The sequence below is a fragment of the Mytilus galloprovincialis genome, chromosome 9 (assembly GCF_965363235.1).
Source record: "Mytilus galloprovincialis chromosome 9, xbMytGall1.hap1.1, whole genome shotgun sequence".
NCBI classification, from domain to species: domain Eukaryota; kingdom Metazoa; phylum Mollusca; class Bivalvia; order Mytilida; family Mytilidae; genus Mytilus; species Mytilus galloprovincialis.
In genome coordinates this window covers 31,493,968-31,566,056 of record NC_134846.1, presented here as the reverse complement: position 1 = coordinate 31,566,056, position 72,089 = coordinate 31,493,968, and the positions used below count along the sequence as shown (strand labels likewise).

At 31.6% G+C, this 72,089-nt stretch overlaps 2 protein-coding genes and 1 long non-coding RNA gene across 4 annotated transcripts in view; all 3 read left to right on the top strand.

The window, feature by feature from the left end:
* Positions 1-28,449, top strand: part of LOC143044804 (antiviral innate immune response receptor RIG-I-like) — a 29,051-nt gene extending 602 nt beyond the window's left edge. The window contains exons 2-15 of one of the 2 annotated variants that reach the window (XM_076216970.1): positions 5,355-6,445; positions 7,269-7,307; positions 8,401-8,661; positions 9,496-9,654; positions 11,920-12,008; positions 13,478-13,741; positions 14,592-14,754; positions 15,193-15,288; positions 16,351-16,541; positions 17,195-17,339; positions 17,857-18,081; positions 19,394-19,506; positions 22,454-22,621; positions 24,651-28,449. In XM_076216970.1, the coding sequence (XP_076073085.1) occupies positions 5,761-6,445; positions 7,269-7,307; positions 8,401-8,661; positions 9,496-9,654; positions 11,920-12,008; positions 13,478-13,741; positions 14,592-14,754; positions 15,193-15,257 (1,725 nt within the window). In that variant the 5' untranslated portion in view covers positions 5,355-5,760 and the 3' untranslated portion in view covers positions 15,258-15,288; positions 16,351-16,541; positions 17,195-17,339; ... (2 more) ...; positions 22,454-22,621; positions 24,651-28,449. The remainder of the gene's footprint in view (positions 1-5,354; positions 6,446-7,268; positions 7,308-8,400; positions 8,662-9,495; positions 9,655-11,919; positions 12,009-13,477; positions 13,742-14,591; positions 14,755-15,192; positions 15,289-16,350; positions 16,542-17,194; positions 17,340-17,856; positions 18,082-19,393; positions 19,507-22,453; positions 22,622-24,650) is intronic. The other variant, XM_076216969.1, reaches the window with a different exon arrangement.
* Positions 28,450-34,405: 5,956 nt separating this feature from the next.
* Positions 34,406-36,121, top strand: LOC143046748 (uncharacterized). Its single transcript, XR_012969257.1, has 3 exons — positions 34,406-34,438; positions 35,055-35,120; positions 35,957-36,121. It is a non-coding gene; the product is annotated as an uncharacterized LOC143046748 (long non-coding RNA).
* Positions 36,122-42,228: 6,107 nt separating this feature from the next.
* LOC143046530 (uncharacterized) lies at positions 42,229-65,048 on the top strand. The gene is made up of 9 exons (XM_076219686.1): positions 42,229-42,447; positions 43,939-44,023; positions 44,817-44,927; positions 45,175-45,234; positions 47,608-47,916; positions 55,739-55,786; positions 56,141-56,185; positions 61,598-61,651; positions 64,279-65,048. Exons 1-9 carry the CDS (start codon positions 42,397-42,399, stop codon positions 64,896-64,898), a joined length of 1,383 nt encoding a protein of 460 aa, XP_076075801.1. The 5' UTR covers positions 42,229-42,396; the 3' UTR covers positions 64,899-65,048.
* Positions 65,049-72,089: the final 7,041 nt, after the last annotated feature.

The following is a 72,089-nucleotide window of genomic DNA, read 5'->3' as shown; positions in this document are numbered from 1 at the left end:
TCTAGATTTTCTAGTTTCACTTTCGATTGATCAATTTTTCAGAAATTTGTTTAAAAATACGACTATCAACAGGCTTTTTCAAGTAAATACATATCGGATATAAACTTCATTTCTGGTTATGTAATAACAATGATTGTATACACAAAAACAAAACAACTTAATGCAGCGTTCACACAGCGCCGATTATTGCCCCCGTTTGAGATCAGACAGCGCTAAGTCACGAACAGTAAAAAATTGGGATTACTATCCTAAATGATCTGGAATGTCCTATTATTGCCTGATCGCTGTAGTATACGTTCGTAACAGATTTCTATGGATTGGAGAGGTCGGCTAAGCACCCCGACAGTTAAGTGCGTCCTATAACATTCGGGAAAACTCATTAGATTTTTTGTAATCGGATTACAATCGTGATATGTCGTGACAGATTCTGCTATATCGGATCAAAATCGAAACAACGTTCTGTGTTTTCTGGACGGTGTCTTGTGGAACGATCAAACCAGTGCTATTAAATATATAGGAAAAAAGTTTTGAAAAGTTTTTTCTTCTGTAAACTGTTGTTATTACTATGAACTGTGATTCAAATAGTATTGTTTTTAAAAATGGAAATATCATCAAAGACGTTTGAAGTAGGTATATATTTCCCTTCTACAAACAAAAGAAACACTTTGGCATTAAGACCTGCATTCATTAATTATTTACTCTTTAAATGGAGTCTTTATTATGTTTATAGAGTAAATTAAATGATTAATAAATAGCATGTTATTCATATTTAAATTTCAAAAGTGAAGTCATAAACAAAGTTCTAAATTAAGCCTATAAATAAATAACTTTACAAAGCCCACCGCATGTACTTTTTGTCTGAAATGATCATCTTTTTCATCAAATACAAATACAAAAAAAAAGTCGTCAATCAAGAATTGTGAGGGGAAAATAAAAAAATGGAAAAACGAAAAGTTTCAATAATAAAACAAACGTGTATTCTCTCATAATTATTTCATTCAAATAGTAACAACAAACGCTTCAAAGTCTCGTTTATTATTATATTGAAATTAAATAGCTCTAGTTGATATCAAGCGATAACCGATTCTCACTCGTTATAAAACTCATTTATATACACTTGCATATTATAATCAAAATAACAATAATATGTCATATTACATAACAGATAAGTTATACTGCTACTAATTGTTAGGGTTCATAAAGTATGCTTTCGTTGTTATACGAAGCTAAATTTAGACACAAAAACAAACAACTGATATATTAGATTAATATGATTAGCAAGCATAGGACGATGTACTACACTTAAATCGATAGATATATCGGATGCATTAGAGATATACAATGGTAAGATACACGATTAATAGTATGATCTACTTCATTATTAAAAATGCATTCCTGTACATTGTAAAAAAATCTTTGAACAACTACAAACCAACTGAACTATCTCGTAAACTTTGTCATGCTTCAGTAATTGAGTATACAAATTGATAAAAAAAAATGCAGATTTAAAACACTGATCATTTGCAAAATGGAGCCAATCTCTGTACACATATCTCAAATTATTTGTGTTTGATTTTGTACATTCGCTTTCAATTTCTCTATTTTTCAGACACTTCCTACATGCATGAATCTGAAGAAAAAAACAATGGTTAATATGAGCAGAAGCATTAGTTTCATAAAATTAATTGGATCCGTGTGATACGATTTATTTCCAAACGCTAATTAATCTTAAAATCAATTGACATGAATCCTTATACACTTCAGTGATAACCATTTAATTTATTTCCTTAATGTTTATCTTAATCCTGTTAGGGGAATGTCCCCTGACTTATAATAGGTCTACCATCACCACATTAACAGTATGCTTTAACAATTCAGATTGTTATGTTAGACATTGCACTATTAACATAGTATTGCATCATTTGCGTAGTAGTAACACATTCAAATATTATTATTGTTTTAATTTGAAAATAGGATAATAGGTATGGTTATCCATTTATCGATGAGATTGCTACCTGCAAGAAACGTGATGATGCATATGTTATCAATTACAGGCCAACGAATCTCTGCACCGTGATGATACACGACACAAAACATCGTATTTACATTTGAATTTAATTACCTTTTGATAAAAATTATTACATAACAGAGACGGAACGACAACCTATGTGCTTTGTGAAACAAAAATGCAAGTTACGTGGTACAAATTCAGATTCCGTTTGAGAGTTTTAGATGTCTTTTTTTTTGTATTTAATCAATTGCTTAATAAAAAGTAAAGCAAGTTTACACATAGAATGTTTAACGGATACATCAAATCTCTACTGTATTGTACGACTTTGCCCCCCGCAGAGCTATAGAAAAACAGTACATTAACGGGTGTTACACGGACTCTTTTTAGATGATACACGGACTCTTTTTAGTTGTTATACGGACACTTTTTATGAATAGAATCACTCGTGCATGATCAGTGAGTTCATGGGCACTTTAACTTTCAATTAGATTTGAACTTTTTGGTTCACCGACTTATTTCCTGTCTTTTTATTGAAGAAAATATTGACGTTAGTATCAATATCTTTTTCAAAGATTTCCAGTAAAATACTATTCAAATCAGTACACTAGGGATTAGAAATTAAACTTCAAAAAGGGGGGTTGGGTTGGTTTTCTCCTAAAATAGATATTTTGATCCCAAATTTTATGAGAAAAAATTCATTATGGTCAAGCAGATGACAAATTAATGTTTTGCTTTATTCCTAATTTTCCGAATACCGTAAATAGCGCTAATTTAAACAAAAACATTTGGGTGATTATACTAAAAAAAAGAACATACCGCCCCCTTTATGAAGCAAAATATTCGGTCAATAAATGTTTTCTTCAATATATGGACATGCATAGTATTTTGAACAATGCTGAAAATAAAGAAATGGTGATACTGACGTGTATATTTCAATAAAAATAAGACAGGAAATAAGTAAATAAAAATCAATTGTTTGTCCCCATTTAAATGCATTGATCGTCCAAAAAAAGGGTTGTTCCAACCCCCGGACCCCCCACCACTGAATATTAAATTCATGTATTTGGCAACAAACGCGCGATTTTTACGATTTATTTAAGGCGGAATTGGGGGATGGAATGGCACATCCTGCATTTTTTCATCAAAAATAAAGATCACAGCATGTGTTAAAATGAATTAGCCTCCCTTCCCCCTCCACCACCCCACACCCCCCCTCACACCCGCCCCCACCCCACCGCCCTTCCCCGCTTTCCGTTTCATCCATAAAAATAAAACGTTATCCTACTTACCACTAACATATTTCTTTAATATATTACTTTTTTACGAAGTTGCATTCTAAAAAGTCTTAAATATGTACAACATTCATCTTTTACTTAAAATGGTTCTTTTTTATCAAATTATTAGATTTATGATTTATTTTCTGGAATAAAAATCGTTTGAAGAGAAATGAAAAAAATGTGTTTATACAATAACTTACATTTCTACTACTGCTTTATGGCTATCTAACTAAAGTTTCTCAAATGTTTAGTCTTGCAAAATGTATTATTACTTTCTTGAAACGTCGTAAAAGTCAGATAAAAAACAAAAGTAACAAAAGAAACAGGCCGGTAACAACCAGCCGAATAGTTTGTCTGCACTTGTAGTCAGGTCAAGGTCATCGGCTATCGCCTCGGACCTTGACCTGACTACTCGTGCAGAAAAACTATCCGGTAACGGTTACTACCGGCCTGTTTCTTTGTTACCTTTGTATTTTATCTAATACTTATTACTATCTTGGGAAAATTACATCATTAACGAACAAAAGAACTCACCCGCGAAATCGCGGGAAATTAGAGCATGGTTGAAAATATATACTGTTGTAGAATGAAATTGTGTTAAAAGATTATCATCGGTACTTTATATAAATTCTTTTGTTCTGCAATTTTAAACGTTTTTATGGTGTACAATGTATATAACATTATAACATGTTATATTCTATTGCATCAATAAAAAAATAAAACAAATAAAATATCTGCGTGATGTTCACACCATGAATTACTTATTCGGCAAGTTTAATTTTGTTCCGAACGGTTCTTTATAGACTGAAAAATAAATAACTAACTAAAGTCATTTTTAATCGTTCAGTCAATTTATTGTGTGAATAATTGATCTTGTTTAGTGTACGAATTTATTCATATTTACTTCAATGTAAAGGTAAGTATAATATGCTTCATCTGCCAACGTATAGTTGGAACTATCAATTTTGCATTCATTTTTATGATAGATTGATCACCGAAGGTTTTTGGAACTTTTAAAAACGGTTTAAAATACTACTAATACATATATTATTGTGTGCGCATGTTTTCAATAGGTCTATCCGTGATGTATAACATGTGAAGTAGAAACATTTTTGAAAGTAAATATAGAATATGAATTAATGGTTTAAAAATGTTGAGCATGTAAAAAATATGGGCACTCTTGGATTTACCTAATTAATTCTACAAGCATTGCTTTAAAAATGTATCGCATATATCCTGCCAAAACTGCTGAAACAGTCATTGCTTTTAAAAATAAAATCAAAAACAAAAATATGAACCGTTACCGTTTTCAATAGCCGAAATTCTTGCTCACAGAAATTATAAAAAATATTTGTTCAAAATTTATATTTAGATTCTATAATACATTCAATATTGTCTACTTGCATTATCAAAAAATACATGGTGATATTTAGTAATTTAGGACGAATGGCCATCATGGCCATATCCACATTATAAATATGTCAATTCTTTTTTTGTAACTACATGTTACAAGTCCCCCTGACATAGAGTCAACAGACGCATACTGTATATATGTTTTGTACAAATTTAATGTTGTACAAATTGTAATTTGTACACAAGTTTTGTACAAATTATCAATGTTTTATGAACTGCTAAACACAAATGAATGATGCAAACACACAGTTTTTCTTTCCGTATATATCTGTCATATTTTCTTGACAACATGATACAGTCTAATACTGAGCATTGATACAAAAAACATTAGAAGATCACAAAAAGACCTTTTATGAATATGATTTTGGTATAAATAGAAAGATCAAATTAAATGTGTCCTTATCTCCAATTTGAGGACAAGGAGATTAGAACTAAATGTTGAGCTGAAATGTATACATTTGAATTTAAGATACTAAACTGAATCATTTTAAAAGATAAACTGTTATCACCTGGTGATAAAAACTTATAACATGTATAAATTGTACAAAACCCTGTAAAAACCATTATTTGTACAAACTTACATCCTATACACAACATATATATGTTTTTTTTCGATTACTGTGTGGTATTTTATTAGTCTTACTATATTTTAGACTTCTTCATAGTTCATGCTTTGCGTGTTTGGACAACTTTATTTTAATTAAAGAAAAATGGAACAAAAGGATTGATGATCAACTGAATTGAAACGTCGACGGTGTTATTCTTCCAGTTGTCCGACTTGAGGGTCCATAGTATATTTAACCTTAAACAAGATCCTGTTACATGGACATGTGCATGATATGTATTATTAACATCTTCACATTGTGTTTTTAACACGTGTTTTGTGATCAAATAACAAAAAAATGTGAAAAGTTGTCTCATTGGTAACCATATGTAATCAAGCATAATATAAAAGTTAATTTCTTTTGATATTAACCCTATATTTAGTTGTACAATTCTTGTTCATGATGGTGGCAGTTAGTACATGTCATTGTTGAGCAGAAGACAAACATTACTGCAATGGCGGCATCTAATCTACGTCTTGGAGATTCACATAAAACTAACTTTGCGCGCATCGGGCATGCTTCGCAACATCTGATGTCAAATATTTTACAACAACTTTTGGCAAGTTATGAAAATCCTAGTACTATTTTTAACCGAGTAAATAGTTGTCAAAAATTAAAAAGACGTTTACCAGTAAGCGACTGGAAAAAAATCAATAGTGCATTGAAACAAGGATATATAGATTTTGATATCCCACTTATTTATACTATTTTGCGAAATCTCCATGATCCTAGCATTCGTCCATCACGAGATTGGGATCTTCCAGTCGGCCCACAACCATTTGAAACTTCAATTGGAGATGATCTTGAAAGATGTCGAAGAAGCCGTAATTATATCTTGCATAGAGGAAATACACTGTTTACTGATCAAGACGTTAATGACATTTTCTCTGAATTTGAATCTATAGCGGAACGGTTTGAAAAGGCACTCCATAAACAACCAAACGAATTCGTCTCTGAATTTAAAAATTTGAGAACATGTAGCATGGATGAAGCTACAAAAAAGATGTACCTTGACAATCTACAAGATCTTATGAAGAATGAAAAAGTCACTCTTGAATCCATCCAAGCTTTGGAAATACAGGGAACGCAAACTGAAGAACGCATGTTCAATGTTGAACAAGATTTGCAATCACTTAAAGGTAAAAAGATAACTCAAACTTACTTTCAAAACATGAATAGATAGCAAAAAACAACAGTAATTGAAATTTATCTGACTTTCAATATAACCGACATATCAAAATGTATGTACATGTATCTGAACCATTGAAATGTCAAGCTTTTTGAAATACCGAAAACGATAAAAATATTGAGTTTTTGCTTTATCAGTTATTGATATATAAATATTGGCACCTGTTAGAAATATAATGATTTGTCTTTTACAAGTCAGAAAGACTTTGTTTTCAACCTAATATTTAGCCATTTTAAAGTTCTTGTTTGCATTTATGTGAAATCTATTAGATGGTAGGCTAATTTACATATTACTAAAACGTTCATATATACCATGTTTAGATGCTTATTTGAAACAGTGCCTTATGCACCAGGACTTGCACACCGAACATGTTTTTTTTACCATGAGGTGTTTGTTTTATAATTGGTTTTGGGTATTGATTACAAAATATAATGTAGAAAAAAAGGTAAAAAAGGAAATGTGCTATGTAGGCATGTTTACAATAAAGTCAGATCACAATTTGTATTGAACAATAAGTTTTGTGAAGAGAATATGTGTCGTTCCTGTGGTCACAAGTGTACATTCGATGTAATCAAGCATAATATAAAAGTTAATTGGAACATTCATTAGCTGCACATGATGTTAGAGACATCATTTCGGCTCGTGAATAACATTTAATTGTATAATGATATATCAGTTTACTGTCAAAATAACGTTTTGTTTATTGTTACGTTTCGCTAAATTAGAATTATGAAAAGCTGTTTTTTTTATATTGTAAATACATATTTTTACAGACACAATGCAGTCTTTGAATATACCCAACAAAGAGAGCCGTAAGTTGATACATTATTAGATATATCTTTGACATGATTATTTGATAATGTATTAAAGAATGTATGTGAAGAAGATATGTTGATAATTATCTGTGTAATGTATTAGGTGTAAGCCATAATGGAAACTTTTCCTCAACATACTAAGATATATATATATATATATATATATATATGGGATATTCGATATGAGGATTGTCCAATGGATCCTTAATCATCGTTATTGTTTGCAACAGTAGATAGAAAAATGAATTTACAACATCAGAGTTATTGTTATAAAAAGCAAGATTTAGAAATTGTAATTCAAAGTTCTAATACAATGATGATGTCTTTATTTTAAACCAGTCTAACTTTCAAATTATATACCTCCAATTTTGAAAAAGAATGCTTCAATTACCTTTTTAGAATGACGTGCTTCCTCCCTTCATACATATTGTACTTCAACTCTTTTACACCCCAATGAAGTTACAAAAAGAAGCATTCAATTCTGAAAAAAAAACAATCTTATTTTAATTTGTTATAGATAACTCGTAGCTAGTGGCCCGTTTAATGTGTAGTTAATATAAAAAAGAAGATGTGGTATGATTGCCAATGAGACAACTGTCCACAAGAGACGTCACCGTACGTAAGTTTATCCAGTGAACAAACACTTATTGTACATGGTGTAGCTGTCTAAAACAACAGACGACTATAGCGTTTGACTCAGGATTTTCGCGACTACTTTAATTCAAGATTTTTTAGATATGTTTTCGAAATCCTCTAGTTTAATCAATGTAATAAGAAAACGAATTATGCCTTCTGACCTTTTTTTTCATTTTTTATGGGAAAATAATTTTTTAAATCTTATATAATCTTCTTTTTGTCATAAATTTTAAAGAAAAAAGGTTCAATGTTAAATGTATGAAAAGTCCAGAGAGAATCATTTTCTGCTTAATTTTCAATCGTTTAAATCTTTAAAACAAGGAAACACACTCCCGTCTTATCCACTTTTAAGATCGGTTATTTATAAACTTTTAATATATAACTGTCTGTTTAAAAGGCTGGTAATTTTGAAACATCATTCAGTGTATCACATCATGAATATTTTGCATTACAGTTGTGTTTCGGGAACCTTTAGAAGACAAGACTTGTTTCGAAGGTGACACAATCAGCTTAGAATGTGTAATAGAAGGAGGGAAGAAACCAAGCAAGTGGTACAAGGGGGATTTAGCAGCACGCGTATTATCAGATAATATTCGTGATGAATCTAAAGACCAAACTCATAAACTGACCATTCTCCATGCTACAAGAGAAGATGCAGGGGTTTACACTATATTGATTGGGGATGAAAGCAAAGATGTTCGATTGATTGTAATCGGTAAGAATATAAATAGTTCAGGCCAAGTTTCTTCATTCTCAGCTTCCTTAGTTTCGAATAAATGCAACTTTGAAGCACAACTAGTTAAATTTTAACATATGTATTTATAGTGGATTGGGAAACAAGTTATTACAACTTATACATCCTTGTCCACTTTGCGAGTGCGAGTGCTGCCTTGTAGCAGCATTATTCTGCTCTTTGTCGAAATCTAAAAGTGTGTCTTAAACGTGCAAGAGATATCTTTTATCACGAGTCAACGGACTATCATCGTTTCTCAAGACCATACTCGAAAATAGTGTCAAGAGAGAGCCAAAAATTCAGTCTCTGAAATGTTCTCTCCGCAACGGGGATCGAACCAGGAACCGTTGTGTTAGAAGTCCGATGCGCTAACCACTACACCACAACTAATCAATGAATTACCGATCGTTTTTTTTAAACAAAACAATGAATAAATGTTTAACATTATGTATGTATGTCTATCTGCTAAATTGTTTATCTGAGTATATTATTGGTAGACATCATTGAAAACATGATAAAATTATACCAACCTATAGTTGGTGTACTAGTATTAATGGTTGATTATTTTCTATTCGCATTGGTTTGAAAAGTAAAATACAAAATTCTGAACTCCGAGGAAAATTCAAACAGAAAGTCATGAATAAAATGGCAAAATCAAAAGCACAAAACACGTCGACGAATGGATAACAACTGTCACTTTCCTGACTTCGTACAGGCATTTTCTTATGTAGATTTATTTGAAATAGAGCATATATCGAAAATAGTTATATCATGCTTACATTATAATTTTGTTGTTTCTCTTCTTTTTTTTTAAAGAAAAACCGCCATCGTTAGTAGAACTTCGTCATTATCAAAATGAACTAGCAGAAATCGCACTAAGAGGAGAAAATACAATGATATGTGCAGGTACAAATGCTGGTAAAACGTATGTGGCTTTCCATGTGATAGAGAGTCATTTGTTAAAAAATCCAAGAGGTATGTTTTAAATATGGTGTGAAACACAAGGTGAATGGTTTAACATTAAGAACCATGTCTGGCATAAAAGCTTTGATGTTTATCGTGGTCGAAAAATACTTTATTAAAGTTTTTATTTTGTTTTTGTAGACAGGATGTTAAATAGCATGAATGCATACCAGAGTTGATAGATATAAGGAGATGTGGTATGAGTGCCAATGAGACAACTCTCCATCCAAGCATAATTTGTAAAGAAATTCCACCAAAGAGGAAATCCTGGATAATCATAGGTCTGTTCTTTGTTCCTTTGGTATTTCAACCAAAGATGAAGAACTGGATCTTCCATCACTGTATTGGATACCTAAACTACATAAGTGTCCTTACAGACAACGGTATATTGCTGGGTCTTCCAAGTGCTCCACGAAACCTCTTTCTAAATTATTAACATCTATTTTATCAGCAATCAAAGACGGGCTTCAAAGTTATTGTGAACCTGCCTATTCAAGAGGTGGCGTGAATCAGATGTGGATACTTAAAAATTCCAAAGATCTTTTAGAGTACATACAATCTAACTCTCTTTCATCTTGTAACAGTATTAAAACATTTGACTTTTCTACTCTTTATACAAGTATTCCACATTCCAAACTAAAAGACAAATTGAAAGAGTTGGTATTACTTTGCTTCATAAAAAAGAATGGCCAACGTAGATACAAGTATCTTGTCTTAGGGAGGGATAAATCATACTTTGTAAAGAATCACTCTGATTCAAACAAAAAATTCTCTGAAACCGATATTATCAAGATGCTTGATTTCTTGATTGACAACATATTTGTAACGTTCGGAGGACGTGTTTTTCAACAGACTGTCGGCATCCCAATGGGAACAAACTGTGCCCCTCTACTTGCCGACTTGTTTCTTTATTATTATGAGGCTGACTTCATGCAGGAACTTCTTAGGAAGAAAGATAAGAAGTTAGCAATATCCTTTAACTCTACTTTCCGCTATATAGATGACGTTCTTTCACTAAACAATTCAAAATTTGGTGACTATGTGGAACGCATCTATCCCATCGAATTAGAGATAAAGGATACTACAGATACAGTTAAGTCGGCTTCATATCTTGACTTACATCTAGAAATTGACAATGAGGGTCGGTTGAAAACAAAACTTTACGACAAAAGAGATGATTTCAGATTTCCAATTGTGAACTTTCCATTTCTAAGTAGCAACATTCCAGCAGCACCTGCATACGGGGTATATATCTCCCAATTGATACGATATTCCCGTGCTTGCATTTCCTATCATGATTTTCTTGATAGAGGGTTACTGCTCACAAGGAAGCTATTAAACCAAGAGTTCCAAATGGTGAAGTTGAAATCATCCCTTCGTAAATTTTACGGACGCCATCACGAGTTGGTTGACCGTTATGGAATAACCGTTTCACAAATGATATTGGATATGTTCCTTACGTCGTAACTACAATCCCCTTCCCTTTCATGAATGCGACCTACCGAATTAGACTATTTACCGGATTTGTAATCACATAAGCAACACGACGGGTGCCACATGTGGAGCAGGATCTGCTTACCCTTCCGGAGCACCTGAGATCACCCCTAGTTTTTGGTGGGGTTCGTGTTGTTTATTCTTAAGTTTTCTATGTTGTGTCATGTGTACTATTGTTTTTCTGTTTGTCTTTTTCATTTTTAGCCATGGCGTTGTCAGTTTGTTTTAGATTTATGAGTTTGACTGTCCCTTTGGTATCTTTCGTCCCTCTTTTGTAATATAGCATTATAGGTCAAAATACGGTCTTCATCACGGATCCTTCGCTTTGATTGTTTTTTGTGAAATTTGATATATTGAATGAAGATTTATCAAAAGAACATTTTAATGTCTAAAGAATTTATTTATAAATACAATTTTAAACACAAGTTAGTATATTGATTGACAGGGAAATTTCAAATTTAAAGTCCTCATATGTACAATTACATATGAATAAGATACCCGAAGGTATATACTAAATTGTACTCACTATTAACATTAGTGCCTTAAGTCTAATCTTCTTGTTCAGTTGGAACTGTTAATATCTTAATGCAAAAAGTTCATTAGTTATATTTTGTTTCGTCAAGACAGCGACTGCATCTGAATACAGATTTCACAAGAAAAAAAAATACAAACAAAACCAAAGTAAAAACACACACTGTCAGTATAAAGAATCGATAAAAACAGATCTTCTTATTTGATACAGTTGATAATCTGTAATTTACCAATTGTATAACTTATCTGTAGGAAAAGTAGTGTTCATAAACAAGACGAACGTTTTACTGGGACAGCAGTACAAAAGGGCATGTGATACTTTTACAACTCTTCACTTTCAGGTAAATTGTTGAAGATATGTTTTATTTCATAACTATTTCTATCGTAACGCTATTGATGTTGCTGTATTAACTCCAGAGTGTAAATTTTTTTACCACTACAGTTTCGCGTCGAATGTTAATTTAAGTTGAAAAAAAACCAAGGGCACCGTCTAAAAGTTGTTGTTTGCTGACAGTGTCAATCAATTTGATATCATGAAATAAGGCAATGCAATTACAGTTAGCTTTATTTGAAAACACTTCGTCACATTTACATGTGAAGAAAAGAAAAAAATATAAAGTTAAATGATGCTCAAGTCTCAGAAAACAATTTAGAAGACAAATCAACATGACAAACAAAATGAGAATCCACATTCAGTCAAAATTATATAATAAAAAATAGAACACTAGCGACAAAATAACAGATTAGCGACTGTTGTTGTATTTCAAAAGTGAAGACTGCAAATATATAGTTGTTGTGAGTTGAGACACTAACAAATCATACATTAATAAAAGGCAACAGTAGTATACTGCTGTTTGAAATTCATAAATCGATTTAGAAACAAAAATTGTTTCGGGTTACACACTTAAACTGAGGGAATTGCATCAAATATAAGAGGATAACTACGACACAACAGAAACACAACATTAAAATGTAACACACACATAAACGAACTATAATATAACAACCACTTCGTGATTGTGAGAGGGAAACTAATGAAATAACGATTTCAGTTGTTTTTCTGGTAGCTCTAAAAGATCATTGTAATATAGTATGCTCTGGCTAAAATATCCATATAGTGTGAATATAGACGAAAGATAATAGCGTTAAAATCAGTTGTGTTATTTCAAAGGCAACTGATGAAACAGAGGGCATGTGACTGCTGAGAAATATGAAGTTGAAAGTTAAAATGATCATGCTTGTCATAAATTTCTATTTGAACTAGTCCTTCTATCTTAATATCGAAACAACCAAGCTATAGAAATTACTTACTTGTTGCAATAGTACACTTAATCCCAAGTTCACTGGAATATATGAATGCCAACATTCTCTGACATGTACCACACACTAGTAATTGAAGTTTAGTCTGAACGGTCAATTTCACCTACACATGATTTGAAAAGTTTGATTAATACAATTATGAAATGTTCAGCTTCTCAGACAATGTGCAAAATTATCCAATGCAGTAAATTCAGTGCTGTTCAGAAAAATCGCCTGCAGTCAATTCAGTACTGCTTTGTATTTTACTGTTACTACAGTATAAGGGTAACTGTGTACATGTGAATGATGACTACAGTCTAAACAGAGAATGAACAGATCTTCTATGTCTATAACTGAAGTGTCTGAACAGCACTGACTAGAGAAGACTTCGAATGAAAATCCTATTGTATAAAGACTTAAAATTCTATTTTTTATCATTCGAAATACTTTTTTACACAATTTTTCTTACTTTTACTATATTTTGATATTTGTAATTATTTCTTTTTTTCAGGGTAAAATCAAAATATGGAAAGCTGATGAAGACGACAGTGAAAATTTTGAAACAGAAATGGCCAAAGCCAGATTGATATTTTTGACACCTAAATCCCTATGCAACCACCTGATAGAAACAGCAGCAACTAAAGTGTCAATAGATATTTTCACCTTGATCGTTCTTGATGAATGCCATCATACACATGATAAAAGTGTGTATAATGAATTGATGTCATACTACAGGATAGCAAAGTATAGAGAAAAGGCACATCGACTTCCTCAGGTACACATATATATTGCAGTTCATATAGAATTTTACATAATATGTTGAATTAGTTCTGAGTTTACTGTTTACATTTATTTTTAAATTATTCTCTGTTATAGCACTTAATAATATTGAAATGTGTAAAACTATCATATTAGGGACTAACAAAAAGACAGTTTTGTTCATATGCAATGGTTGACAATAGAAAACCTGTATTATAAAAATCAAAAAATAAACAATTCGTGCAGAAATAATTGAAATGGTCACTTGTGTATTATTATATGAAAAGAATAGAGAAAAAGACTAAGTAGATTCTATATTCCATGAAACCTAAAAACAGAAAACAGTTTGAAATTAATCATTGTATCGTGGAATCACTATAAATAACTTATTGACATGCACAATTTATGAAACTAAAACTTCTTTTAAAGAACCTGTTGTTAGTGGTTGTCGTGTGATGGTGTGTTGCATGATGTTTTCTTATTTCTTGTTTTTATATACTAGTAGATTATACCGAATTTTCCCTGTTGTTATTGATTTATCTAAGTTAATGTTAGACTCGGGATCGTTTATAGTTTGTAGATTTGTGTGAGCCGAGTCTCGGTGTTGACGGCAGGACTTTGACCTATAATTGTTAACCTTTTACACATTGTGGCCTTGATGGAAAGCTGTCTCATTGATACCCATATCACATCTTTTAATTTGTATTTGAATGGCAAATGAAACCAAATGTGAAATAACACAATATTGCATTTTGCATTAAACTATAATTGCATTCAATATAAATTACAACATGCATCATAAACCTGTACATCATAAGGCAAACTATCATTTCATATTTATCAATTAACAAGTTATGTTTTTGAAGATACTCGGACTAACAGCATCACCAGGTACAAACAAAGCTAAAGATTTGTCGGCAGCAAAAGATCATTTGAGGAAAGTAATGGCAAATTTAGATGTGACTAAATTGTCTGTAGTTCAGCTCAACAGGGAGGAACTGCTTCAATATACGTCGATTCCAGAAAAGGGTAGGTTATAATTTAAGCTTCTTTTTCGTACCTCCTTAAATTTGAATTGATTGATCAGTCAACATGGCTTTAAGGCATTGCCCAATTATTATTCATGTTTTTAGCATGGAAACATAAAATTGCTTAAAAAAATTTAAAAAAAACCAAAAAAACAAAAAACTGTGTGTATCTTTTAATATAATTAACAGTATCTGATTGAATGTTTATGCCAATATTTAATCTGCATTGTGTACTAATAACACATTTGATACGAACATGGACCTATGGTAAGAACTACAATCTAACAATAACAAAGTAATCCAATATTATAGATTTTTAAATTTTAAATAATAAAATAATTTAATTGATGCAAGTATCTCTCACCTTTTGATATTCACAGTTCACCTGCTTATTTTGTATGCGTATAGTGGTTAGATATAAAGTTATTTTTTTTTGCAGTTCCTATTGCATCAACTACCAGAAAACTGGATCCTTTGAAGGATATACTACTCGGAGCAATGTAATATGTTGAAAATAAATTGAACTCTCGGATTGGTAAGATAATACACTAGTTTAATATCTGTTTTTGTCAGGGGACAGAGAGAAGAAACATACCAGAGGAACATTCTAACTCATATATCAAAACTTAACTGGTCACGCAACGCATAATGAAGAACAAACACACAAAAGCACACAAAACACAACATAGAAAACGAAAGACCTTGCAACACGAACCCCGCAAAAAACTGGCGGGTGGTCTACGGATAGGTAGCCAGATCACATTCTCACGATTGAGATAGCCCAAAGATTGACAGTGTGGCATTTTTATGTTTTTATTGATTATTTTTTATCTTTCGTTTTTCACATGGACAATGGAGCAGCGGAAATATCTCTACATGAAGTAATTATATTGTTTCTTATATACATGTTACCTAAAGTCGCTTATTCCAGAATTACAAATCAAGTTCATATTAAATCAGACAAAAAGTTATCAATACATCTTCATAATTCGGAAACAATCAAAGTTAAAATTCCGATGAGAGCTACAAATTTAGATATTTAGATACTGTTTTACGTAATATAAATTAAATCAATATGAGAAATATGGATTCCACAACGTCAATAGTCATGGTCGCCTTTTTTCATGACGTCACAATAAGACAATTCAGAAAAAAAGAGTAAATTTAACGTCACAATTAAATTTCAACCAATCATTTGTCGAGAACAGATTGGTCACTAGTTAGGAGAAATATTTTTCTCAAACCGGTCCGGAAATTTGAAAATAGCAAACAAATTAGAGAATATGTCAGAATAATTTCAGTTCATTGGTATCTGTTTTCTGTCTTGTTTAGCTTTGGAAATAATGATCAATAATATACGAACGTGTTGGTTAACTTAGTTCTGTATCTGTTATTCATATTGGTACATTTTATTCATAATAATACTGTATTGCAATATTAATCTGTGCAGGAAGAATTTATACAAAACACATTATTAATAATAAAAATCGGTCTTTGTTTTGCGCTATTTTGATCTATCCATCTATCCGAACCCACAATTTTGATGATTTTTACAAGCGTATAAAATTGATCTTATCGATACAATTCTGTTTTGTAGTTTCAAACTTTTTGACTGAAAATCTACTCAATAATAGGGACTTATATGAGGCATTAGGTAATCCACCGGTACAAAGAACGGGTGTACGGTACATACAGTGGATCGGAGAAACTAAAGAGAAAGTGGAGCATGTATTACATAAAGATACAAAAGTACCACGATTGCTTCATGCATGTCTTAGACATCTAGAGGTATATCTATTGATTGTTGATATAAATTAAATGACGTTGCTACCTTATGAAACATATCACGTTATTATTTTGGAATCACGTAAAACTGATATATTTGATGTGTGAAATTTTAAATAATTATGAATATATTCTATAACCAAAGGAGTATGATCATTAAGGCCTGATTCCAGCCAAACAACATTAAGTGATGTTATGCAGTTTGCCTTGGTTTTTCTTAACATACGAATCAATAAACCAATAGAGGCTTTATTATAACTATTGAGATAATCTCACCAAACATGCAATTGTTTCTTGTTTGTGCATATTCTTTTCGAATCCAGCATAGACTAAACACAAGATAGTCAAGAAATTATACCAAATATATACATTTCGTCGTGGTTTGCAATTGTTGCCGTGGTAACTTTTTTGATGAGAAGTTTTTTTTTTTTTGTAAGCAATTAGTATCTCAAAGCAAATCTCAGAAAATGTCTGGTTACTTTCCAATTTGCACTACCTCATGTGCCAAATACTAGTAATACAATAAGGGTCTTGTTGTTCGTTCTGATAACCTGAGGGTAAAACATACCAAATATTCAAACAATTAATTGTAATGTATACAGGACTACGAACTTACCAAATGCTTATTATTGAAATAATGTGTTTTGAAATTTTAGCTTTATACAGAATGTCTGGAAATTAATTCATTGCTTGAAATTGATCAAGTACGTGAAATTGTCATGCAGAGATATGCAGATGAATCTTTTGCAAGTCAGAATGCTAATACTAATGAAGAAACAGAAATCGTATCAAAACTACGAGGTAAAAAATATGCGCCAATAATCACTGTATTTTAAAACCACATGCCATCAAATCTACTTCTCGCATTACAATGCCTGTATGTTAATTTTTCTAAATGAATCGTGTGATTAATATCTTATTTGACTAGTTTTTCTTTTTATTGTTAGTTCTTAACACCCATTTTTTGCATCATTACGTTATAAATACAGTAATTGAAAGCACAATTGTTGTTGCATCGTTACATAAAAAAAAAATTGTTAGCAATTTTTATTTTTTTGTGTAAAATTTTACCTTCAAACTATAAGTTATTTGACCATTTTCAAAGGTTGTGTCATATGTGTCATATGAGCATTAACTATTTATATAAAAATGAGGAGATATTGTATGATTGCCAATCAGACTACTGTCCACCAAAGTTCAAGGAAGGGGATGAAAGTAATTATAGGCAACCGTACATTTGTATGTATAGAATGACATATCATTGATAACTTGTTAAGTGTTTACAAATATTGTATGATTTTGTTTTGCTACTCAAAAGACGTGTTTGCTGAACTTCGAGAAATTGGAAGAAACATCGAAGGCAATCCTGATGTAAAAAATGTTATTGAAAGGATCGAAAACGAATACCAACTACTAAAGGAAGAGTCAAGGTTTATTATATTTGTAAAAGCCAGAGCAACCGCAAAAGCCTTAGCAGAAAGACTACCAAGTTACCTACGTAGTACTCATCTAACTGGTTCCCATAAATCTGTAGAGGAAGCTGGTAAGTACTTTTCATCGTATACATAAGAATTACATGATTGTTTGATAAAAAGTGCAACATCCTAGCACAGTTTTAATCCTTTTATAATGAAATGGCCATTCTAAACGCATAGTTTTGACTTACATATCATATGAATGAAATTGTAAAATCCATTTTAACTTTTTTATCCTGAACTTCTGTTACTGAACTCTAACTCGTCATGATTCCACAGTATTTCAAAACTTAATACGAATAATTGGTATGTTCTGTTTGCTGTACAGTTGAGTGTAAATATTTGCATGCCACCAAACTTAACATTTTTAATACAATAAGATAAGCACAATTGAATTGTGATTTGAAAAATATGTATGCGCCAGTTAGCACCATTATGATAATGTTATCATTCTCTACAAGCACCGTTTTGAATTTGGTTTGTGTTGTTAAGTCTTTATCGTTCTTTTTTTGGTTTTGTATATTCTTGATGCCCGCGTCACACTGTCCCGATTTTTATATACGATGGACAACCAAATGCGAAAATAGTAAGTTCGTACGAAGTTAGTCCCGATCTCGTTAAAATACCAAAAAGTGACCGAAGCAAGTACGATGAATAACGAAGTCTATACGATAGTGCCGAAATTATATACGATAGCAAAAGATGAACATACGAAGGTTAACCGAAGACGGGTATTTAAACTTCATATCTCAGCCGAAGCCTACACGATGGATCACGAAGGCTACACGATGGATTACGAAGGCTACACGATGGATTACGATGATGGCGCGATGGCCATACGATGTCTAAAAGACGTCGTGTACATCTTACGATGCATTTAAATTATATGCCGAAGGCATCACGCGTTTTAAATTGTTTGATAAATAAAGGTAAAATACATGTATGTACATAATACAACTATACAAACGATCTAAAAATGCGTTCTACCTGTTTTGAACTTTTTTATGATACGAACAGAATTTCGACAACATATCGTTTCTGTACAAGTCTGCCATGCATGGCGGGAAATCGATCTTTTTGTCTAATTCTTATAAAACTAAGTTAATTATCCCCTCGCCTACTTCATGTAAGTTGCGTGTAGATAAAATTGTTATGGACACTCTAGAACCAAAATGCTCAAAACTTGGTATGGTGTTACTCGTTAAGAATATCTTAAGCGCTATTGACTTTAATGTTCAAAGGTCAAGGTCACAGTGGCAGTTGTAATTCAAGGCAATATCACCCTTGTGGACACTCTAAAACCAATATACTTCAAAAGATTTTAACCACATTTGGTATATTGTTCCTCCTTGTAATGATCTGACATTTTTTACGTTCAAGGCCAAAGGTCAAGGTCATGCAGATGGACTTGTTTTTTCTCCATGAAATAGCATAATACACAGGAAATTGGTTGCTCATTTGTTTACCTGCTGGTTCTAAAGACAATATTAAAGGTATTTCCAGTTACTGAATGTTTTGGTTGATTTCTAAAAAAATCGTTTATGTATCAAATATGCATATTAAATTTACCATTTTCTGCATGTGTCATATACAAATGTAGTGTCCATATTTGTCCCCAATATGTTACATACGAGGGGATGCCACGCTCGGCATTGGCTTGTTTGAACTGTAAAATGTGTGCACTAGTCTGAATAACCACCAATAAATATGCCCATGTTTACTGATCTATCTTAAAGGTAAGGTAATGGGTTCGTTGATCCCTTTTATTCAAAAAGAGCTCTTTCCAGGAGAATATCATAATAATATAGACAAAAGGAAGAATATGGGGAAACAACAAATGCGGCAAAATATGACATATAGAAAAAAAAATGGTTATGGAGTAAACATTCGTGTGAAAACAGCTCAGACGATACATAAAAAATCAGAATAATGAAGAAAAAGTTGGTTTCCCTATATACGTGTACCTGCAGTGTTGGTGTACGAGGCGCGTTTATGATTTTCATTATGTTACTTGATATGAAAAATTGACAAAAAATAATATTTTACTTGTAAAAGTAAATCCTGAGCCTGTAATAGCTGCTCTTCTTGTTCCATTTGAATTAATAGAAACAACGCTGTCGCCTTTCTTGTCCTCATAGAATCATATGATATGAGCGCCATGTTTTGTGAACGTTTTTCTTAACTGTCGTATTAGACTGACCAGTGCATATCGCGCATGGCACTTTATGTAATGTATTTTAGCGCGAAAATTAACTTACATTAGCTGGATCTATTGCCGTCATAATTCCATCTTGTCGCCTTCGTACTTTTATTCGATGGCAACACGACGGGATAACGAGGTCTTCACGAAATCGTGTTGCCATCGTAAAACCTTCGGGTAGCTTCGTGATTCATTCGTGTAGACATCGTAATGTCAAAACTGCCCGATGGAAACGATGGAAACACGAATGCAATACGATGTTCAAAGATGCATTCCCGGTGACATTACAATGGTGAGGATGGTGATACGAACTCAATACGAACCCTCAACATCGGACGCACCTTCGGGGATTTTTTAACATGTTAAAAAATTTAGAACCCTTCCCGAAGTTGTCGCCGAAGGCTAGAAAAGTTGCCGATGATTCTACGATAGTTAAAGATGGCACTACGAATAGCCCGATCTGGATACGATTAGTCCCGATTTTGAAAATTTCCATAATCGTGTTGCCATAGGGGTAAAAATCGGGACAGTGTGACGTGGGCATGATAGTCTGTTAATAACTTTTTCGTTATTAACAATGTCTTTGTTATCTCGTTCTCGAACTCTTTTAATTCGCCTTTGATTAATGTTAGGTAAACGAAATGCGTCTATAGCTTACAAAAAGGGCTGCTGTGGATTCATTTAATTTCGCGGATACTAATTTTCGTGGTTGGAGCAAAATTGCAAAATGGTGGATATTTAATTTCGTGGTTTTGGCAGAGTCTGCATTCATTCCTTTAGAACATTTGTATTTCGTTGAACATTTAAATTCGTGGTTTCCATGTTCCCACGAAATCCAGGAAAATTGGCATCCAACGAATATTAAGTAATCCACAGTAGTTCGACAAACGAACGACAAAATTATTTCATGTCTACCTGACAGTGTGCGAATTTCAAACGCGCAATTTTACACTAGTACTCAAAACCCTCCATCCTTGATGGGTGCATTTTACATAGACAAATAAAATCGTATAATATAATCAAAATGAGGATGTTAATTTGATGTGTCCTCGTTACATTTGTTGTTTTTATAGTGATTAATATGATAACACAATGTTGACTGCTGTACCCCTATTTTTGACATTTTTAACTATTGTGTCTGTTTGTTTTCTTCAAGCATCTTTGACAATATAATGGAATGTGATACGACTGTCATACAAGTGAGAGGTATGGCTAGCTATAAAACCAGGTTCAATCCACCATTTTCTACGTTTGAAAATGCCTGTACCAAGTCAGGAATATGACTGTTCTTGTCCATTTGTTTTTGTTGCGTTTTGTTATTTGATTTTGCCATGTGATTATGGACTTTCCGAATTGATTTTCCTCTGAGTTCAATATTTTTGTGATTTAACTTTTTACAGAACAACCTGCGTTTTGTGTAACATAAAAATATGTGTGAAACATTTGTTTTAGAAGAGGGGCGAAAATACCAGAGGAACAGTCAAACTCATAAATTGAAAATAAACTGACAACACCATTGCTAAAAATGAAAAAGACAAACAGATAAATTATAGTACATAAGAAACTAAATATTGAGCAATACGGACCCCACCAATAACTGGTGGGCATCTCAGGTGTTCCGGAAGGGTTAGCAGAACCTGCTCTACATGTGACACCCGTCGTGTTGCTTATGATATGACAAACACAGTAAATATTCTAGAACGGTAGGTCACATTCATGAAAAGAAAGGGGACGGTTTTTACGACGTTGGAAAACATCCGATATCATCTATGAAACGGTTATTCCATAACGGTCAACCAACTCGTGATTGCGTCTGTAAAATTTTCGTAGGGATGATGTCAACTTCACCATTTGGAGCTATTGGTTTAATAGCTGCCTTGTTAACCAGCAACACTCTATCAAGGAAATCATGATATGAAATACAAGCGCGGAAATATCGCATTAATTGGCAGATATATATACTCCGTAATGTTCAATGTTGCCAAGAATACAAAGCCATTTAAACATGTTTTGAACCTATTTGAGTTCTATATCATTTTAAGTTGAATAGAGGTTTAAACTCACAGTTGCTTGATCAAGTTTCTTAATCTATTGAAATTAATAATATTTTTTAATAAGAATACATTTTACAAATTCCTGTATGTTCTCTATTCAATAAGTGTTGTTCAAGTTAATTATAAACTGTTTCATCGACCACCAATTATGAAGTAATCATTAATACATATTTTCTCTAATACAAGGTCTCCCTGCTCATGAACAGATAGAAGTGCTACAGAAGTTTAAAAGTGGCGAACATTTGTGCATTGTTGCGACATCAGTAGGATGTGAGGGTCTTGATGTTCCGCAATGTAATATGATGATCCGATACAGATTCAGTGCAGATGAAATAAGCAGCTTGCAAATGCGCGGTATGCATTGATATATGTATGTAGCTATATATAGACAAAGGAAGATGTAGTATGAGTGCCAATGAGACAACTCTCCATCCAAATCATAATTGTTAAAAGTAAATCATTATAGGACAAGGTAGGATATTCAACACGGAGCCTAGGCTCACGTCGATCAGCAAGCTATAAAGGGTTCCAAACATTCCTAGTGTAAAACCATTCAAACGGGAAACGCAACAGTCTTATCTATATAAAAACGTGAAACGAAAAATACTTAGGAACCACATTATACACAGACGACAAACACTGAACATCAGATTCTTGACTTAGGTGTCTGCTTCCTCTATAGCTACTTAGAGCATTAAATAAAAACTTAAATATGTACAAGCTTTGATAATTTGATAATCATTCATCTCAAAATAACTATGATGTGAGTATATGTTTTAAAATAATATACTTAAAACATAAATTTCAAAAGTATTTAATAAAATATTAGAAACGAGTTCATTTGAAATACGAAAATTCATTGCTTTTCAATTCATGAAAAAAAATCAAAATAAAACAACAGTATATTAAGTTAGATTTTCTGATTTATTTACAACACATTACATTTTATCAATAAGGACAATTTGTAAGGTTTGTTTTACAATTTATCATTTAGAACATAATTAAATTATAATTTTCCCAGGTACTTTGTATCACCAGCAGTGCTAAATCAGTGTTTATCAGTTTACGCATATATTATCTAAAAGTATTATAATTTATGATAGTGTTTGCTTCTTCTCTATTGGAGAAGGCTTCTAAGCAATGCTAATGATATGAATTTTATGTTGATGAAATTGAAAACAAATGGATCACAAAGTTTTTACTTGTCAAATAAACAACATTATTATTTGATTGCCACATATATTAATGCTGCTGTTCCTTATGATGTTATTTAAACCAATTTCGAATAATATACACGGTATGTAAAATATCATCCATCACTGAAAAATATACGTTTTAATTTCATGTGTCGGAAGCACTTTTATGAATTTACCTTCATCTATATGATGGATGATCTATAGTGCTGTCATCTCCGAAAACTCTAAAATAGGCAAGAGTCTTAAAAACATAGGTTTTGATTTTCCTAAGATTATGAAATACCCAGTGTCAATTTAGTTCCATACAGCCATATCAAAAATGCAGAACAAACTGTGGCAAAATGATTGTAGGGGTTAATTTATCATTGGAATAAGCAGGACTGGATACGGGACTAGTGAATAGGAGGAGCATGTGAGGGGGATAGGGAAGTGAAAATCAAGGACAACCTGACCACTGGTCTCGTAGCAAACTAATCAATATTCAGTCAACTACATTCACAGACCAAAACTCAGTTGCACAACAGAATATTATCCAGAGAGATACAAACAAAAAAACCTATTACAGTAATAAATAAACTCATCATAGATTACAGGACTAAATTTAGTATATACGTCAGACGCGCGTTTCGTCTACAGAAGACTCATCAGTGACGCTCGAATCAAAAAAGGTAAAAAGGCCAAATAAAGTACGAAGTTGAAAAGCATTTAAGACCAAAATTCCTAAAAGTATTGCCAAATACAGCTAAGGTAATCTATGCCTGAGGTAGAAAAGCCTTAGTATTTCAAAAAGTTCAAAAATTTGTATACAGTAAATTTATAAATATAACCATATCAATGACAATTCATGTCAGCACAAACAGTGTTGAGTACTGGGTTTGTGATACCCTCGGGGAAATAAATCTCCACCAGTAGTTTCATCGACCCAGTAGGTGTAAAAAAAACTCATCATAGATACCAGGACTAAATTTAGTATATACACCAGACGCGCATTTCGTCTACAAAAAACTCATCAGTGACGCTCGAATCCAAAACAGTTAAAAAGGCCAAATAAAGTACAAAGTTGAAGAGCATTGAGGACCAAAATAATAGTTCCTACTCAAATGGTGTCCCCATCTTGTCATTGTTCCTAAAATCTAAACATAGACAATCATTATTGAAATAAATCAATAAATACTTGTAATTTATAGGAAGAGTACGCAAAAAAGAAGGACGCGAGGTTATAGTTGGCACTTCACAGGAATTTGAGACTGAAAAGAAAAACATACAGAGGCAGTATCTAATGACACAAGCCATAGACGAAGTTTCCAAACTTAATGTCACCAGAGATATAGCTATAGCAGAGAAAATTATATATGAAACAGAAGAAATCGAAAGAAGGACCGCAAATATGAAGCTAAACCAAAAAAGAAAGGGGCTATTTACTATCAATTGTAAATACTGTGGCGTTGTAATTACCGATGGCGATTCAATGCGGCAAGTAAATGAGAAATTATTCCTTGTGTGTGACAGATCAATGTTAACCAGAGTTGATAGGAGGCAAATACCTAAAAAGAAACAAAGAGAATTTGATGGGATTAAGAAGCTAGGTAAAGCATACGGACTTGAGTGTGGACATAACTGGGGTTCAATAGTTATCTACAATGAGTGTGAATTTGTTGCGTTGTCACAAGACTATATCAAAATATTTGACCGTCAGGCAGACTCATTCATTAACTGTGAGAAGTGGTATGATCTGAAATTTAAAATAGAAGAAATTTCTGATGACGACTTCATGAATTACAATAGATAGATTTGTTTAACGAGTATTTTCTTTAAGAGGTTCTATCTAGGAATATAGTAATTTTAACCATAACGCATAATGCTATGTTTTGTTCAGACTTGGGGTAATTGTAATTGTAATCGTTAATCAGCTGTAATTGATTACAATTTTTCAAGTAATCATTGTAATCATTAAGCAGCCAAAAATCTGATTACATGTAATTTAATGTAATCAATTACTTCTCAAAATACCCTGTTATCCTGATTACGTTTTGATTACATTCTGATTACAGTGAAAAAATTCTTAAACTGTGTTTATGTTCAATAAATGAACCTTTTTGTTATTCTTCTTTGATAATTATTCAATATGTTAAGATAGTTTCGTTTACTTTATAAAGCATGTTAATTGATTTTTAACTTCTGTAAAAAAAAAACTGTTACAGTATTGAAAACTCATCATTAGCACAAGAAGAGACATACAATACAATTATATGTCACCCTTATCAAAACATATTGTACATATATTTACAATTTAAAGATGTACATATATCTTTTTGATAATAACTGTTATTTTCAATTAATAGTAATATTTTTCACAAACCCTATATTATAATCTTTTGTTTATATTGTGATTTTTGTCAACTTTGAATTGACAGGTAGGAAATCAATAAAGGTTTGTTTTTATTGCAATTACCAAATAAGTATAGCTGTAGGACAATATATATGATAAAAAATTAATAATTAGCACAAACTAAATAAAAAGTTGGACACATATCTTGTTTAAAATAAGCCATTTTTTGTATGTATTTGGACTGGACATGTAAAATGCAATGATGTATAGTACTTGTATACTTTTGTTTACAACATTAATCACAATTCCATTAAAATTTTACATAGTTTTTAACTAGTAACTTTATTTCATCCATATTTTAACCTCCACAAGCTGCACCTTGAAAACACATATATAGTTTGGAATAGGTTAGAAGACAAACAGCAAACTTTTTATAAAGTTATATTTAATTGAAGTCAAAATAATTCAGAGATCACTGATGATAAAGTGTAATGCGCATTATGGATCAAAAAGATCATAACCAGTGACACAATGTTCATGTATGTATGTAGTGAACTTTTGTGGTTTATTAAATAGATGAAGTTTGCAGTTAACATTCTATAATATATCAAACAAAATCCTTTCTAAAGCATGCTATAGTTATATTAAACGTTTATTCATTCACATCATTCAAAATGTGTGCTTTTTGTAAATTCATTGTAATCAGATGTAATCATGATTACTTTGCCAATGTAATCATTAATTTAATCAAACACTTTCAGAAATGATGTAATCGTTAATTTAATTTAATCGTACAAATGACAAAGTAATTGTAATTTAATCAATTACATTGAAAGTAATCAGACCCATGTCTGGTTTTGTTTAGTCCAAAACACATAATTGCAAAGAAACGTTACCAAAACTAAATCATCAAAAGATAGAAATATCTTTGTATAAAAAACATGATAGATATTCTGTTTGATATATGTGTTTTGGACCATATGAGTAATTGGACCGAACGCGTATGTTCAGGACCATACTCGTATGGTTATTAATAGGCCGAAACAAATTTCATTTTATAGACACACCTAATTTGTGACACCTTTGGAGGTTATGTCCTATTGCTTAACGTTCATCGAATGTATTAACCAGACGATATGCGTTTGGTCGGACCATTTGAGTTTATAAGCATATGGTCATGACCATACGGTTTTTGTTTAAATATATATGGTCCGGAACAAAACACATAGAAAATAATAAAACAAATAATGCAAAGTGATGCCCCTTTTTTTCACATACATATTAGTATAAACTCGGGTTTTTTAAAAAGCTTACTTGAATTTCGGAACATTATTTGTTGATGAACTACTTAGATATATTGCTGTATTATTGACGACTGATTTTGTTGGTTTTATATTATACGCTTCATTTTACGACCTATTGTGTAACTAGGTAAAAAGAAGTTTCGCAAATAGTGCAGGTTCAATGCTTTAACTTTATATTTTTTTTTCTCTCAAAAACAGTCTAATGTTAGACTTTGGTGTTTGTTTATTCCGTTTAACTTGTTTAATCATTCCCTCAAGAATTTAAAAATAATGAAATCCATAATTCGTAAAAACGGATTGTATGTTGAAATGTAAATTACTTATGTGGTCGTGATTGACTGATTTGCCTAGTCCAAAACTTATATTAACCCTTTTTTATAATTATAACGCTTCTCTGCGGTTAGTATACATTTGTGTTCATTCCTTTCCCGTTTTTTAGAAAATTAAATCGATAAACAGGAATTAAAAGAAAAACTTAACAATACAAATGTGTTTCGTTTTAATACATTTAAAAAAAGAAGACATTTGGATCCATTTCTCTTTTCGAATCTGTGTGTCTGTCATAACAAATGTTGATAATGAGTCTTTTTCGTTCATCTCCTTTAATCATTTTGTTTTGTTTTTGTTCTATTTTTGGTTCTTGATGCAAACATTAATATTTATATACAATAAAGTACAGGCAACACTAAAAATCAATGATCAATTATATTAGCATAATTATGTCATCTGTTATGTAAATTTTATATACCATGTTTAAGTATGGTCTTTGCAAAAATAAACATACGTTGTAAGTAATACTGACTGTTTTATTTAATGTTGATGACTATGAATTAAAATATTATCATTTTTGTTTGAATAGCGGACATTCGGAATAAAAGAGAGAATTGAATAAATGCTTTCTGATAATTATAAAAAAGATGACAAAATATATATTCGTTTTTAATATGAGCAAGAAGGACTGACAGAAAATACTGTCGTTTTTTTTCTATTTATAAAACAAATCAAAATACAAATGGCCGCAAAAAATAAAAAAACCTTGACAGACAATATCAACATCTACGTATACGTTGATGAACAGTGAAAATCAAATCTTAAAATCTAACCAAAGAATTACACCATAGATAATAGTTGAAGTATAGAGTTACACTGTTTGATACATAGATACCTAATCAATTTCTATTTCAGCATGTACATTGTACGCTTAATTTTGCTCTGACCTGATAGTGTCATAATTTTAAACATTTCCTCTAACAAACTTTATCGATTTGAAATTATTTGATCGACTTGATTCTTGTTCACTTTTGTCGTTGATGTTAATTTATGAATGTTAATCATTAAAATGATATTCTATATTGTTCGTTTTCCATAATTTATTTAATTAAGTTGATGTTATTTTTATTAGTACAGTCTGTACTTATGAAAGGTATAGTTAGTTATAAGACCAAATATCTCGGTTTGAGCCAAGGTTCTTTGTTGAATGCCGTACTTTGACATATAAAAAATTTACTTTTTACAAATTGTGTAGTATCATTGGCACTCACACCACATTTTCTGTTATCTATTAACCATACAGTGGTATGAGAGCCGTGGTGAAGTGGTTAGTACATCGGACTGCTAACACACAAAAGTTCCTGGTTCGATTCCAGTATGAAAATATTAGGGACAGAATTTTCGGCTCTCCCTTGACACCATTTGCGAGTATAGTTTTAAGGAAATGATGATAGTCCGTCGGATGGAGACGATAAATGGCTGGCCCGTGTTAAGAGAGAGCCATATATCTTGCACGTTGAATACGCCTTTATAGATTTAGAAAAAAGAGCAAGCTAATGCCGCTACAAGGCAGCACTCGCACCCGTAAAGTGGAAAGGGATTAATATAAGTTGCAAAAACTTGTTTCCCAATCCACTTTAAATAAATATGTTTAAACTAAACTAAACTAACAGCCCTTCGGTGACTGGTTGTCTACATCTGATCGTAGAAATTGTATACAGACACGTTTTGCTTTGTATGTTAAGTATACACACAAAACATTATCCTGGAATATATCCTATGTATTGTGTGTACGATGAATAAATATGAAAAACTATTGTAATCACCTCAGATCGTTTTAGTTACTACTCTTGGTTGGCGTTCAGACCATCTCGATTTTATAAATAAAAAATATGTGCACGATATTGAATTATAATAAAACTAAGCTGTCAAGCATACATTTTGAAATTTGAGAACTGAAACAAGAGTCCTAGAGTGCTCAGTACAAATGAACAGAAAAGGACGATGTATCTTGCTTAATTTTAATTTCGAAATTGAATCTGATATTTTCCTATAAAATGAGAAAGTTATGTATGGACATACTGAGTCATTACAAGAGTGGAAAACATTCCAAAATAATAACTGCTAATGATAATATCGCCACTATTTCAAATCCAAATTAGTTCTATGTATCTAGTTTTACAATGAAATTACTAATTCATTTTGTTTTCTTCAAATTAACGTTTTAAAATCCTTTATATGTAATGTATTATAACGTCACAATAATCACTTATTCGTTTCTCTTTGGTATTGTAAATAAAGATTACCTTTACACAATTTATTAAGTATTTTCGTCTTTCTTTTTTCAATGAATATTTCAAAATTGCAATCACAGTTATATTAACAGTGGTTTCAGAAACAAAATCATATAGTAAATGCACAGGACAAATTATCTTGTAACATAATGTTCGTTATAGCAAATTGCATGTTTACTTTGATCAAGATAATTATACTATAACGGTCCACGCAGTTCAAAGATAGTTGGAATTTCTAGAGGGATTCTAATAAAAAGGTTTCATTATAGTCCAAACATTATGGCATGCTTGGAAACCTTAAATTACAACAGCATACCAATCTTTTCATCAGTGGACTCCTTCAAATTAAGCTAATCAAAATGTATATACGTAATTGCTCAATACACGCATCTGACAGGAGAGATGAAACGACCTGGTTTTGCGAGGCAAAAACTATTTTGATGAATAAATAGGATAGTTGTCTTTTGACTAATCTCCTGCATAAAATTTTATTATTTAAAGATTTCTTGGAAAATATAAGGTGAAGGTTAAGTAGGGTCAGTTGGAAAACAAACGTTCCATGGGCGTTCAAAATGTTCATCACAACCTTGCAATAGTTGTTATGTAGTGGTGATGCAAAGTCTTGTGCATATTTGGTTTGCTTCGTACAAATGACGTTTATTGTGCGTTTAATGTTCCATATGCAAAATCGACGGCTACACAATTAACGTTTATTCAAGAAACATATAGTAATTATGAGAACGGCATGTGTAGTGATTGATACATGGAGTCGTTTTATTAAATATCATGGATAGCCGAAATAAGTCAATAAATTGCGAAATCATTTATGTAACTTATCTTTTGCATGTATTTCTTTTTAAACATAGTAAGATTTTTTTATCAGTGTTTTACTTTTAGTGCGCTTAAGACACATGTAGTTACATGGCGTTGTCAGCCCTTTGGTATTTTTAACTATTTACACCGCTGGGTCGATGCCATTGCTGGTGGACGTTTCGTTACCGAGGGTATCACCAGCCAAGAAGTCAGCACTTCGGTGTTGACAAGAAAAAAAACTATTCGGTATTTTTTTATAAATTTCCTGTTGCAATACTTTGAATTTTTCGATATCTAAGGACTTTCTTACCCCAGAAATAGATTACCTAAGCCCTATTTGGAAGAACTTTTTAGAATTTTGTGTCATCAATGCTCTTCAACTTTGTACTTGGTTGGCTTTTTAACTATATTGATCTGAGCGGCACTGATACGTCTTATGTAGACGAAACGCGTGTCTGGCGTATTAATTCTATTTACACCACTGGTTCGATGCCACTGCTGGTAGAAGTTTCGTCCGCGAGGGTATCCCTAGTCCAGTTGTCAGCACTTCGGTGTTGACATGAAAATCAACTGTATGGTTATTTCAATAAATTTCCTGTTGCAAAACTTTGAATTGTTTAAAAAAACTAAGGATTTTCTTACCCAAGGAATAGATTACTTAAGCCCTTTTGGTACAACGTTTTAGAATGTTGGGTCATCAATGCTCTTCAACTTTGTACTTGTTTGGCTTTTTAACTATTTTGATCTGAGCGTCACTGATGAGTCTTGTGTAGACGAAACGCGCGACTGGCGTATTAAATTATAATCCTGGTACCTTTTGATAACTATTTGCACAAGCTTTTACGCCCGAGAATATACTTAATGAATGTTTTCCTAGAATGAGCTCTTTTAAAGATATTAGTTTAACCTAGTAGTAGGATTGGCACGAACATACGGATTTTGTGCTAGTTAAATTTGCTGTTACAACATTTTTGTAATTATTTTGTACTTAGGAATGTTTTTCCGTGATACATAGCTCTGATTCCTTGTCCTGCTTTGGCTATATGGTGCACTTTGTAATTAACCCTGCCTCTTTTATGCAATTAATTGTAATTGTAATCATTAATCAGCTGTAATTGATTACAATTTCTCAAGTAATCATTGTAATCATTAATCAGCCAAAAATCTGATTACATGTAATTTAATTTAATCAATAACTTTTCAAAATACCATGTACATGTATTCCTTTTTACATACTTTAAACATGTTAATTGATTTGTATAATTATATACTTCAGACAAAAGTAAACTGTTACGGTATTGTCATCATTAGCCTAAGAAAAAGATATTGTACATACATGACATATATAGAATACTTTACAATTTAAAGATGTACATGTATATCTATTTGATTATAACAGTCATATATAAGTAATACTTTTCTTTAACCTCTGAATCATAATCTTTTGTTAATGTTGTGATTTTTGTCAACTTTGAATTGACAAGTTGGAGACCAATTAAGGTCTGTGTTTATTGCAATACTAATTGTGGATAACTGTAGGGCAATATATATGGTGAAAAATAAATCAGACATGTGAAAAATTGTCTAATTAGCACACACTAATTTTTCAAAATAATAAAAATATGTATGTTGTCAAAAAAAAAAAAAAAAAAAAGTATGTATTTAGACTACAATTTAAAAATGCAATGATTTTTTTAAAGAGCCATTCTCTGTAAGGACCAAAATGAGTGTTCACACCTATGTCACAGATTTTTACCATTCTTTGTACACATACTACATAACTAATATAATTACCAACTAACACTTTAGAAATTAATTTTGGGCTTTGTTACTATGGAAATGGCGGCCATTTTGATTTTGGGCTTTTTTTTCAATGAAAATTCTAAAAAATTTCCTAAATATCAATGCTTTTTCCCCTTAATTATGACAGTAAAAGATGCAGACAGTTATCACATCTAAAAGCTGTTACCTTTGCCTTTCTAAAAATATATCACACATTTGGCTGACAATTGTGTGCATATGCTTATTTTCTATTGGAGAAGGGGGTGATTCTGACATCTAAATGAAAACCAAATTTCACCAAAATTCATTGAAGCTTTGACAAAATTTCCGAGATAGTTTATAGAAAATATTGCCAAAATCATAAAGATAAACCCCGCATTTAAAAATGAAAAAAATTCAGGGATGTGTTTTTTGATTTAAGAAAAAAAATGTGGATTGAAAACTGAAAGAAATCAACAATGTGTCTATGAATTATCTCCCCTTATGGTTCTTCTTCATTGAAAACATAAAGGAACAACAGGAAGTACAAGGGTTAATGCCCAAAATAAAGTGCAGACGAAATGCAAACACTGATAAAACCATCATAATGTTGGTAAAAATAAGATATATCAAGGTAGATACTATGTAGTGCAGTTTCTCTCTAAAGTTTGTGGATTGTGATGAACTCATCAAGCTCTTGCCAAACACTGAAACAGTGAAACACAGGCAGTGCATACCAAATATTTGCTATTTTGTCTGAGAATGGTCTAAAACCACCAGTAGATCTTCACATCAATATTGTATTTTTACCAGCCGTTTCAATTAAATGAAAAAAAAACAATTCAAATTGTGCACGTCGCATGTTATGCCAACAAAAAGTTTTCATCTAGATATTGACCACATCAAGCCGGATTCTGGACTCAAGTCGTTACCTTACAGAACTAGCCTTAAACTAGCAAGTAGCGGACCAAAGGAAAAGGATTTTATTCATCTTATTAACTAGACAGAATGTGAGTAATGGAAATAAAAAGAACTTGACATGACCTCCCCCTTTTTCCCCTTTTATAGTTTTGATTAGTTTATGTAATATTTAAATTTTCATTATTATCTATTTGTTAAAACATTTAAATTACTAAGACATGTCTTTTAATGAAAAAAAGGAGCACTTTCTATGTATCAAATTAGTTTCAAAACATATTTAATTTACCTCCTTTCATGAGTGTAAGAATTGGGGTCATATAATATTTATGTATTATTTACTTTTTACACATTTTCTATATTTTTAAAACAAATAATTATTCTGTACAATTCTAAGAAAAATGATTTTATAATTAAAATTTAGATTTCTGTAATAATTTGATTTCTTTTTAATGTTTGTCCTCCATTCTGTGATTTATAATCTATATTGTATTACCTTATTATTTTGTTTTCCGCAGTTATTCTTCTTAATTTTGCATCCCATTATTCTCTATTTTAATTATGTGTGCTTACTTATCTCCAATCATAATGTTCATAATTATTTTTTAATTCAATAATTGGGCATTATGTTAATTATTCTTTGTTTGGTAAACCCTATTAAGCCCCTGAATGATGAGTGCATGGTTTTAATCTATTATTTTTACAATTTATGAATTATTTGATATTTATTTCAAAACAGTACTTTAGCTGTAAAATTGTCAAAACTTTAAAACTCCTATTTACATAACACTATGGTTGTGAATATAAATATTTGATTTGCATTCAATATCCCCCTTCCCACCCCTGACCCAAGATTAGATGTGCCTTATTGTGTATTCAAAATCCCTCCTCCCCCACCCTGAGATTTGATAGGGTTTTTAAAACATCCTAAATAAGGAGTATCTTTTAACAATGGTTTGAAGCTGTAAATAACAAGCTTCCCAAAAAAAGTTATATTGAAAAACAAATATTCTAGAAAAAATGGTATAATGGTAGAAAATAGATGAGTACTCAGTTGAACAACCGTGTATGGTTTAGTTCCTTTCACTTAAACAAATGTATAATTGGTATGCAATATTAATAAATCTTGAACAGCAATACATGTATAGATTAACACAGAACTTGTTTCAATGTTTTACTGTAGTTTTATAAATAATTGCTACAATTTTTTCTAGCATGTTGTACTTTGTTTCTGAAGAAAATAAGAGTAGTTGTGTCAATGATGCAGTACTTGAAGGGGAAATGAGGTAATAACAATATATTGTTTAAAAGTAATCCTTGTATCTCCACAAAAGGTTCAGCATGTGGTTAGCAATACTATTATGATATACATGTATGTCATACAAAGTCTTCACAATACCAGAATAGAGACTAATTGCTACATTCCCTGAGTCAGGAAGGCTAGAAAAAAATATATTGGAGAGTCTTATCCTTTTCACAAATTGCACCTAATTTATTTAACAAATGACACTATAACTGTATCATAATAATGTTTATTTGTCAATGAAAAAAAAAGCATTTTAACAAAAATTACAAAACTTATTTGCTGTTTACATTGCTGATTCTTATTTTTTATTCTCCATATAAATAAGCTGAATCAATTTAATTGTTGTGTAAATAATTATTATTCTTACATAATCAAAAATATATATTTACTTCCCCTATAGAAAATATTTTGTTAAACTGTTAATGCCTTATATATTTAGTAAGATACAGTGATTGAATATGAAGGGAATTAATTGCTGTTTAAATTTATATCTTGCTATTTAATTTTTATTACAAGCAAATATTTCAGCTTATTATAGATGCTGTTAGTATTTAGATCCTGTTAGTATATACTATTAATTAAAATTTATTTTAAAGGTTAAATCAACAAGAAGAAAAGGGAATCTGCCAACATATCCAGAAAAGATGGAAACAACAGAAGATGTATGTTATCAGACCACATCAACCCACTTTAGTAATTTTTTTATTATTCCAAAATTTTTTGGCAAATAATTTATCCCTGTATTCCCCCAAAACAATCCATTTAAGAAAATTCTATTTATACTATGAACTATAATTAACTTTGTATTTTATGCAATTGCTGAGCAATGCTATCTAACATCAAGACAGATTCAGATTCAATATTTTATAATAGTCTCACTACTTGAAATTCATAAATATATAGTACATACAGAGTATATACACAATATAAGACAGCCAATATACAAATATAAAACACAAGTACCAAGACATCTAACATAAGGGATATTTTCCAATTAACAAAGTACCATAACTCATCAGTTGAAAGGTAAAATTTGTCACAATCAGAAGTGCTGACATCCATTATTCCTAAGGTTGTGTAATCATTGTAATAAATATTCCATTCTCAATTTTATTCATTTAAAGAAATTTTATCAATGAAAACTGTTAATGTACAGAAAGCAAATGTTATATCAAAAATAATCATAAAATTATTGCATAGAATTGAACCCCTAGAAACTATTACTGGCAAAAAATGAAATATTTTTTTGCTGTATTATGGCCAATGAATAATATCGCTACTAGAGATCAAAGAACATAGAAGTAAACAGTATAGGTCAGCCATGATCACTCAGAGTGAATATTTTATGTGCCCATAACTGAGTTATATTGTAGTTACAAATGTTCCTCTTTTTTTTTTTTAAACTTTTCAAAACCAGATTTATTTGACATATTCCTCAGAATTAACCAGGGGAAATAGCAATTTAACATGAATTCATCAGAAACCTTTTATTTTTCAGAGTGATGTAACACAGGCAAGAATTTAAGTGAATGAAACAGCATCACTTCTATAAGTAGCATCATGGAATTTTTATCACAGGTATTATTTAGACAGACAGATTAAAAAGTGTTTTGCCTTGTAAATCAACAAAAACAGTTTCTCAATCAATATTTTAAAATTGTGTTTAAACGTTTTACTCAACCCCCACAAACTAGCTATATAAATAATATAGGATCGCCCTTTTTTGGTAAAAGGGGGGGGGGGGGGGTAATTTATCTAATAAAAATCTTTTGTCCAGCTCCAGTCAACATCATTTGGAATCTATACATGCTATACTTAATACAAATTTTAATGGTTACAAGTGATTATAACATCAATAGGCCAAAATTAGAGCCAAATTTTTCTTTTAATCAGAAATATCTATGCAATGTGGAGAAACTATACTTTTCTATTACTTTTTATAAATTGCTTATTTCTTGATCCATTTCAATGCAGTTTAAAAATTTATTCTTGAATTTTGGGGCTTCTTTAATGTGCCGAATCTAAACATGTATCAAGTTTTGGGATTTTGGGTCCCTTTTTTAAATTGGTCCATTGAGGGTCCAAAATTAAACTTTGTTTGATTTTATCAAAAATTGAATTATTGGGGTTCTTTGATATGTCAAATCTAACTGTCTATTTAGATTTTTAATTATGGGTCCCGTTTTCAAATTGATCTACATTAATAAGGTCCCAAGGGTCCAAAATTAAACTTAGTTTGATTTTATCAAAAATTTAATTCTTGAGGTTCATTGATAAGCCCAATTTAACTGTGTATTTCAATTTTTAATTTTGGATCCCGTTTTCAAATAGGTCTACATTAAGGTCCAAAGGGTCCAAAATTAAACTTAGTTTGATTTTTACAAAACAATAATGTAAGGGGTTCTTTTACATGCTGAATCTAACCATGTTTTGTGATTTTTGGGCCCTGTTATCAAATTTGTCCATATTGAGGTCTAAAGGTTCCAAAACTAAACTTTGTTTGATTTCATCAAACAATTGAATTCCTGGGGTTCTTTGATATGCTCAATCAAACTGTGTATTCAGATTTTTGATTTTGGGTCCCATTTTCAAATTGGTCTACATTATGTTCCAAAGGGTCCAAAATTAAACTTAGTTTGATTTTAACAAATATTGAATTTTTGGGGTTCTTAGTTATGCTGAATCTAAACATGTGTTTAGATTTTTGATAACATGTGTTTAGATTTTTGATAACATGTGTTTAAATTTGTGATTATGGGCCCAGTTTTCAAGTTGGTTGGTTGCAAAATCGGCACTTTTCAGATACAAGTTTTAATGTTTTGAATGGGTTCAAGACAATGTCTGTTTACTTTAATGTGTTGTTCCAGACCTTTATTTGTTCAGTATACCTATGATTTAGGCTAAAAATGTATATTTGTTAAAAATAATGAAAGTTGAAAAACGATGCATTTTGAGATTTTGCTACTCTGTTACTGGGCTTATATATATGGGACCTGTAACCATGGCAACAGAAACCCCAAAAAACAAAAATGAAAGTTATTTTTGTTATCAGGGCATCATATGGGCTTAATATTGAAAAGATATTGAAAATCTGTGACATTGGTGTGAACAGTCCCATGAATTTCTTTGGTTTTTACAGAGAATGACTCTTTAAAAGTACTTTGGTTTTGTTTACAATTTGATCAAACAATTTTATTCAAAGTTTACAAAGTTTTTAAATGGTAACTTTACTTTAACTTTATCCATATTTTAAATTTGTACTGCCCAGTAGCCAGTACTTTGGTACTGGCATGAAAATACGGATTTTTTTTTGTGTTATTAAAATTTGCTGTTACAAAATGATAGAAATTATTATAAATTAAGGAATGTATCTCCCTCATGCAAAGCTCTGATTCCTTTCACGGATTTGGCTATACTTTTTGGACCTTTTGGATTATAGCTCTTCATCTTTTATATAAGCTTTGGATTTCAAATATTTTGGCCACGAGCATCACTGAAGAGACATGTATTGTCGAAATGCGCATCTGGTGCAAGAAAATTGATACCGTTAATTTTATTACTATCACTGGGTCGATGCCTCTGCTGGTGGACTATTAGTCCCCGAGGGTATCACCAGCCCAGTAGCCAGTACTTTGGTACTGGCATGAAAATACGGATTTTTTTTTGTATTATTAAAATTTGCTGTTACAAAATGATAGAAATAATTATAAATTAAGGAATGTATCTCCTTCATGCAAAACTCTGATTCCTTTCACGGATTTGGCTATACTTTTTGGACCTTTTGGATTATAGCTCTTCATCTTTTATGGATTTCAAATATTTTGGCCACGAGCATCACTGAAGAGACATGTATTGTAAAAATGCGCATCTGGTGCAAGAAAATTGATACCGTTAATTTTATTAACTTCTAGAAACTGCACCTTGAAATACATATAAAGTCTGGAAGAGGTCAGAAGACAAACACCAAACTCTTTAATTTTAAAACTTTTATAATTATTCAATTGAAATCAAAATAAATCAGAGATCATGAACCATGATAAAAAAAAAAAAGGTGTAATGGGTCATAACCAGTGACACAATGTTTATTTATATGATTTGGGAATTTTTGTGGTTTATCAAATAGATAAAGTTTGAAGTTATTGTTTTATAACATCAACAGAAGATTCTTCCCCCAAAATGCTGTATAGTTATATTACACTTTTATTCATTCACATCATTCAAATGTTATACACAAAATATTTGAACCAACACTAACTTCGTAGTACAAGACTAGCAATTCATATATTAGAACACTTCCTCATTTCAAAATTACGATGACGAAAAAAACAAAACAAATCAGGATAATTTTCTTAAATTTCAATTGAAATGAAATAAAATTGGAAACGCTTCATCAAAATGCAACATACAATACTATTACTTACATAATGCGCTTTGGCCTTATACGATGTATATAGTAAATTCCAGATAAAGTGAATCTCTACCTATTGCTTTAATTGTGTTACTGTAAAAAAAATCTAATTTATGTCAATTCATTATTATTCATTACTTTTTTTCGGATAATTTATTCATGTTAGTAGTGATTTATTTACTTTTTTCTGTAGGAATTGAATCCTCCAAATTAGATCTGAAGTCGTTTTGTTGTTGAGGTATACGAGTAACCAGCCACGTCCTATCGGTATAGTATTTTTATTTGTATCCATCTGTTGAGCTAAGCCTTTTTCAACTGATTTATAGTCCGTTCTGATGTTGTACTGTTTCACCCCTGTTCAAGGTAAGAGGACGGTTGGGATCCCGCTAACATGTTTAAATAGAAAATATTCGGGTCAAAATATTCTTTATAATTCTAATTTATTTGCCACTGGTTTAAAACTCGATTTATTTCTTCTACGTAAAGTGTTTTATTTTATTTTATAACACTTGGACAGCATCAGCTGTCAGTTCGCATTTACATTCTCAATAAAGATAAATGAAATAAAAGTTAATGATTGTTTTCTTCATTTCCAACTATGTATTCTGAAACATTATTAAATTATTCATTGAACATTTTTGGTTTTTCTCAAATCTGAGATACCGAAAAACAACAATTCAAGTCGAGGGCATATTCCATTAAAATCTAATCTTGTAATATCCACAAAAAACATCATGAGAATTCTTAACGAATCCAGATATTCAAAAAAATATATCTATGATGCAAGAAATCAGCTTTGTACAAATATAAGTTTAAAGTAAGTAGTTACGTTTTTTGTTTAAATCTACACAATTGACATATACATAATTGTAGGGTCATGGCCATGGTCTGTATACATAGAATGTAAAAATACCCCCAAAAAATCGATAAATCAGACTGTGGTCTCTTAAAAACTAGCATACCTTGTTTCGTAAAATTTAATTAATTGCAAACTGTTTTCTATACACAGAAAAAGTGTCAATTGAAGGCCAGTATTTAGAGCAACATGAAATATGTGGTAAGTTAATATTTCCGACTTTTCGTTCATACATGTACTTGTATCATCTTTAATCAAACAAACTCAATGATATTTACAATGATTCGTTGAGGAAACCGTTGGAATACTTTTATGACTATCAGGTGAGAAACATCGAAAATATATTCTTTGCCAGTTTTAAAATTTATTGTAATAAACATATACATTTTCTAGTTATTTTCAAAAGGCAAAAACAAATCATGTTATAGAGGCAGAACCAATTTGAACAGACACTGTTTTGTTCAGGACGTGTCACGCGTTTCAATACTATATATTGATAAACATTTATGAAATAATTCAATCCAAATTGTCTACGTTACACGTTACATACATTTTTCGTTGTGCAAATAATGTAATATATATGTATCGTTTAATTCAAAATATTCAGCATTAAGTAATAATTTAATTGTTTTTTTAGAAAAGGTTCTAAAAAATATAACTAACATACTTTTGATAACATATTACACAACTTATTTCAACAAAAACAATATTTTATATCCTTACATTTCATTAAAGAGTTTAAATGTGTATTTCACTTTTGTAAGTGTACATATATGTGTATTCATGTTTCTTGATACGCAGGATTTTATATTTTGTTTGTTGATTTAAAATACCAATGTAACAGAGCAGGTCAGGGACTCGTCTCTATGTCTGCCTATTTATACCTATTAAATCAATAAAGGAAGTTTGTGTGTCTTTAACAGGTTAAAATTTATGATTTTTAGTTTGACAGTTGTACTGAAAGAACAAATTTGAGTACTCTTTTCCTGTGGATGAAGCTAAGAACAGTACAAAGTATGGGCTAACAAGGTATGGTGTGTTTGGTCACTACTTCAATTGCTTTTATCGTCACTTACATTTTTATTTGATCTTGCATTAAGTAAATTACTCATATTCATTTGTTGACTGTTTATTTCAAAAGATTATATTTGTTGCTTCGTTTTTGTTTGTTTTAAGATATGTAGATTAAGGGGTGTTCTATTTATGGTCGTGCATTTACAAAGACAATTTGAATCTTTTAACGTCAAGGATATCATAAAATTATTTAAATTCAGAACTTCTGCTCCTTATCTAATAGTTTACTTTTAAAAGGTAAAAATCATAGAAATACTGAACTCCGAGGTATGTTCAAAATGGAAAGTCTCTAATCAAATGGCAAATTCAAAAGCTCAAACACATCAAAGGAATTGATAATACGTCCATATTCCTGACATGGAATAGGCATTTTCTTATGTAGAAAATGGTGGATTAAAACTGGTTTTATATTTTCACAATAATACGAAAGTTCAATATAGTTGAAATTTGAATACTTTTAAAACTATACAATAGCGGTAGTGTATGGTATCCCTACCGCTATTGATGATGACAGTTCTTTGTACGAAAGTATTTTAAACCTACAGTAGAAAACATCAGTCTACGAAACAAAAACTACAGGTTAAAATAAATCATTATTTATAGTCATTACTTTTCACATAAAGACAATAGACTGTTTAGGTGCGCGTTGTGGGTGGAGTTGGTTAAATATGAAAAGCGTTCTTAAATAATAGTTGATGTAAACACACGTGATTTTTCGAAACAAATACATGTGCGTTCGTACTATTCATAATTAAATATTATGTGTTTAACAAAGAAAATTGCAAACAAACCTATGTTACATTTATTATGTAATAACTGATCAATTGGTTTACCTTTTAATTTGACCCCAATTACGATCTTTTTGCAATTCTAATGTTATAGTATATTTTATATTGAAGAAAGCAAAGTTTAAATCTTTACAGGAATATTTTATTACTCCGAACTCGTAATAAATTTATCGACAATGGATGCATTACTATCAGATAAAGAGAGTTGGTATTACATGAAACTTCTGACCTTCACCCTTGGTATTGGAATGGAGGTTCTTCATCAATACTTCGAGCAGAAAATCTTGCAAAATATGGATTTCTACGTTTTTGTAGAAAAATATAAACATTATTTGTTTCACGAATGTTTTCCTACAGTTCAGTGCTGTGAGTGTTCTCAAATGCAACTTGCTGCACAATCTAAAAGAGGATGTTTAAATGAAATCCAATTTCAATTACTGTTTGAAATTGCCCCTCCAAGCAAGCTGGCCCATTATAAAACAGGACGAAATAATACAATCGTCAAGGACTGTTTGTGCAGAATAGACGCTAAAAGATCGAATGAGGTTGACTGTATGGATATCACTTTAATGTGTGCTATAATCAAGTCATGCCTAATAAACAACAATACATCCATATATGGTAATCCCAGGTTCCTTGAAACGAGAAATTTTTTGGCACACTCAACTGATCTACGCATTGCAAAGTCTGAGTTTGACACCAGGTGGGATAAAACCGAACACGCTGTTATAGAAATAGCTAGTGTGGTGGGTAATTATTTCCTAAAATTGCAGAAGAGGAAAATAGATGCATTCAAAGATAATGAATTGTCAATGGAAAATATCAAAACAATCATCGACAATAATGCCGATGAGGTTAAGAAGGTAGGTGCGGTATACAAATATTGCATATACATTGTACACAAATATATATAAACTATCAACCAATGATTTGTTACTGCTACATGGTCATTGCACATCCCATTGGTTAACATTATAACATAACTTGTGACGATTAATTTTGTTCTTATATTTTAATACAATTCAAATTGTGTGATTCCGCTCATATATGTATATAGACCCTATTAGTGAAATACAGTGATGTGCACTAAAATCAGTAATGAGTGTGTATATTTTGAATTAAAAAAAGATTAATCACTCACATAATAAATGTTTACCGATTTGATAGAGAAATCCCTTATTATATTAGCGACAGTGGTCTTGAAAGTATAGAAGAAATGTAAAACTGAAAAAACGAAGCAAAATCATAAAACAGTCATTATGTCCTTAGAACCAAACGTAAAGAGAAAATAATTCACGTTTATCACAATATATAAATTTTCCTCTTGCATTGTCTTACTAACGAAATGTTTTAGTTCTTGTCCATTCGTTTTTGATGCGTTTTGCTATTTGATTTTGCCATGTGATTATGGACTTTCCGACTTGATTTTCCTCTAAGTTCAGTATTTTTATGATCTTTTTATATCAAACTTAAAATCTTATTATTCATCTAACATAAGTAAGGGTTTGGTAATCATGGTAATATTCCACTCTTGATACACAAATGTTAGCACAACATTTGGTCAAGACAATTCGTGAATAAAAAACATATTATACATTGTAAATATTTTACGTTCAAATTACGGTGCAGTCCGGTATCCGTGCACCTAAGACTTATGACTTTACTTCATTCAACTGATAAAATCAATAATTAGATAAATTTGTGTGAACACATTCAAAACATACTTTTATTTCATGAAATTATCTGTTTGTATGGTTTCATCCTCAAGATGTTGTGTAATGTATGTCCAAAATTAGGGTTTTGTTCTGAGAGTTCCTCCATGCAATGTCCGGTGATTTCGCGCATGCCTTCCAAAAATAGCTTATTTTGATTAAAGGAAAGATTTTCTGCCACGAAATATAGCTGATTTTGAACCAAGCACACTGCCAAGAATGCAGAGCAAACATTATTTTAATCTGATATAAATTTGACTTAAATAAAACAAATTTTATCTGATGATGTAATTTTTTTAATGGAATTTGGCCAAATATTGTAAATCACAAGATTGCAGTTATTATTTAACTCTTGAACTTATCAATTTTATTCATTTTTATCCCTTCGGCACGCTAAAACAATAAAAAGAACAATTTTATTTGTGTTACTGTGTTGATATTACGAAATCAGCTAATGCGCGGTATCACCGGCCGTGCGGACGTCGGGACTCCACTGTACTACTGAATATAAAATAAGTTATATTTGAAATCTTCTTGTCGGTCAGGTTGACAAGTGCAATTGATCGGAACCCTTCGGTTTCTTTTTATTCCCTGTTATAGATTACCTAATTTATGTTAAATATCAATTCAAATCTATTGTAGAACCTTCAAACACTTGTCGAAGATCAGCGGAAAAACACGATACTGATTAAAGATGAGATTATTGAAAATCTTACCAAATACAAAGGTAAATTAATCTTTAACAACGTAAAAATGCATTTAAACTGATTTACAGAAGTAATTTATGTACTATATTTGTTAAAAGGTTTCAGAAATGTTCACGTATTTTTTTTAGTTTGCCCAAAATTATATAACAAAAATGCATAAATTGATTCACAATGGCAATTAATGTCAAAGTCGCCTCTCTCTAACAGAAAAAGTTCTGAGATAAGAAAAAATAGCTCTTACTGACCCTATATATACATGATATAAATATAGCTACTTTTTTATAGAATTAACTTGAGAAAAAATACATTATCATGGTTATGTGTAATTGTTTTTCTTAATAAAAAAAAATTATGCTGCTTTGCAGATCGAGTTAACGTTTTTGCGATCGGCTGATCTTTGTCGAAATAATGGATTGTAATGTGAAAAAAAAATAGTTATACAAAGTTTTTTTTTCTTAACGCCATCATATATTACTCTGGTATTTGGTATGTGGTTCTGCAATAATGAGTTACATATCGAGTTTATGTATTGTTCCGCTCAGCTATCTTCGCCGAAATTAAGGGCTTTGGATTTTCAACTCTTTAAAATGGCTTCAAGCTTTTATTGCGAGAGTAGCCTTTCGTGTCGTTCCGACACATCTAGATTTAACTTGTGTTGTTCTGTGATCTATCCTTGTGATTTTTTTTATTATAATAATAGCTTGCTTGCATTTTCTTACATTTACCATTCCACAGATTTTTTTAAAGACAACTTTTTCAAATTTTATCAAATTTTCTTGATTCTGCAGATTTAACTTTTTTCTATACTTTCAGATTATCTTGATGAACTTTCAATTGATATCGGTAGTCTGAAGTTTGAAGTAAAACAATATGCACTAGCAGTGGTCGCTTCCTGTTCTGCAGAGGAGACTTTCGATTCACAAGGTCATTGTAGAATTATATAAGATGTTGTCATGTAATTCAAATCCAATTATGGTATCGGCGATATGTCTTAAATTTAGTTCGTTATCTATTACAACACTCAATTGAAGATAAATAAACTGTGCTGTTTCTATAAATGGAAATCAAGCATAAGCACGTTTGATATATAGAGCTAAATAAAATGGAATATAATAAGAAAAAAGTACACAACTAGAACTATGTCAATATTGTTTATATTTGTCTTTTACAGTTCACCAAAAAGACGCTGCAACTAGGAGTTCTGAAGTATCTGTGACGGAAAAAGATAAGTGTAAGTTGAATTATCGACATATAAGTAAAAGAAAAATAGAGGACAACACATTCATACATTTCCAGATCAGGAAATTATATGTCTTTTCATAATGAATATCGTACTTTACTGTATATAACATTATTGCATTATTAATTACACATGTTACAATGTAAATAGTGTGCAAAGTACCTTATACAATATGTATGGGATCAGTAAATTCCATATGAAGTCAGAGCGAAGATTATCAAAATAATCAAATCTTCAGTTGGTCTATATAAAAACAAACAAAAAATACAGGACGTTCAACTACTATCAAATAAAGACAACGGTAGTATACTATTGTTCAATGGTTATAGACAAATTGCGAGAAAAAAAAATAGGGTTACAAACTAAAACCGAGGTAAGCACATCAACTATAAGAGGAAAAGAACAGAAACACTGATATGCAATAAAAACAAACGCCAATATACATAGAAACAAACTTTTTGATAACAACTTCTATATTCCTGACTTGGTATAGCACATTTTAAGAAACAAATTGTGGGTTGAACCTGGTTTTATCGCTAGCCAAACTTCCCTCTAATTTGGCAATGTTTAAAAATATCGCTTAAATGACAACACTAAGTAATAGAAATACAGCACAAACAAACGCCAGAACTCTCAGCACAGAGAAACGCACAAATAAATATTATGATAGTCGTTACCCGCAGAATACCACGAACATCTTCCATTAACGACTGCACAGGAAAGCACAAACACTAACGTATGTATGTGACGAATATATATAATATTGAAATTTATACAACTATTTTTGCAATACTATTTTAAATAATTATTATGATTTTGGCGGTATTAAAAGGCTTTTTTAAATAATTGGTGTGACGACGTCATAATTATTTTGACTTACACAACACTTTATCCATGGAAAATGAAAAGTAACTCAAATATACTAACACATGTGAAATGTATCGAAAATACAGATTCCGAACGATCAGATTTGAATCAATATCCAATCCTAACCACAACAGACACATCATACATAAATACATGTATATTGTATTAAAATACACCACGCCTAATAATCCGATATGAGATATAAAATTGAGAATGGAAATGGGGAATGTGTCAAAGAGACAACAACCCGACCAAATAAAAAACAACAACAGCAGAGGGTCACCAACAGGTCTTCAATGTAGCGAGAAATTCCCGCACCCGGAGGCGTCCTTCAGCTGGCCCCTAAACAAATATATACTAGTCCAGTGATAATGAACGCCATACTAATTTCCAAATTGTACACAAGAAACTAAAATTAAAATAATACAAGACTAACAAAGGCCAGAGGCTCCTGACTTGGGACAGGCGCAAAAATGCGGCGGGGTTAAACATGTTTGTGAGATCTCAACCCTCCCCCTATACCTCTAACCAATGTAGTAAAGTAAACGCATAACAATACGCACATTAAAATTCAGGTCAAGAGAAATCCGAGTCTGATGTCAGAAGATGTAACCAAAGAAAATAAACAAAATGACAATAATACATAAATAACAACAGACTACTAGCAGTTAACTGACATGCCAGCTCCAGACTTCAATTAAACTGACTGAAAGATTATGATTTCATCATATGAACATCAGGCACAATCCTTCCCGTTAGGGGTTTAGTATCATACCATCATAACATATATGAGAAGAACATAACCCGTGTCATGCCAACAACTGTATTTTAGAATAAATGTGTTTAGTTCCGATGCAAAGACCTTATCAGTGACTCAATATTAACGCCAAAATATGCAATCTTTAATGACTTGACAACAGTATCGTAATTATATCCCTTCTTAATAAGTCTATTCAAAGGTTTTGTAAGTTTCTGAGGTGAATACTGACACCTTTGTGCTTTATAAAGAATATTACCATAAAAAATTGGATGTGAAATACCTGAACGTATTAGAAGTCTGCATGTTGAGCTATATTTACGAATGATGTCTTTATACCGATGATAAAATTTAGTAAATGTTTTGACTGGTTTGTGATATCGAAAACCCTGGTGTAATAATTTTTCAGTAATACATAAATTTCTCTCGTTACTCTGTTTCTACAAAGTCGCCTTAAACCAATGAAATTCCCAGAAATGTATAGGAGGTAGATCTAGGATAAAAGATAATGTTATCCTGATCTAACATGTCTATATAAAACCCCTTTCTGATAATTGTTAACATTATCAAGATCCTTCGCTGCTTAATCTGTAGCAGTAAAGTTGTTGCAGTACATATATTATCAAGTGTTAAAAAAGTTTATAACAAATACATAGATGAATGTTGACAGAAACAAATTCTACTCATTGCAAGAATTGTAAGCAGAAGAATTTAAAAGAAGATTTAACTATATTATTTAGATAATAGGAGATGTCGTGTAGAATGGCGACTTGAAACACCAAGCACATGGAATTTACCAGAAATTAAGGAAACCTTAGAGAAATTTTCAGCGCTGTTACGACAATGGTTCGAAATTGAATTCGTTTATGTTGGTTCGTTAGTTATAAAAACCTTAGTCCAAAAGAATGTCCTGGATAATCAAGATCAAATGAGAAAATCGATACATTCATTTTTGGAAAAAATTGTTGATGTTTGCAAAATCAAAACAGATGTATCTGCAGTCATCAAGGTTGCTTTGATTATAGATCCTGGAGAATTTGGTTACAAAGGTAAGAAAAGCAAAAAAATCTTTCATATATTAATAATATTTCTATTAGAAATAGTTCTCTACTATTGTCTGCATTCACTGCATGTTTTTAAGCAAACAAACTATACAAATATTCAGTACATCCTCGATTTTGATATATATCATGAAGAATATTTGAAATACATATTCAACTGCATCTCAATGTGATGTGTTTCGTTGATCAAAGTTTTTTTAGGAATTTAAAAGTAGAAATTTTATTGTTTGATATGCATATTGAAGAAAGACCCACAAAAAAGATACATGTTATTTTTTTTTTGGGGGGGGGGGGGGATTTTATATCCATCTGTTTAACTTAAAATAAAATTAAGATAATAAAATACAGTTTTCAATCTACAATAAAAACCTTTTACAAAAAAATGAAAATTATGAAGGGTTCATAATACTCATAATAGTAATATGATGAACAAACACAGTATTGAAATGAGGAGATAAATTGCAGTGTTTGTATATCAAGCACAATGCATGGTAGTTTATACTGCACTCCTTCTATTTGAGCAGTCAAAATGCGTTGACTGTATATTTCTATGTCATATACAGTCACTGACCCGATATCACTTTTCCTCATGAATATTTAAATAGAAATTGCCGAAATAATATTGAATTATTCATACGACCTCTTCAACCTGTTCTTGTTTCAAATGCATACAACGATGCGTGGAACGACTCAACATTGTTTCTTTTGCAATTATTGGAAAAACATATTTAATTTGTTAATATTTTTTGTTTGCAACCTATAAATCATTATGTTTTATGCTTATGGTTGATATTTAAGTCCATACTCAAACGATTTCGTTCACCATCGAGTGTTGGTTTCAACAGGTAAATGTAAATTTCATTGTGTTGTATATTTCTCCGCGAGCATGATGTGAGGCCTTTTTAAAAGATATTTCCCCCAATATTTAAATCAAATAAATAACCTTAACGCATTAAACAACAATTGAAAATGTTTTTTTTTTAGATTGCAGTATAAAGACAATAATAGTGCATTGACTTGACATATCAACGATATAAGGATTCGGCCCGAAACGGGGAAATAGCTCGGCACAGCCATGCATTTCCCCGTTTCTAAGCCTCATCCTTATATCGTTGATATGTCAAGTCAATGCACTATTTTTGTCTATATCAATACTACAGACTTGTTTACCACTTCCGTGCTATAAAGAGATTCAGAAATTGAATTTTAAAAAGGTATACGATATGATGTAGCGGTCGGTTTAATTGAGTATAAACAATTCTACTTTAATCAGTCTTACTTTAATAAATTGTTATAAATGAACATATGTGTGGTGTATATCAACGATGCCTGATTACTGTGCTCGAGGACACAGAAAAATACCAAATTTTAATCCATATTGCTTTTGTTTCTTGTACTTAAAATTGATGTGTTCATCCTTTATTATAATCTTTTATCATTTTGTTCGACAAAATTGGTTAATAAACCAAGTGCATTGATTCCAATATATATGCAGCGTATGTTGAATTTTGTATATGCACTTTTTTCTTTTAAAAAACAAAAGAAGCAGAAGAGCAAACATCAAAAATAGAAATGAATAAAAATGACAAAACTACATGCATATTCTGCAACAAAAGCTTTGATTGCAAGAACTGTCTACAACAAGGTAAGATTATTTCACGCCTAGAGGATGAAATATCTGGTAAGAATTCGAATTGCATTGAATGAAACAAATGGGTGTTATACTTACACGTCAACAAGATGGAATTGATAGTAGATAAGCTAAATTCATATAGTTTGTATAAAAAAGAAGATTTGGTATGATTGCCAATGAGATTACTCTCCACAAGAGACCAACATGACACAGAAATTACCAACTATAGGTCACCGTACGGCCTTCAACAATGAGCAAAGCCCATATAAATACTTTAAAATTGAGAATGGAAATGGCGAATGTATCAACGAGACAACAACCCGACCATAGAACAGACAACAGCAGAAGGTCACTAACAGGTCTTTAATGAAGCGTTTGTCAATATGTCTTTTAATGAAATATTTACCGTGCATCAATAAAGCCTCGGTCATACCTTACCGTATAGCACGAACGGACGCCTAACGGATGAAAATAAAAGTTGTCCGTTGACAAAATTGTTATCCGTTGGGAGTCCGTTGATGTACTGACCGAAAAAAACGGACGTGTAACGGATGCATAACGGACATATACCGGATATGCAACGTATGAGAAACGGACACGTACCGGACACAACGGATGTCGAACGTACATCCAACGGACGAGTACCGCATAAAACGTACACCTAACGGAAGCGTACCGGATAAAACGGATGAACAAGATATACGGAAAAATCAAAGGCGACAATAATAATACATGTAAATCGCATATATATTCAAAATGTTTCTGTGTAACTGGTTTTGGTCTATTCTTCAAAATTCTGCCAAAGGGCAGTGTCTGGCCTGAATAAGAACTGCTTGATTGTGAAGACGTGCCTATACTCTAAGGTCGATTATGAATAATAAAAATTCATGAACCTTAAGAAATCTGACATACCAATAATTGGCATTTCTGACGCGAAATTTTTGATTTGCATTTATCCGTTTCAGATCCGTTCATCATCCATTTTATCCGTTACACGTCCGGTAGAAGTCCGTTTCTCATCCGTTCAACATCCGTTTTATCCGTTAAACGTCCGGTAGTAGTCCGTTGGTGAATTTATCTTCCAGACCTCCAACGGATGTATAACGGACACGTAACGGATACAAAACGGAAACGAAACGGACGAGTACCGTACAAAACGGACGACTAACGGACGTTCAACGGACATTTTATCCGTTGGACGTCCGTTCAAAGTTTTGAACATGCTCAAAATTTTCCACCGGAGAAAACGGACGCCGACGGATAAAACGTACGCTTAACGGACATACAACGGATATGGACGGACGTCTAACGGACATGAACGGATTGAAACAAAGTTATCCGTTAGTCGTCCGTTCGAGCTATCCGGTAAGGTGTGACCGAGGCTTAAGACATGAATGCCATATTACCTTTCTGGATGTCCAACTTCCCGATATTCCCGTAATTTGTCTTATAAATTTGTTTTCATATATAAATATCTGCATTTATAAAAATAAGGAGATGTGGTATGATTGCGAATGAGACAACTATCACTGAAAAACCCAGCAAATCAACCGTTTTATATAGTAAAATACAACCAAATGCATTATTAACCGGTACAATTGAATATGAATAACTGGGTAAAATTTCAAGATAACAAATTATTGTGTTTCCTGTTTAATGACTGTTCTACTTGTAAACATCTTTTGATGTGTACATCCGTTTATTATTGAGTTATTTGAAACTAGCAAACTAACTGGGTTTATATTATTCTATATATATCTATTTAAAATATAATTTCTAATAAGAGATAGAAGAGCAACCATCGAACATAGAAATAAATAAGAAAGACAAAACCACATGCATTGCCGACAACACAAGCTTTGATTGTCAGAACTGTCGACAAAAAGATGAGATTATATCAAGTCTGAAGGAGGAATTATCTGGCAAGTATTTGATTTCAATGTATGAGCAATTTTTGTTTTTCTACACGTGTCAATGTAGCTGTTCTGTTGGGTTCTAAAGACCAATGGGTAAACTAGTAAGCGATGGTTATGCTAAAGTTCAAAGATATACGTTAAAGTGTGATGGTTTGAAACAATCAAGTTCAATGATTCAATTCGTGAAAATTCGTTTGTTAACAAAATATAAGGACTTTATAAACTTTAGATGTTGAATACCGTCATTGATTTTCCCCCGTTAATCTTTGGTAAATGTGTACTTTTCAAAAGATTGTGCAGAAGTTATCTTTGTTTCAAATAAAGAAATGCTTGACATGAGTAAAGTGTTATCCTGTTCAATACTATAATCAAAACTTCATATAGAATGAAACAGTGTGGCTGTGGCCATTGATTGACACATTAAATTCATCCATTGACTGGGACAATTTAGGTGAACGTTTGTATGTAACGACCACTGCTCACTAAGTACTTTTAAAAACATTTAAACTATGGGGTCACCAAAGGTTCTCAACACCTTAATAAAGTTATTCAAAAAATTAATCAGAAATAACACAATGTTTTGATTTATATCAATTATATAAATCAAAACATAAAGGTTATTCCTGATTAATTTTTCGAATTATTTTATAATTAAAGGCGTTAAGAAACCTTTGGTGACCCCACAGTTTAAATGTCTATCGTAGGTACGTCGTGAACAGTGGTCGTTACAGACAAACGTTCACGTAAATTGTCCTAGTCCATGGATGAATTTAACGTGTCAATCAATGGCCACAGCCACACTGTTTTGAATTTCATTCTATTTCATAGAAACATAAAACAGAAAAATTATATTGCTTTGAAAAACCCACGATTTATGTTTACTGCAATGACATAAAGGATTAATTTCCTACAACTGTTAAATTTAAGAAAGCAAAAAAATCAACTATTGTTCGTATGCAACTATAATATTATGTGGACCAATAAATGATCAAACATTCGTCTCATTCAGTTGAATATGATACAAACGATGACTCTATGATGATAAATACCACTTTATTTTCATTATGAGGTTTTATTTGGTCTATTTCTACCTCTATTTCCCTCAAAATTTCATCTCTTTAAGCCAATTAATAAAAATTGTGTAGTAATTCTAAGTTTTTCATGAAGAAAATGTGACAATAAATAAGATATTAAAGTTATCAATCTAACTGATCTATCCATATGAAAGTTTGCTGACTCAATGGAGGTTTCAATAAGTCTTTTTTATAAAACTTATATTTATGCAGCGTTCCAGAGAGAGACATAACAAGCTTCTCTTTGAGTGAATAATTTGTTGTTAGTGCTTCAAAAATAATGTCATTTACTTATAACTATATAATTATCCAATTTAGTATTTCTAAGATTTTTTTTTATATCATAGCAAATAACCAGAGATCAGGAGAATTGCTTTTCTATAATAGCACAATAAAATAAATCCGCAGAAAATTCAGAAACCCTCCCAAACCACTGATTAAAATTCTACTGTTTCTACTAAAATTCATGGAAGAGTCATGTTTCAAGACAATTTACTTAAAAAAAATGTTTTTGAGACTAAATCCACTCAGAATATTTCATTTTTGTAACATTCAAATGCAAAAGCATGAAATGTTAACGAACGGAACATTTTGAGTACGTTTGAATCTTATGCATTGTTAGGGTTCATAGACAAATCCGAAAACTGGCTGCTAGCGTAGTGGCTGCTAACGAGTGGCTGTTAGCTTGAGCTTGGTTATAAAAGATCGAGTTTCATTGTTAACTTTATTTCAGACGCATTGTAATTTTGATATACGTTTAAGTATTATACAAGTCAAATAACTATGAGAATTAAAAACCAATTGTTCAGAGAACAATTGAAGGTCTTTCCACCAAAACAATGTATTTTAATATGAAAGGTGTAAAAATAGGTTTAAAATGTCATTTCAATCGTCAAATGATAGCTTATTGTACGCTGATTCCAAAAATATATGGTTTCTAAACAATATTTTTTTAGATAAGGGAGATAATTTCTTACTTCCGGTTTGAAAAACTCTATTTCCGATAATATTTGACTATTTACTTGACACTGATTCCAAAAATATCTTGTTTTTTATACTTGTATGTAATAAAGTACAATAAATAGCTACTTCCGGTTTACACAAGGTCACTTCCGGTTGTTTTTTTAAGTTTAAATGGTTTGATACCGTTTGTCAAAAAGTCTCATGACTTTATTATGTATACAGATGGTGTAAAAGCAAAGGTCAAAATCTAGAACGTCAAATTAAGCTATGACCTTGAGATCAATTTCAAGGTCATAAACCAAGGACCTCAAATCAAAAGACCATAGTTCTTAATTATATTTAGTTAATGAGTTATATCACCAAACGCGTATTTTTTAATACAAGAGGGGAGAAAACTCCCTTTCACATTCAACGTACGCTTGCAATCAAAATTTACATCTTACGACATGTCGCAACTAACAATTTAGTAAAAATAATTTGTTGATATCTTATACAGTCTTTGGATATAAGTGAAAATAAGCCAAATTCAAATATTAAAATATGACCTTGACCTTTGACCTTGACCTAATTTTCATTTTTTGGGACCAAGGACCTCAAATCAAAAGATCCTAGGTCTCTATCACTTATGGTTTATAAGATAGAAATTCATATCACTTATATCAGATGCATAAGGGGAAATAACTCTCATATGGAGCGGTCATATCGCTTCGGTCAAAATAAGACAAATCATGCGAAGGATATAACGAGCAATTTTGTAAAATAAATTTGTCATAATCTTTTACGGTTGCGAAGGAGATGCGCTAACAAGGAAAACAGTGTTTGAGGAGATAACTCCTACAAAGAAAAGTATTTGTTTACGCAGGGTAAATTTCAAAAGCGCATAAACTGTTCGATATCATATACAAAATATCTAAGCGACATATTGCGAAACAAATGTTTATCGCAAGAACAAAATTAGGCGGAAGAAAAAAAAAAAAAATAATCAGAAGAAAAACAATAGGTCTTTCCACAGAAAAGTGGAAAGACCTAATAAGAATCAAAGCGGTGAACAAGTTGTAGCTGATATTTATAATTGTGTACACAAAATGTTGTTTTTTTCATCTACGATCGAAGCATGTAATCATCTGTAATTATGTCCCACATGTTTCAAATATTACAAAATGCAAAACATATGTAGCCAAAATTTAATAAAGGTCACGTATTAATATATAGTATGCTGCAAATATAAACAAAAGAAAACGAATGACAAATGTGATAGCAAATATACCTAAAACTTGATATTAAAGACGGTTGATGTAAGACATACATGAAATGGTCATATACTACATACGAAGAAAAATGGGAAAGTCACTATCAAATCATTTTGTTGTACATCTTACTGGTCTAAATTCCGAGAATAAATGAATGTTAATTAAGGATACTAACATGACGTCCTTCAAACGCTTTGAGTACACATCCGTGGTAAAATATATATATATTGCCAGGGCTGTTACGATCGTATTCCCACGTCATGTATGTCTTTTTATGAATGAATTCCCGACGTCATAAATGGATGACGTAAGAATATACGCATTTATGGGAAAATTCACGAAATCGAAAGTCATCAAAACAAGGAAACGTAAACAAACGATGCTAAAATTTGGTATACATTTTTTTTTAAATATAAGTAAATTTTCATTTAACTTCATCAAAAACTATTTAAATACGTCATTGAAATAGTTTAGGCATGTCAATGATTCAGTTTGCTCCGTTCTTTTACGCCAATTTAATAGTGCGTTTATGTATGGGAACGGCAAATATTTGCCTCCACATAGAGCGCTTCGATCCAAAGGAATTGCCGTATTTATCCTATTAGAATCGAAATAATTTATGGGGGCTTGAATATATCGTGATTTTAGCCCCAGTGAATTATTTCTTAAATGACTGTAATAGTATTTCTGTCTATGAAGAAATAACATCAAAAATTTGGTGCACACTGATACGCGGGTTATTTAAAAGTGTGCACCACATTTTTTATGTTATTTTGAATAGACAGAAACAATATTACAGTCATTTCTTATAATTTATTAAATTAGAAATTCCATTTTGAACCATAGTAAATCATGAGAAAACGTTGATGACGTCACGGTTACATGACAAAGTTAAGAAAACAACGTCGGCCAATTAGAAGACGCGTTACATCCAAAATTAAATTATTGATGGATAGCGTTTTAATCTACTTTCAGAAAATAAAAAAGAATCATCGGCAGTACTAGAGGAATCGGTTGTGTCTGGTTTGTACACATTCAATATCGACTAAACCCATTTGCATTTTGAATCCATTCTTTCTGCTTTTCAAAGCAAAACGTTAAACATGTTAAAGATATATGTACCTATATTCGATTTCAGAATGTTTGGATACCTTTTTCGTTATGAGAATGTAATGAATTAATCTGTATTTAAAACTAATAGCACTGGAAGTATTTATACATCATGTAATAGTTATTTTATTTTCTATTCTCACTAAACTAGAGTTTTAAAGGCATATCCAAGATTTGTTTTCTATAACTCATAGTTGTTATTAAGAAGAATATAATAAGAAGTTGCAATTGCTTGAAAGTTTTATTTCATTGCCGAATATTTTTTAGAAATTGAAACAGATCCGCCTAAAATCGAATCAGAGTCTGCAGATGGTAGGTACAATTTAAGCAGCTATAGGCGAGTGACTTATTTCAAAAAGACGCTTAGTTAACGACTTTAATGCACCAACCTAACACACGGCTGTATTATATATCATTCGAAAGCTGATAAACTGTACTTTCTGTTTTGCCCGGTCGTAAAAAAATCGTACGGTGCATTTTTTGTTAAATCAAGGTCAAAGTTCATGAAAACACATTCCAATTTTTGCGATTACTAAATAAAACGCCATTTTCTAATTCTTGTACCATACAATTTCCCAAAAGATCATATGAACTTTATGGAACATGATACATAATTTTAAAATCAAACAAAAAATAAGAGATTCGATGCGTAAAATTTCCCGAAAATAGAAATTTATCACAAATCCTAAAAAAATGAAAAATTATTCGAAAAGCAAAATATATCTTGAGGAATCGATATTTGTATGCTAAAAAATAGATAAATGTATATGTTTTAAGTCAAGGAATATTTGTTTTGTAATTTTAAGATGCAATTATTAATCATTGTTCATGGAACAGCCTTTTATTGAAGTGTTTGCAGTTGCCCAACAATCTGCCATCTGTAAATAGCGATCATTTTGTTAATCTATGTTAAAAAAGCACATCGCTAATTGTGAATATCAGGGAGGAGAATGATTTTCCATAATAAAAGAAGGGGTATTTAAAGTAAGAAAAGAATATATGCGAGGTAATTGAGGTTAAAATATGTTTTTTACGAAGTCAAACTCTTTTTACTTTTTGTAATCATGTTTAAATGCAAACATTACTTTGCGACTAAATCATAGGCAACATTGAAATAAGCAACATTGTTTAGAAACACTTGGTTGTCTAAAGCGGGATGTAAACGAACTAAATAAAATGCGCCTGCTTCTTATTTAGTTTAAAATCGTGTTATAGTAAGTCATATTAAATGTGTTTAGAAGTTTAATCGCTGTAATTATTTGAATAAAAGATGCTTTGAGTATTTTCTACATAAGCTTTTAAAATACAAATACATGTCATTGTGTATGTAAAAAACTATTAGCAGTTGTGAAATAATAAAATGAAAAAGTTAAGTACCCTTCCTGACCTCATAAGATCATTCGCTGTTTTAGAAGTGATCGTTTTCATGATATGCTGTGTTTTTGGACTGTTGTTCGTCTCTTGGACTTTAATTTTATTTTGTTCATGGTTTTAATTAACTTTATTTGATTCATGGTTTGAGATGTTGATTGTCCCTTTGGTATTATTTTACTTTAAAAAACATTAACTTGCAGTAATAAAAATCGACCAAAAAATCACCTCAAAGTAAAGTGAAGACGATTAACTCAATAAGACAAATATCCGCGAAAATAACTTAATTTGCTCACGGTGATATATATGTAGAACCAAACTCGTTATCATGATACATTTAGCTACACTGATCTATAATTTTTAAACCTTTTACTACTTGAATAGTGACGAAATATATCAAAGGGACATCAAACTCATAATTAAAAACGAACTCACAAAGCCGGGCAAAAAACGAACAAGACAAGCAACAGTATACAAAACACAACATATAAAATTACAGATTGAGTAATACAAACCCCCAAATAAATTTTTGAGTGAACTCAGGGCTCCCAAAGGGTAGTCAGATCATGTTCCACATGTGACACCCGTCTTAGTTTAAACATATTTATTTATAGTGGATTGGGAAACAAGTTTTGCAACTTAAATTAATCGCTTTCCACTTGGCGGGTGCGAGTGCTGCATTGTAGCGGCATTAGCCTGCTCTTTTTCGAAATCTACAAAGGTGTGTTTAACGTGCAAGAGATATGTCTCTCTCTTAACACGGGTCAACCATTTATCGTCCCCTTCCGACGGACTTTCATCGTTTCCTCAAGACCATACTCACAAATGGTGTCAAGGAAGAGCCGAAAATTCAGTCCCTGAAATTTTCATCAAGGAACGGGAATCGAACCAGGAACATTTGTGTTAGTAGTTAGCACTAACCACTACACCACGGCTCTCTTTTAGCCGTGTTATGGCTCATGTATTTCCTAACTCGGTTAGCCTTATTCGGTTGGTGACATTCACGGCAGAAATTACGGCAATTTGGTTACGGCGATGGAACTTATCAGTCGTCATCTGGCGAAACAGATATCTCATAATTGTTAACCAACTCGTAGTGGCGTCCATGAAATTTTCAAAGGGATGATTTCAACTTTGCATTTGAACTCTGGTTTAAAACCATGTTTAAACCACTATTTTTCTTCAAATGTCTTGTACCAAGTCAGGCATATAGCAGTTGGTATCGAATAATCTGTTTCTATGTATTTTGGCGTTTGTTTTTGTAGCAGTTCAGTGTTTCTGTTATATCGTTATGTTCCTCTTATAGTTTTCCTAGTTTTTGCTTTGTGACCCGGATTTATTTCAGTTACTAGTAAATCGATTGATGACTATTGAATAGTGGTATACTATAGTTGCCTTTATTTCAGAGGAGTTGAGGCTCAATGAAATCGGTCTCCTCCTTTAGTAGTATAGATATGCAGGCGTTGCTATAATGTTGTTACATAGAAATGAAAAGTTTATAATTTGGTAGTAAGGAGTGTTTTTATGGGTTGTTTTATGCTCATCTCTTTTGTCGTAAAACTTGTTCTGAACCAACCCTCATCATCGATTTCAAGATACGTGATAGAGTAAACTATATTTGTTGAGTCTTTTCTTTCATTTCAATGGAAAATACAAGTCCAACATTGTCACAAATTTGGCACTATTCAGTGAGATGACATCATCTATATAATGGAAAGTGAAGTTTCAAGATAATGATAGCTTCTTTTCAGTCGTCATCAGAAACTCTTGCATGAAGTCATCCTCGTATGAAAAATAAACTAGTCATTCAAGCTATTCAGGAAGTGTAGTTGTAACTAGAATCGTTGCGTATTAATGGATATGTTTTCTTCAAATTATTCTTATTTGATGAATTAATGCATGTAAACAATGAACAACGCAATTTAAGCAATCAAGAAGTCAAGTTTTATAATGTGTTTACTAGTTTTTGAAATTCTTTGAAATTTCAATTTTCATCAATTTATTTTCTATTTATTTTGGTCTAAATTTCCAATTCACATTAAATAAATAAAGGTCTTTTCACTACATCAATATTTATAATGAAGCTAATAAATCAAACAATTAGAAAAGTCGAAATATGTTTATTTCAGTCTGGTACATGTAGTTACAATGCAGATTGCAATCTCTTAGTTTCACCCCCTTTATTTCAAGCAATAAGATGATTCGCGCACATATTTTTTTTTACTCTAAATTTTTCAGATTCTTAAGAATTTGTTTATTAAATCTTATATTGACCACATACAATGTTTAAATAGGAAGAAATGCTTAAAAGCTGTTTTTTTCGCAGATGGCGGTATTTTGGGCAACTGTATGAGTTGTTATGATTTGCTGTATGATTAGAAGTAAGCACAATTTAAGAAATTTTATGATGTCAAAAACTTCTTTGATAGTCATTACAGGGTTTCACTTAGTTTTAAGTCATTAGCATTTGCACCAGAAAGAAAAATTTGGGTTTTCACACATTTTGTTCACGAATTTCAGAAAACATGTGCTCTCTGTCTAAAACACGCTTTAAATATTAAAAAATGCATTTGAATAATGACTGTTAATTTCTCTGCTAACAGTTTAAATTGTTTGCATATGTGAATTTAGTATATAAAAGTCATATTATGCAATCAGGCTGAAATCTTAGAAAATATGCACTTATTCGTCCTTAGCCTTTGATCTTGATTTGACGGAAATTGCACCGTACGATTTTTTTACGACCGGGCAAAACAGATAGTACAGATGTGTAGCTTTCAAATGATATATAATTTAGCCGTGTGTTAGGTAGGTGCATTAAACATTTAATTTTATGGTTAAAGTCACTCGCCTACTAGTTATTCTTTTGAATATGCAAAATGTTAACTTTGTCCTGTTTTAAGTTCATCGATATTAAGAATTTCTATTAAATTTACAGTAGGCTTTGATTGTTTGTTGTAGCAAAATTGTCTTTGAATATAACATGTATTAGTTCTATCAAATTGTTGTAAATCCATCTGTAGCTACATTTACTTTAAAAAAAATCGATTTTTCAAATTCGTAATATCGAATTTAATCAGTTTTCACAAACAAAAAAATATGTTTGCAACAACCATTAGTAGCTCATATGTACAGTCTGGTTGTTTTTATTTTCTGTTGTCTTTTTGATACACTTCATAATTTCATTTTTTATTCTATTATAAGAAATTTTCGAGATTTGTTTTTATAAATTTCCCAATTATAAAAATGGGACTAACACTCCTTAAACAATTCCATAACAACAGGTTAAAATTTGCAATTGATGTGCAATTATTATATGAAATACTATGCGAAATACTGTATTAGAAATTTGGTTTACACAAAACAAGCACAATCACATGTTGTTTTTTGTAAACAATGACGATGTTTATGTCTGGAAAATGGAAAAAATTGCTACCACAGCTCAATTCTATCCATACCTATGGAAAATGGTATGTACTTAGTACTTCGAGATACAGGAATATCAAATGACAACTTTGAATAGTTATCAGAAAGAAAAGAACCTCCGAAGCTTAGATAACATTCGGTTAAAATCTGATAATGTTGGTTAAAACAAATGTTTCCATATTTCAAAATTTCCGAAGTCAGGTAAATTTTAACACTATAGAAAAAGGTGACCAACTTCAAGATATTTGTAATTATTCTAAAAAATTCTGAAATCTAGACACAATTTCATAAACTAGTAAGTTCACAAATTCAACATATTCACTCTAATCTCCTATTAAGTTTCAATGACTGACATTAAAAACTGTAGAGGTAGCCGATTCTACACAATGTGTACCGTCTATTTTAAGGTTGTTTGAATTTGACATTAAATGTTCCCAAATCGTGCAAAATGGATACAAATTTTCGAACGCAGATCCGTCGCAGAAATGACATAATTTCAACATAATAACTGTCTGCGATGTTTAACAATGGTTACAAGAAGAAGTGTTTTACCTTAGATAGACGTTCAGGATTGCCTTCTAACAAATGCGACCACAAGCCCAACCGCCTGCTAACACAGAAGACACTAAGCTAAACCGCCTGCTATCCAACAACATTTAACACAACCATCCAGTACAATTACAGAGTAAATAGACATATAGCTCGTTATCTGCATTATGCAGATCACAAGTTACATTAGTCTTTAGTACACAAATAGCCCATTTAACCACAGAAAAACACGAGACAACAATTCAAAAGTGGTAGTAAATTTTAACAAATAACCTTCTTTTTATGCTGATCTATATGAATTATAATTTCTAAATATAGTCAAAATGTCTTGGTTACAAACTAAACATTCGAGCTTTATATCAAAATATATCATTTCAGCCCTACAAAACATTGGTCACGACCCTCGAGTAAACAAAGCTAAAGTAGCAACTGGTATGTATATACATGTAATATTGTAGGTTTTACTTTTTTAAATACAACTGTTTCGTGAACCACACCTCTTTTTTGGGAGAATACAGCTAATTATTGTACCTTACATGACTTATATTTTATGTTTTTGATCTGAAATAAATGATTTGTTTGCTTGTTTGTTTATCTGTCTTTATATATTGTTTCTGACAAATAGTGTCATGGAATCACATTGACTATGTTTTATCAACTGTCGTCCGTTGTTTGTCGTTCAGGACGTCCGTCGTCTTTTACTTGTAAGAACACTTTCCTCTTTTAAACAACTAGGTCAATGGAATCAAAGTTCGTTACATCCCAGCTCCCTTGTTCTAACAGGGTTGATCTGAGCTGGATCATCCCTACCAGATTACCCCAGTTTGAGTTTCTTTGTTTTTCATGCTTTTCTTTGTTTTTAAACATTTTGGCTGGAATGCCTAATCCACAATAAAACTTAGAATTTTTCATTGAGAAAAGACGCATTTTCAAAATTTAGGTAGAAAAAATCAATCCACGACACATACCCCTAATTCAAGACGAATGGATACCAACTTTTAGTAATCTATAAAATTGAGAATGGAAATGGGGAATGTGTCAAAGAGACAACAACCCGACCATAGAACAGACAACAGCAGAAGGTCACCAACATGTCTTAAATGCAGCGAGAAATTCCCGCAACCGGAGGCGTCCTTCAGCTTGCCGTTAAACAAATATATATACTAGTTCAGTGATAATGAACGCCAGACTAAACTCCAAATTGTATACAAGAAACTTAAATTAAAAATAAAACAAGACTAACAAAGGCCAGAGCTTATGACTTGGGACAGGCGCAAAACTGCGGCAGGGTTAAACATGTTTATTAGATCTCAACCCTCCCCATATACCTCTAGCCAATTAAAAAAGTAAACGCATAACAATACGCAAATTCAAATTCAGTTCTAGAGAATTCCGAGTCTGATGTCAGAAGATGTAACCAAAGAAAATAAATAAAATGACAATAATAAATAAATAACAACAGACTACTAGCAGTTAACTGACATGACAGCTCCAGACTTCAATTAAACTGATTGAAAGATTATGTCTTCATCATATAAATATCAGGCACAATCCTTCCCGTTAGGGGTTCAGTATCATACCATCATAATATATATGAGAAGAACATAACCTGTGTCATGCCAACAACTGGTTTTTAAATAAATGTGTATAGTTCCGATGCAAAGATCCTATAAGTGAATCATTATTAACGCCAAAATATGCAATCTTTAATGACCTGACAATAGTATCGTAACTGTATCTCTTCTTAATAAGTATATTTAAAGGTTTTGTTAGCTTCTGAGGTTGATACTGACATTTTTGTTCTTTATAAAGAATATCTTAGTAATCTAACATATTTAAAGGAAGCAAGATATTTTCATAAGTGGGGCTAGGTGAGAACTTTATTCAGGGGGATTTTAACCCTTTTCATAAAAAAGTGAGTTGTCTGACTGATTGTTCAATGGGAGTTTAACTTTTTTAATAATAAGGGCGAGTTGGTAAACAAGAGTTGGGCGATTTTTTAGAAAGTGGCGATTTAGTGAGGACCGATTGGACAGTGGGGCGATGATTCTTATACTACCAAATACGGCCACTAAGTTAACAAATAAATCTTAGGCCTAGAATATGAGTATTGTCTTCTTTTTTAAAACATTAGTTGAAGAGAGTTCGAAACAGATATATCCAACTTGCCTTCCCCTGATCTACCTGTTATCTCTGTTTACCCAACCAAATAGTGGTTATTATTATATGTAAACTATACAAGAACTGTACATACACAATTTATTTCTTTAATATTAAGAATATGAACACAATCATCGATCGATACCATAAAGGAATAATACTTACAAATTTGTATGTTGTATTTTTTTTATTACATATTTGTTACAAAAACGTTATGTTATAACCGCATAATTTTTCTACTCATATTGCTGTCAGGGCCACAAAAAAATGTGTATTGCTTATTGTGCCCTGATTCTAAATGACGTGAAATCATTGCGTCCTTAACGACAATGGTGAACAATGACGGTATTTGTATTGAAAATTTTGAGATTCTGCTACAATGTCCAACCAACAGTTAGCCAAATTATCACTTTTGTGTATTACCATATTCCAAAATAATGGGAAATATAACGATAAACTTGTGTGCAGTTAATAGAAAAAAGAATAATGTAAAATGAGATATTCTTTATCTTTTTATCTTTTATCTGTTTTTGTTAATCAAATAGTTATCATTGAACGTTTTTCTCTTTTTGCAGAACTTAAATATGTAATGAAAAGATTATTACATATTTTCCATTTTTTTTCTAATCCCGAGACTCCATATCAGCCCAGGGCTTTAGCCAAGGACCGATATGGGTCGAGGAATGCTACCAGGGCCAATATGGAAAAAGGCATGTTATGATCTCTACTTATACACTACCGGAGATATATCATAATATCGTATCAATGTGTGTTTCTAATATGCAGCGTGCGATATATGTAGCCTCTAATAATTTGTAGTGTTTCATTGTTTTATTAATCGGGAATGCATGTATCTAACAATTGTTTGAATCATTTAACAGTATTCATCTGTATTTCAGGTCATGTATTATCGCCTACCGCCAACTATACACGTCTGATTATGGCTGTAAAAGTTATAACACAAAATATGTTAAGAGAACTCTTGGAGCATTTCATTCAACCAGAAAATCTTATAGCCGAATTAGGAAATCGGAAAATGAAACACTCACTGAAATCTGGAGATTTAAATAGAATATATTATGCTAAAAAAGGATACATAGATTTTGACTATAACCTTATATGTAGAATTTTTCTGAGTTTGTTCCCTGCTTTTTGCATCACAGGTATCTTGGAACAACCAAATATTCCATTCGAACACCCCATTGTTCCACAGCAACAACTCATTGCTTCACTGCAACACGAAATGTCACAAGACTATAATGTAAAAAGATGTCATGACTGGAAACAACCCATTGATCCACCACAGCAAGAGCAAATGTCAATTGGCTATATTGCATTAAAATGTCAGACACTCTGTGATGCAATAATGGAAAGATCAAATGTAATGATCAGCTCTGAAGAATTCAATACATTTTTAAATGAGTTCATATTCATTGCAAAAAAGTTAGAAATTGTTCTGCAGAAACAACCAAACGAATTTGTGTATAAATTTGAAGATTTAAGATCATTAAGATATTAAATAGCACATATGTTTACCAGTGGTACTATAAAAGAAGGAAACTATTTGAAAACTATCATTATTTTTTTCGTAAATCGTACATTTAATGGTGAAAAGAATTTGAAAGTGTAACATGTTTAGTTGTATTATTGTACCAGACTTAATACACTTCTGTACATAGCTCATATTCCAAAGATGCATTACTTGTACAACATTCAACACTATAACATTTCAAGATTTCATACTTCATGTACTTACTGTATATCATTTAACATAATGATTAAAGATTTCTTATCATTTTAAAGTTGACAGATTCAAAGCTCTGCAATTCTTGTTTTATATTTGAAATATTTCGAACTTCGGGGAATTGCTGACATATTGTACTCTTCATTTAAGTCAGGTAAATTAGTTTACATGTAGCATTTTTCACAGTCAAACAGCATTAGTGGAGTAGTTTTAAAGTATTTATAAATAAAACTTATACATTGCTAAAAAATCCCCGATCAATTGACATTTAAATCCAAAAGAAAGATCTTTCTAACACGCACTTGACATTTGTAATAGCAAATAACAAAGCCTGTATGGATCTACATAATCTGAAATGACATCGATATCTAAATACTAAGCAGAATACGACTCCTTGTAGCATTACCACTGGAATTGAAAATTTGCACATCAAGGAACAAGAATACAATTTCGTCCTAGAACAATGAACCGTCATTTACAGTCTCAATTCTCAAAATATTGGACAAATCTTGATAGTTATGTGTTTATTGTATGTGGAAATATTGAATAAATACGGCAAATATGTACGGGCTGACTGAAAAATAACATGTTTAATTAAAAACCAATTGTTCAAAGAACAATTGAAAGTCTTTCCACAAGTAAAGAGCTATTTTATTATAATCAAAATATTGAAAATCAATTTAAAATGTCAGTTCCTATGACTTTATAATGTATAAATATGATTTTAAAACAAAGGTTAAAATCTAGAACGTCCTATTAATGTCAAGGTCACCAACCAAGAACCTCAAATAAAAAGACCCTAGGTCTGTAATATGTATGGTAAATGAGTTATATCACTTTAGGCATGATTTTAAATATAAGATGGGCGAAAACTCTCATTTATCGTTTACGCACCCTTTCAACCAAAATTTATAAGTTACAACATGTCGCAACTCACAATTTAGTAAAAATAATTTGTCAATATCTTTCACGGTTGTTGAAAATAAGTGAAAATAAGCCAAAATCAAAATTTTGAATATCACCTTGACCTTTGACCTTGACCTTATTATCATTTTTTTGGACAAAGGAACTTAAATCCAAAGACCCTAGGCCTATATCATGTATATCACTGCTGGTTTACCAGTTAGAAACGCATATCACTTACATCAAATGCATAAGGGGAAATAACTCTCACATGGAGTCTCCGGAAAACTTCAGTCCAATGGATATCCTAATCCTAAAGAAATTACGAGCAATTTGGTAAAATAAATTTGTCGTAATCTTTTACGGTTGCGAAGGAGTAGTGGCCACAAGAAAAACAGTGTTTGGGGAGATAACTCTTACAACGTAAAGTATTTTGTTACACAGTTGTAAATTTTTAAAGCGTATAAACTATACGACATCATATTCCAAATATCTAAGCGACATCTTTTGAAACAGCAATACTACGCATGAAAAAAAATGAGGCGGAAGAAAAAAAAAATAATTATTAAAAACCAATTGTTCAGAGAACAATTGAAGGTCTTTCCACCAGTTCAGATCTATTTTGTTATTACAATATTAAAAATCAGTCCAAAATGTCAGCTCTATGGCTTTATGGTGTTTAAATATGAGTTTAAAGCAAAGGTCAAAATCTAGAACGTCCTATTAACCTTTGACCTTGACCTCAATTTCAAGGTCGCAAACTAAGGACATCGAATTAAAAGACCATAGGTCTTAAATATGTATGGTTAATGAGTAATATCACTTTACGCATAATTCTAAATATAAGAGGGGCGAAAACTCCCATTTATTGTCTACGGACCCTTTCAACCAAAGTTTATAAGTAACTACATGTCCCAACTATCAATTTTGTAAAAATAATTTGTCGATATCTTTTAAGATTAATGAAAATGAGTGAAAATAAGCCAAAATTAAAATTTCGAATATGACCTTGACCTAATTTTCATTTTTTTTGGACCAAGGACCTCAAATCTGAAGACCCTAGGTCTATATCACTGATGGTTTACCAGTAAGAAACGCACATCGCTTATACCATAAGGGGAATTAACTCTCATATGGAGTCTCCGGATAGCTTCGGTCCAAATGAATATCCGAATCCTGAAGAAGTAACAAGCAATTTGGTAAAATAAATTTGTCGTAATCTTTTACGGTTGCGAAGGAGTAGTGGCCACAAGAAAAACAGTGTTTGGGGAGATAACTCTTACAACGTAAAGTATTTTGTTATGCCGTTGTAAATTTTTAAAGCGTATAAACTAAACGACAACATATTCCAAATATTTAAGCGACATCTTTTGAAACATCAATACTACGTAAGAAAACATTTAGGCGGAAGAAAAAAAAAATAAAAAATAAATAATTAAAAACCAATTGTTCAGAGAACAATTGAAGGTCTTTCCAAAAGTTAAGATCTATTTTGATATTAAAGTATTAAAAATCAGTCCAACATGTCAGTTCCATTGGCTTTATGGTGGATTAACTCATCATTATGCATCAGATCGACATAAAGCAGAAAAAATACCCTGACCGGACGAGGTAGAGTGTTTATGCACCCTTAATAACAAAAACGACACAGATCTGAGAGAACTCGCAGTTATTTACAGCTAGTTCAAACCAAATGACAGCTAAGAAAAGACTGAAATGGTAATTAAGACGGGTTTAAAGTAAAATGTATTTGTTGTTGGTGTTTTGATTGGTAAGCGGTAAATTATACATGTTATATGTAAGGAAAAATAATTTTAAGGGCAACAGCTCTTTGTAGGTTTGACGTTAGTTTTTCAAAAAATAGAATTAACACCTGTAATTGTATGTTTTAATAACAAATCTTACCTTTTTGTAAAATTATTTGTCTTGTACAGTGAAGACGGTTTATGCAACAGCTAATACAAGTCCAGATAATGTGCACGCTTCGCAAACAAGCAAATCGTGGTCTAGGATCAGTACTACTAGTATATACTACTCATTTAAAGTTTTGTAATACATATACTTCCGATGAGTGAAATAGAATATAAACGTCTAAAACACATATCGTTGTAACAAAACTGCTAAAAATGTTCAAAAATTGACAGCATTTCTTCTGATTTAAAGTGTGTTGAATTTATCAAAGGGGAAAACTACCAAAATATGTTAAAATGTGGGTGATAAGTAAAGTGCCCCCTTGAAATGTTTTCATTCTTTTTCAACTGGCTTCATCGTTTAGGCGCTTCTCCGCGATATAGCCGTTCTGTGCTAATACGGCGTAGAGCAAACAATAATCAATCAATCGTTAAGGCGTTGTGCGCCTTATTTAAGTACAACATGTGCAAAACCTGTTAAAATTGCTTTCAATATGACGTATCCCCTCATGGTTTGTTAACAGTGTACATATGATGAAATGAGATGTTCATATGATGAATTCATAATCTTTCAGTCAGTTTAATTGAAGTCTGGAGCTAGAATGTCAGTTAACTGCTAGTAGTCTGTTTTATTTATGTATTATTGTCATTTTGTTTATTTTCTTTGGTTACATCTTCTGTCATCAGACTTGGACTTCTCTTGAACTGAATTTTAATGTGCGTATTGTTATGCGTTTACTTTTCTACATTGGCTAGAGGTATAGGGGGAGGGTTGAGATTTCACAAACATGTTTAACCCCGCCGCATTTTTGCGCCTGTCCCATTTTAGTTTTTAGTTTCTTGTGTACAATTTGGATATTAGTATGGCGTTCATTATCACTGAACTAGTATATATTTGTTTAGGGGCCAGTTGAAGGACGCCTCCGGGTGCGGAAATTTCTCGATACATTGAAGACCTGTTCGTGACCTTCTGCTGTTGTTTTTTTTCTATGGTCGGGTTGTTGTCTCTTTGGCACATTCCCCATTTCCATTCTCAATTTTACAATTGCAGCTGAAGTTTTCATACAATTTGTTGATTATTTCTTCATAATTTAAAACAATTTGTTTAAGATTTGCCTGAGGTAAGATTATGATTCAACAGTTTGACAAAACCTAATTTTGATGTTGAGAAGCTTAACTATGAAACGAGATTAAAACGTTCAATTGGTTTTTACATAGTTATCTTCCTGAAGTGTTACATGTACATGTATGTGCTATCTTAATACCAATACACTAATGATTGAAGATTTAGAAACACCGGTTTTAAAGGTAAATCATGACATAGCTTTACTTAATTTTTAGTTAGAAATGGTATTGCTAAACGTTTTGTTTGTAGTATAATTCGGTTTTTATTTAAAAAAAAGTTTTAAAGGGTCACTAGCTGTCAACGTTATGTTCACCCTTTGAATAAAATTCTCACATTTGATTTATAGAAATTAAAAAAATATTATAGAAATTATAAAAAGTATAAAATAAACAATTTACAAAGCATGAACTCGATAATATGTAGCTTCGTTAAATGTTAATTTAAGTGAAGACGCCATCTAATTATTAATGGAGGTGACCCATATTTAGACTTCGTGTAAATGGATTAGTCTGTGTCTGTTTGATTTTAAGGTTAAAAAAGAATAGTTAATTTGCGATTTTACCTGCACAAGAAAGATTTGTTGGTTGATCGCATTAGTCAATCAAATGATTCACCCTCGTTTCTTTTTCAATGTTGACATTCTTTTCTTTAAAGAGCCAATCACACATCAATCATGCATAAGCCGTCTGTAACGAAGGGGTCAAATTGAAGTCTACATACATACGGATTTAACTAGGTTGTGCAAATGAATAATTCATCATCGATGTTTCTTAGCCTATTTTGACAAAAATAAATTATAATGGCTGTTACAATACAAAAGTCAAAAAGTCTGAAAAGACCAAATTTTTGTCTGAATTTGTATGAATCTTTACTCGACATTCTTTCTTTGTCTGAATTATTTTTAAAAATTCTTAACATAGTATGAATGTGTCTTATAAGTAACTTGATTTTTTTGACAAGTGTCTTGATAGTATTAACATTGTCTAAAAATTTCTCGACCCTTTCTGTTAAACCTGATAAGAGTCTCGATTAGTCTCGACTAATTCTTGACATATTCTTGGCACTCTTAAAAATGTCTGAATTTTGTTGACTTATTCTTGGCAGTCTTAAAGCTGTCTTATTATATATCTTGACACTTTCGTGAGTCTCAACAGTATACATTTCACCTGAATTGTGTATAGACACATTCCGTAGTTTTAATACACACTTTCTTTTTGCTGTTACTAGTATATACTTATTTTTATTATCGCTAATCTTAACTTAGAAAAATCAAGGATTTGTATAGTAAGATACCATATGGATGCCATTGAGTGCGGGTACCAATATTGACCCCACTGTAATATGATTTTAATCTAGTTTTTAATAAACGTTTGGTTAAATTGTGGGAATCAGCTAGCCCATACACAAAAAAGTGTACTTATTCAGTGAAACCAGTATGTAAGGTTACATCGTAAATTTAGAATTGAGAATGGAATTTGGAAATGTTTAACAGAGAAAACAACCCGTCCAAAGTGCAGCAAATATCCGTTAGATACTAATGGGTCTTCAACACAGCGAGAAAATCCTGCAACCGGAGGCGGGCATTAGCTGGCCCATAAACAAAAATGTGTACTAGTTCAGTGAAAATAGACATGATGTTTGTTATTAGTTGATAATGGCTTTGAACTAGCTGTCAGTAACTGCGAGTATTCCCAAATATGTTCTAAGAGTCCGTTAGTTGTTGTTATGTAGAAGTGTCCGATAACGTCAACTTGTATTGGTAGTATATGTATCCATCTGATGAGTTAAGCCTTTTTCTATATCTATAGTTTGTTCCTATATTGTACTGTTACACCACTGTTCAAGGTTAGGGAAGGGTTGGGATCCCACTAACATGTTTAATCCCACCACATTCTGTATGTACATGTATGTACCTGTTCCATGTCAGGAGCCTCTAAATTATGGAACGCCACAGCTGTCTCATGTGGAACTCTAATATTACTTTATGTTGTTTTATTATTACTTAATGATATTTTGTCTTTACTTAATATGGTTTTGACATTACGTAATGATGCTTTGACATAACTAAATATGGAATAGTCATTACTAAATGATATTTCTATATTACACGATATGGTTTCGTATTGACTTGATATAGTTTTGTCATTCCTCCATATGGTTTTGTCATTACTCGATGTGGTTTCACCATTATTTAATATGGTTGTGTCATTAGTCAATGTGATTTTAACATTACTTGATGTGTATGTGTAATGTAGTTGTTTCATTACATGATGTGGTTTTGTTATTTCGTAATGATGATTTGTCTTTTCTTTATATGGTTTTAACATTACGTAATGATGTTTCAAAATTTGACGATTTGACACTACTTGATGTGTTTGTTTTATTATTTGATGTGGTCTTGTCATTCTTTGATGTGGTCCTGTCATTCTTTGATGTGGTTATCCCATTACTTGATGAGGTAAAACTACGTGACTAATTCGGCAAAAACTGTTCTATTTTTAGATATATTTCCATGTTGTATGTGCCTTGAATGCTTGTGGCCATCTAATTAGTGTTCAAATTAAAGTTCGGGTTACTGTTTGAGTTAAACTTTGAGTTAGTTCTCGAATTCAAGTCATGCTTAGAATTAAAGTTCTAGTTAGCATTGAGTTTCGAGTTGGACTTCGAGTTTGAGTCACGTTTAAAGGCAGAGTTTTAGTTACAACTTTTAATTGGAGTCACTTCTTGAGGTAGAGTTTGAGTAAGATTCGAATTTAAGTCTCATTTAGATTAATTAAGATTTCGAGATGAAATTCGAGCTATTTTATATGTCTTTTTGTATTCGTAATTAAATTTTCTATCGCGGAAGAAGGGCTTTTGCACGGGCTTCCGAAAAGAGGGCTCCGGGATATGCGTACTAAATTAACAATGTTGCAATAAACAAAACGCAGCATAGAAGTTGAAATAAAGTTAGATGTGAGATAGGCAACCGTACAGCGTTCAACACTCCGTATAGTCAGCTACAAAAGGCCACCATGCACTATGTGA

What these genes read in the sequence shown, in the direction of transcription:
- LOC143046530 (XM_076219686.1), top strand. Translation starts at nt 42,397, where the DNA reads ATGGAAAATATCAAAACAATCATCGACAATAATGCCGATGAGGTTAAG. An exon ending in TGGAGAATTTGGTTACAAAG is followed by an intron (nt 47,917 to 55,738) that starts GTAAGAAAAGCA and finishes ATCTACTTTCAG; the next exon opens with AAAATAAAAAAGAATCATCG. An exon ending in AGAGGAATCGGTTGTGTCTG is followed by an intron (nt 55,787 to 56,140) that starts GTTTGTACACAT and finishes AATATTTTTTAG; the next exon opens with AAATTGAAACAGATCCGCCT.